This window comes from Durio zibethinus, chromosome 27 (genome assembly GCF_047325235.1).
Source record: "Durio zibethinus cultivar Kanyao isolate XHJ-2024 chromosome 27, ASM4732523v1, whole genome shotgun sequence".
Classification (NCBI taxonomy): domain Eukaryota; kingdom Viridiplantae; phylum Streptophyta; class Magnoliopsida; order Malvales; family Malvaceae; genus Durio; species Durio zibethinus.
The window spans coordinates 12,785,810-12,857,898 of record NC_143188.1 but is presented as its reverse complement, the minus strand read 5'-3'; the positions used below and the strand labels follow the sequence as shown (position 1 = coordinate 12,857,898).

Sequence of the window (72,089 nt, the reverse complement as noted above, 5' to 3'; positions counted from 1 at the left end):
TGCAAATTCATCACAAATTTTTGCATAAATATGAGTAGAACTAATATTATAGTTATTGTTTATACTATTTTATGAAAATGATTCTTTGAATTCATGTTTGATGACTTGCATTGATATAGTGATCTAGATATGGACAAATTGGTCACAAAATCATTGTGAAAGTATTTAAAATTGGAGTTAAATATACTATAGACTTCAATTGTACATATGCATATTGGTCCTATGAGTAAAGTTTGAATTTATCATATATTTGAAAGTGTTATGACCAATTCAATGTGGTAAATAACAAAGATATATAGGCTACACAATTGTGGAGAAATAAAAGTTCTCATAAATTTGTGAAATCAAGTTTAGAGGTTTCAATAGTCATGAATTTGGAATTGACCTTTCAGTAGTTAATATATGCATTGAAAACTCATGATAACATTTGAGATAGTTGATTTTCATTAAAAGCCATCATTATAAATGAGATAACTTCAATAGCCAAATCTATATGATTTGTAAGTATGATGTGAATTATTATGGTTGGTTTTAAACAACTATAAGTCAAAATTGATGCCATAATCTTGATCACATTGTGGTAATTTTTTGTTATGTATATAGTCTAATTCATGGATTGTATAAATGATTTATTATCTATGGTTTTAAATAAAGAAAATTTCAAAGTATATTTACTTTCAAAGCCATGAGTGATTCAAAGATCTTATGAATATAAAAACTTTTATAATAGCAAAAGGAATGCTATTTGATCCATTTGAGCGATGGAAATGATTTTATTCATGGTAATAAAAAATTATTAATAGTGTCCATGATGAACTAGATTCATATATGTATTTATGAATTGACATAAAAAAGTCTTAAAAGGAGATTATAGAAGCATAATTCTATTTGAAATCTGTTTATTGATGTAAACTCTTATATTGAGTTAAAATATAAAAGTTTTGGAATTTGTATAGAAATATTAAGAGATTTGCTATTTATCTTTTACCAAGAGTGGATTTCGAGGCCTCCAACTTTTAAAAAAAAAATCCTACCAAATAGTGAAAAGATAACTGAAAATAGCAACTTAATTAAGTATATATGATATCTTGAACAATTGAATGAGACATTCTTTAATAAAAGAATGCATACTTGCACATGGTAAGGGTGATAAGAATTAAAAGAAATAAAAATTATCACCATAATGTTGTAAGATTTTAGTATAATTTTATGAGTAAATTACAGAAGCTAATAAGTTTAGACACTTATTAAAGTAAAATCATAAAAAGGTCCTTAAAAATCTTAAAAGGACTAAAATTGTTTGATTTATTCATTGAGTTTATCTAATTGTACTAAAAGTATAATTGTATTAAAAATATATAAAAGTATGGAAATAGAATGGTTAAAATTAATGAATATAGAGTTGTGACCACAACCAAAACCAACTATTTCCTAAAATGATAAAAATGAGGCAACAATGTCTTGAGCATATAAATAGTATACAAAATAAAAAATTTGGACATATTAGTCTGAAGTGATTATATTAGAGATTCACTTTCAAGATAGGATAATTACCATAAAAGAAAATTAAATTTGAAGATATTTGGTTAGTAGTACTACAAGTAGAATAGATTTAAACCTTTACTATTAGACACTTATAATAGGAACCCAACTTTGAATTAGTAACATTTAATTTTAAAGTTTAATAGGTAAAAATAAGTTATTATGTATCTATTAAAAACTAGTAAAATCCATTCAAAGTTTAGAAACTAGTGTGATCCATTGCATGGGGAGAATGAGTTTTTATACTCTTAATGGAGTTTTAAATGACTAAAGTAATGGTGACATAATGGAACTCTACCTATATAAACATAGAAATAGTGCTGCTTCAAGAAGAAGAATTGAGGTATCTCTCGTAAATGTTTATGAATAGAATAAGCGCATGGTCATAATGGTACTAAAAACATTATAAACCTCTAATAGAAGAATAAATAAGAATTATATATGTTATATTTTCAATGCTAACACTAGAAATTGAGGTTTAATCTACAAACATCATCAATTTTGTTAAAATTCTAAGATATATACACTAATTGAAGGTTTAAATCGAGATATATTTTTCTATATTCATAATATTTATTTGTGTAAAAGGTAAAAATTAAGCACCAACATTCCAAAGTAGTAGGGAATTGTTAGTAGTTTAGAATGTGACGCATCCCACATTGGATAAAAGGATTTAATTATTAATGAAAATAATTATGTTTAAATAGAAATAATTATCATATGACAAATGATCATAACTATTTGAATATAAATAAATTTTTATTCATAAAGGTCATGATTATACAAAAAGTCATAACCATGTGAATAAAAGTTTATATCTGTTCATTCATTATATTTTTTTATTTGGATTTAAGATGATTTAAATATTACTTTTTAAATAAAGAGAAGTATACACCAATTATTGAATAAAATTTGCTTAAGTACAAAAGCGAATAATTGAGTATACAATAAATAGTAATAGATCATAAAACATGACTAAACCTAGTTGATCCTTGATCTTAAGTCTAAATCTAACTTGAAATTATGAAAAGTCAAATTTCAAAATAACTGAAATACTAAATACACAATTAAATAAAGATTTATCAAATAAGTATTGCTAATAAACAGCCTTAAATCACTCAAGTTTAATTAAATTATAATTTATAATAATATTTTTTATATTAAATATAATAGTGATTATTGATTTGATGAATTCCAATATTTTTGAATAAATATTACATAGTACAGTAATCTTTAAAATTTTGATATAGCAATGAACATTTTTCAATTGGTACAAGGGAAAAATTAAATAGTAAATAATGTTTCTCCTAATAAAATAGTTTCATATTAATTTTAAAAAAATTTAAAATCAATACATTTATATATTATTCATTAAAATATCATATAACACTAACCTTTTTTCCATATAAAAAAAAATAGAGTTCTACATAACAAGTCAAATTTTTGTCTTATTTTTTTTTAAAGGATAGTCTTCCATTAGTGTTTTCATCAATTAAATGTAATTTTACGTTCTAACAATTGAAAGCATAAATTTTCTTTTATTTGAAATTTTTTATTGACATAAATTCTTATTATATAAAAATATTTTTTTAAGAATTAAAAAGAAATAAAATAAATTCCCAAAATAACAAACTTGTTATGTAGCACATATATAATTTATAATAATTTCATTTTAAGCATTAATAGCATAAATTTTTATAAATGAATATAACTTTTATATAAACTCATTTAAAATATGGTTTTAAAACCAAAAACATTTAATTTTACTTCATTTGATAATTCTTTACTTATAGAAATTCACATTAGATCGTTCAACTACCTAATGACAAACAAAAGTGAGCAATTTAATACAATTGAGAAAGATTAAATCATCTTGAAATAGCAATTAATCATATATATGCACATTAAGATAAAAATTGAGAGAATATTAAATTGTTCATTGTTTTAATCAATGTGAACAATTCCTATGACAATTTAACAAGATTCAATTTTAAGCTATTGATAATCCCATCACCTCCTAAATCATTTAATTCTACAAGTGATAAGTTAAATTAAAGTGTTTAAAGTGTTTAATAAATCACATAGTGTTAATTGTTTGTGAAAGATGTGCAATTGATTTGTTTTTGATTTAATATTAGTTTTATTCATTAAAATAACAATTATAAAATTTTAGAGGAAAAATACAAAAGAGAAATTAATTATAGAGGTTAGACTAAAATGTAAAAATGATATATATTAATGAATTATTTCAAGGGAATAAAAGGATTTAATTATGTTATTAATAATCAAATGGTCAACTTACAAAACAAACAAACAATAAAATCATTAGCATACATATAAAGTTAGCAAATCAATTAAAACAAAAAATTGAAAGGAAAAAAATAGAAAAATAAATATACTTTAATAACTTAATTACGATTATCTTTAATAAATTTATTTATCAACATAAACTATATGTGCAATTATTTTTACAATAATTAAAAAAAACTATTTTCCTATTTTTATGTACACTAATAAGTTTTGATCTCATTCTATTTTTATTTTTATTTGATGTAAAAAATAATATTTTGTATCTTAATATGAGTCTAATTATAAAAAAGAGTCTAATAATAAAACAAATTCATTTAAATTAAAATTTATAAAAAAAATTACTAATGGTATTTTAATCAATCACTTTTAACATTTTTGGAATTAAAATTTTATTAAAGGTATTTAGTCAATCACTTTTAATATTTTTAAGTCTAATTATAAAAAGGAGTCTAATAATAAAAAAAATTCATTTAAATTAGACTTTATAAAAAAATTATTAAGATATTTTAGTCAATCACTTTTAATACTTTTGAAATTAAAATTTTAAAATTTCAAATAGTTTAATTTCACATAAACTCTACTTTTAATTTTAGTTAATTTACATTAAACTTAAAAATAATTAAGAAAAGCTACATATTTAAAGATAATTTTCTTAATATGAAATGTTATAAGAGTATTTAAGTTAATCACTTTTAAAGTTTTTAGAATTTAGATTTTTATATAGACTGATAGATAAACAAATGATATATATATATATATATCTACAAAGCTCACTTCATGTAATATAAACCAGTCCAAATTTAGCTTCCATGGCAACAACTAATATGTCAATATAGAGATAAACAAGAATATCAAACCAAATATATAGGGGTAACATAGCAAGAATTAAAAGAAACAAGCATGACTTTAATTTACCTTGTCTCAAAGTTCAAAATTTAAATTTGGTTTAAATGTTCCAAAGTCCTTCCAAAATAATCCAATAACTCATAAATTTGGATTTAAAGTTATGAGTTATTGAATTATTGCACAAAAGATAGAGGTGGCAAAATTTTATCAAGCCCGGGAAATCGTCCAAATGGTTTCAGATCAAATTTTAATTTGATTTGAATTGACTTAGTAACTTAGATTTTTTAATGTGAAAAATTTTGAATCAAAACAATATGAAGTGAAAGCAAGTTGAATGTAAATTAATCTGAAAACAAACTCGAGATGTATTTGATTTAAAACTTGTAAAACCTAAGAATATTTGAATTGTAATAATGCAAAATCGATCAAACTTGGGGGAAAAAAAAACTAAAAGGGACTAAACCTAAAGTAGCTCGAATTTGACAGGATCCAAATCTAAGACAGCTCGAGCCCAAAATTATCTTGAGGTGACCCAAATGTCAATGCTGATTTAAAGATATAACCTGTCCTTTTGTCTTATAGGTGTGTTTGATTCAAATTATGCCGAAGCACATGCTATTAAAGTGGCTTTAGAAGCTTTTTGCAATTATGTTTGGCTTGTACTAAATCTTTAATTATCGAAGCTGATTCAACGGTTGCAGTGCTTAATACAAGTAAATGACCTTGGAAGTTATGGAGATGCTAAAAGAATATCTTGACTTAAAAAAAAAAAAAAAAGTTCACATTCAAACTTGAGTTGAAGCATTAGGGACTTTTGTCCGTGAAATAAATTTTTTTTTGAATTATTACCATTATAATTTAAGTATTTTATTTATATAATTAATTATTACATCATAATTAAGTTATAATCATTTAATAATCAATTCACAATCTAAAAAATAACTAAATAATTAAACTCACATATAATAAAACTTAAAATCTAGAACCTCATAATTGCAGGCCTCATGCAAACGTATAATGTAATAATCAAAAGGAAATTCATGGAATAAGGATTAAATTAAAATAATTATAAGGAAAGATTTTCCTTACTATCCAAAAGAAATAAAGGGCACATTAATGATTGAAAACAGAAGCAATAAATATCGAGTTTATATTTAATAATGTTAGTATATGATTTCAGACATTAATGACTGTTGGTTATACGTGTATATGTGTTATAAGATGTCAGGCGTTAGAGTTGGGAGGATGAGTACCTGTCAGAGTGCATTAATTTAATAAGAACAATAAAAGTCAATATTAAGAACAATTTACTTTAAGGTAAATAAGAAATAGATGATAAAAATTTGTAAAATTTAACTAATAAAACATATCAGTTGAAGGAAGTTTATTTTAATAATTAAGAACTGCAATGTCAGTAAGAAAATAAATAAAATAATTAATATGATAAATTAACAAAAAGGTAAAATAAAGGGTATGAGCAGACCGGGAAAGAATACGAGGCCAAGGAAACAAGTGGCGATAGCAAAACCCAAGGAAGATTGCAACACTGCGTAAGTACCTGTGCTGAAAGCAACCACCATCGCTGCCATTGCCATAAAAGTTAACCAATCCGCCAGACTTTTCCAACGAACTGGGACATAGAATTTGGTCGGAGAGAAAAGCACAAAGAGAAAGTGAAGGAAGATGGGTAAAAGAGAGGAAACAAATGCCAGGGTATCTGTTATAATGAAGGCTTGAAAAGCTGAGTCACGACTCAAGGTCGCAATGCCTTGCTTAGTCTTGTATCCACCAGGTACTGTGAATGCTGCGGCAAATGTTACGGTTGCTACAAGCGTTGCCACCAGTAAAGGTTGCTACAAGTGTTGGAGTGGGTCAAGTTATTTGGGCTTGTTGAGAGTTTTCTTAGTAGGTCAGATAATTTTAAAAAGTCAAAGATGGGCACTTGTTTGGCAAATAGATTTAATTTTTAAATCTTTTTATTTTTATTATTTTTATTTATTTCGAAATATTACTAATTCTGGATAAATATATTTAAACAGTAAAAAACATGATTATTTAAATAAAGTTTATTTAAACAATAAAATATAACTATACAAAATGTCATAACTTTTTGAATTGGCTTGATTGATGACTATTCATTTATTATAAATAGATCTTTTTGCCTAACCAATTTTACTACTTCTAATTTAGAGAGTTTTAAGGCTTTGTTGTATCCTATAGGCATAATTGCCTTTAATATAGTGTTATTCATGCCTCAAAGCCATATTTTCTTCTTTCTTACTATTTCAGTTTTTCTTAAATTTACTAACAATAGTTTCATGTCACCATTTTCTGCATCTTTGAACAAATCACTGTCCATGTAGGTGATAGCCTCTGCTTGCTGAGTTTGTTCAGAGGGAAAGGGAATGATGAGCTAACTGAGGGATCCAACTACGTCATTACAATTAATTTGGCTGTTAATTTTTTTTTGGATAAATAATTTGGCTGGCTAATTAAGGCTCTCCTATTTTACTAAGCCAAGGCAAGTGCTAGCACACAATTAATTTTTCTAAAGCAAATCATGGAATCCTCTTTCCCTTTTATATCCTCATTCATTGCTCTCATTCCAATCACCTTGTTTAAATTGCACTATTGTGTGCCCCGATCCCATATTTATTAAGTGTAGAGATACACATTACAGGGTTTAGATTTTTAGTGAAATTTTTTTTAATATTTAGCAGTGCTTATAAACGCCACTAAAAGACTTACGGCGTTTGTGAAACATGCCAGTCAGAGTGCCGGCTATACACGCATTGTGAAATATGATGACTTTACATTTTTTGGAAAACACTGCTAATTTGTATCTTTGAGATGCCACTAATTTATTGGAGTTTTTATAAAAAATGTCATTACTTTGGTGGCGGTTATATTAAAAAAATGCCGTTAATTTAGCGAGTTTATGTTTAAAAACACCGTAAAATGCTGAAAATAATGGCGTTTGTAGTAAAAACACCACTAAATTTAACAATGTTTTCTAATACAAATGTCACTAAATTCAGCATTTAGTAGCACTTTTAAATACAAATGCCACTAAATAAAAAATTTTACTTTTTTTTAATTTTCTTTTAATATTTATTATAACTAAATAAAAATTGTTAAAAGAAATAAAAATGAATTTAAATTCATAAATTGAATATTTTAAATATTTAATATCTAAATACATAATTTGTTCCAATATGCATGTAACACAAAGTTTAGTACATACAATAACATTCCACTTTGCATTTGTTTTCCTCTTGCCCATTAACGGACTCTATGGAAAGAGTCGCACTTGCTTTGAATGGAACCTATAATGCCCATTCCTCCTCTTGGCTTCCATTGCTAAAGAGAACATTTGTCCAAGAACCTTTAAATGTGTTGTTAGATATGCATCACAGTGCATTTCATTTATCTTTTCCACAACTTCATGTTTTATCCTGATTGAAAAATGTCACTAGGTAAGCTATAAAAAGTACCATAAAATTTGTAATGCAAGATAAAATCAAGGAAGATATACAAGATCTCATTGTTACATACATGCAGAAATAACAGAGAAACAGATTTAACCAAAGCAACAAACTAAGATATATTTTTTGGCCAATGATCTAGATAAATGCACAAGGCAAAGGGATGTACACTCTCTTTCTTAGTGCATTTCACAAAAATGACTTTCATAATCATAGTTCTTCCATTTTGCATATTTCATTATGAAATTGCTAGACTTGAAATGCAATGCCATATAATTTGAGGGAAAGAAAATATACGAAAGGCTGAGAGATAGATCTTCAATCAAGTTCATGTTTGATTGCATTGGAAAATGATAAACATTATTTGACTCTATGAAGTTTATAAGATAAACCATTTCAAATCATATTTTCAGCTCATAAATAAATTCATAGAAATAAATAGATTTAAATTCTTCAAGAGGGAAATAATCCTATCTTTCAAAATAAAATTACCACACAATAGAGTTTCAAGAGGAAAATGCAAATTGTGTAATGGATAAATCAACTATGCTACACTTTGAACTTATGGTATAGCTGTGTCTATAAAGATCAATGCTTTTTTAGGCTTAGCAGCAGCAAAAATTGTATCACGGAATCATTATAAAGTAATTGGAAAAAGTATAGAGGACCAATCCAAGTTTATAGGTCTATAGTATGCACCTTTCAACTGCAAAAGCTTCATAATAAAATCCATAATAGCAAATGGAAGCATCACAATGGTTTCCACCAAAAATGCAAAATGCCAATTTAAATGATTGCCAAATTGTTAGCTAGTTATCTCATATTAACATATGGGCAGAGCATAGAGCATCATAAAATATGGACAGTAGTAAAACTTGGCATATTTGAAATAAGGATGGTTTTTTTATTCTTAAACTTGGAAGGAATTAAGGAGATTAGTTTAATAAATACCTATAAAAAAGCTAGAAAAGAAAACTTATTATTCCATCGTAAACACATCTGAATGCATATCCAATTGGCATACACATGTAAAATATTGCTAGCCATGCTATTTTATGATACAAAAGTAGAAAAAGAATAAGATTTAAAGGGATGACATCAACAAAAAAGTTTTTGATTGAAAGAGATATAAATACAAAGGGCATGTTGCATATAACTCCCAAACTCAATAGTTAATAGCAAGATGACTGTGATTTATAGGTGTGACAAAATAATTAGATTGAACCTTAAAACTAAATTTTTTATAATGGGTCATACTAAAATAATTAACTTATTTTCTTGTTTCGATATTAAAAGCTTGAAGCCAAAACATCATTTTTTAACCTTTTTCAATCATACCAATTTATGAAAAAAGCCCAAATTCCTTGACTTTTGGGATAAAATAACCTTTTGGCCACATTTAGATCTTCATTCAAATAAACAAGTAAGAGTATCTTAACACATATCAACTTTAGGATACATTAAATAAAGGAAATTCTTCTATAGATAAGTTATCAACATTACAAGTGTAGTAGCCCAAACTTTAAAGCAATTGGTTCAAAACAAATCCAACTCCAACCCTAAACACACACATATAATTGAAATAGAATACATCTCAAAACTAGTATATTAAATCTGAATTTTCATTTTTGTTCTTTTAAATTTTCTTCAAAACAAGCTGAAATTTCAAATATCTATAAAAAAAATCATGAGAAATCAATTTGAAAAGCAAAAGTTGTAGAAAAATGGCACAATGTAATAAAAGAATACAAAACTGCAACTAACAACTAACTTGTAACCAAACGTGAATTAATTTATCTACATTTAATTGATGCTAAAGCAAGTGATCATAAACTAGAATTGAAAAGATCAACTAAGGAACCAAAAGGAAAACTGATTTGAAGAACAAAAAGTGCAAGAAAATACAATAATTAACTAGAAACAACTAAAATATATGGTGAAATTCAACCGAAACTCACTGAGTTGATAAAAGAAAAAATTAGGTCTAAAAGCTTATAATGAAAATGAACTTGAAATGAGCTAAGAAACAATTCATCTATCAAGTTTGCTACAAAATTCAACAAGAAAATGGCAGCAAAATAGAGAAAAACTAGCTTAATGAACTAGGAATTCAAGTGATACTCAAAACAAAGAAAAACAGAGCATTAACAACTAAATCTATCCAAACACCAAATGAATTCATGAAAATAAATGCAATCAATTAAAAAATAACGAGTAAATATGTAAAACTAAGAATGTAAAGTATGAAAGAATCAAATCGAACACCTAGAAGGAGAGAGGATCATCATTCATCAAGTTCTCATGCATGGATCATTCTGCCTTCTAGATTCAGCCTTAAATTTGAAGAATTAACTGTACTTGTACAAATGGAATTTGAGGGTGAATTTTTACTAGATTATAACCTTATGAACTAGGAATCTAGGAAAAAACTTTTGAAGTAAATCAAGCTAGAATTCACTAAGTTTTGATCAAAAGACTAAAGATAGGTTAGGTGTGCAATTTTGAAACTATATTTGAGTCCAACCTGAATTTTATAGAATTTGAAAAGAAAATCATGAGAATTTGTAAATTTCATTATGAAAACCTTAAAGAACATTCAAAAAGAGTGTAGGAAACCTAAAATTGTAACAAGATTCAAATAAAAAAACTGAAATTAAAAGCTATTTGGTTGGAGAGAAAATGAAAATGACAGCAGATCAGGTTCTGACAAGAAAAATGAAAGGTAAAATATCAGTTTGTGGTTTAAGTTGCACCAGCAAAGATATATGGAAAGCATAAACTTCTTATAAGATAGATGATTAATCATAAAATATGGCTTAAAAAAGGTTCAGGAAAGTACGAACAAGTATCAACAAATATCATATAGGCAAGAAAACGCTTTCAATAATCCCTTTAAATTTTGATAAGGAGCAAAAACACATTCAATAATCCCCTCAAATATTTTAGAAGGGATTATTAAAGGCATTTCAGGCAAAAAATGCCTTCAATAATCTTCTTGAATTTTGATAAGGAGATTATTGAAGGCATTTTAGACCAAAAATACCTTTAATAATCCCTTCCAATTTTTTAGAGGAGATTATTGATGGCGTTTTTGGCCAAAAATGCCTTCAATAATTTCCCTCCAATTTTTTAGAAGAGATTATTGAAGGCATTTTCTGTAAAAAAAATACCTTCAATAATCCTCTTCATTTTTTATGAGGAGATTATTAAAGGTGTTTTGTGCAAAAAAACGCATTCAATAATCCCTTCCAATTTTTTATGAGGGATTATTGAAGGCGTTTCAGGCAAAAAATACCTTGAATAATCTGCTCATAAAAAATAAAAGCAATTATTGTTGGCGTTTTCTGCTAAAAATGCCTTGAGAATTTCTCTAAAAAATTGTAGAGGATTATTGAAAGCATTTTTTTATTAAAAACACCTTCAATAAATCTTCTTGTCAATGAATCTCCCCAAAATAGAGTAGCATTATCAGTTTGAGCACATGGTCATTAATCATAAAATTATAGGTTCGATTCCTCTCTTCAGCATTTTTTTAGGTTTTTTGAAGGATTATTGAAGGCGTTTCTGGCCAGAAACGCCTTCAATAATTCCCTTAAAAAAAATTGGGGGTGGTTATTGAAGGTGTAAAAAATCCAAAAAATGCTGAAATGAGGGATCAACCTTACAACCTTATGGTTAATGACCATATACTCCAACCAATAATGCTACTCCATTTTTGGTAGATTTATTGACAAGGAGATTTATTGAAGACGTTTTTTACCAAAAATGCTTTCAATAATCCTCTACAATTTTTTAGGAAAATTATTGAAGGTGTTTTTTTGTAGAAACACCTTCAATAATCCCATATCAATTTTTTATAAGGGGATTATTCCATGCATTTTTTGCAAAAAAAATACCTTCAATAATAACTCCAATTTTTTAGAAAGGATTATTCAAGGTGTTTTAGTCGATAAACACCACTACTTTTTTGTCTTTAATGGCGTTTATAAGTAACAACGCCACTATTTAAATATTTAGTGGTGTTTTGATAATAAACGCCTTAAGTTTTATAAAAACACGAAAATTAGCGGCATTTGTAAATAAAACGCCGCTACAAAACTGCCACTAATATTTCATTTTCTTGTAGTAACAATATGATATATATATTTATTTATTTGTAAAATATTTTTTTATGAAATAAAACCATAAAACTAAGTCAAAGTAAACAATATTCATAAATTAAGTCAGATTTCTACAACTTTACATTAGTATAAAACCAAAATTTTATGTTTGCAACCTTTAAAAATATCCTTTTAAAAATATTTCAATTTCATCGATTTCAATTAGACTTAAAAATTTTAAATACGACATAAAAATTATATGAACAAAAGAAATATATGAAAGCAATAGATTTAAAATTTAGTGAAAGCTGTACGTGGATGGATAAAAATTAAAAAAAATGTTTTGTATTTATTATGTCAATATAAATTTAATATGATAATTTTTATATTTTATACATAAATATACAAATAAACGGATTTAATTTCAATTATTAAACGAGACGATAATAGTAGTTCTTAAGTCAATATATATCTATCAGACTACCATATTTATATGATAGATATATATTAAAGACAACATATACCGACCCTATTTTAATAACACCATATGCATTAAAATATGGTAGATATATAGACTTCAACACGATAGATATATATTGAAGACAACGACATATACAATACGATAATAACATTGCATTAAAATATGATAGATGTATAGACTTCAATATGATAGACTAGACTTCAATATGTCGTTGTCTTCAATATCGGAGATAATGACATGTACCTACCATAATATAATAATACCATTGCATTAAAATATGGTAGATATATAGACTTTATGGTAAATATATTTTAATGATTATGGTTCATTACACCAACAGATCCGACAAAGAAGTTGTTAAATTCCCCGATTTCAACGCTGAAAGGATTAATTTTTTTTCTTAAATTTATGCTATATTTTGAAATTATGAATATACAAAAAATTATAATGATAATCAAGTATTATATTATTAAATAATTAAATTAATTAATTAAAATTTAATTAGATAAATTCAATAAAAAATTAAATCAAACATACATCTTCTATCTTATATAAATATATAAGAGTCAAAACCTTTGACCAAAAAGGAAATTATCTAACCTATATAATTGACATGTGAACAATTTTAAAAAGTTGTCATATATCTTTTAATAAATAAATCACACTTATATTTTATTATTTACCTTAAATCACTTTTAATTAAATTCATATTAAAGGCAATAAAACTTTAATTGCAATCATCATAGAATAATTTTGTCACTTTCTTTTCCAATTATAAATATTCAACTCTTAAATTATATGTATAAAAAAAAAATTCAATTGCCAATTTTTTAACCTATAACCTATTTATTTACTCTATCATTTAAGTTATGCTATAAATATATATATATATATATATATATACACACACACGCACACACACACACGCACGCACGCACGCACACGTTTCATATGTATATATATTATCTTATATAATCTTATATAAATATATAAAAGCCAAAACTTTTGATAAAAATAAAAATTATTCAATGTGGATGGCTAATATAATTGACATGTAAACAATTTTAAAAAATTATCATGTATCTTCTAATAAATTAATTACATTTATACTTTATTATTTACCTTAAATCACTTCCAATTAAATTCATATTAAAGATAATAAAATTTTAAGTTCCATCATCATAGAATAATTTTGTCACCACTTTTGCAATTGTAAATATTCAACTCTTAAACTACATTGTGTAAAAAAAAAAAAAATTGGTTGTCAATTTTTTAACCTATGACCTATTAATTTACTCAACCATTTAAATTATGTTATATATATATGTTTAATATATATGTATATTATTTTAAAATAATTAATAGATGATTAAAAAATTAAAATTAATTTTGGTATATATAATATCAAATGGATTTCATTACCATTATTACACTAATTTCAAAATCTTTTCTTTTTCATTTCTCCCAAACAAGTTAATACACATTATGTTTGATTATTATAATCATCAAGTATAAATTATTCTCAATTTAAAATAGTATTATTGATCTTGATTTGGTTTTTAAATTCATTTTAATTAATTAGTCATTCAAAAATTATAAATCATTCCATAATTATTTCTAAGACGGCAAGACACATCCTATAAGTAAAGGTATGTTAGGATGCTTAAGAAATAGATTATATCATTTTAATATTTTTTTTTCTCATTGTCTTGATATTCCTAGAGCATGTACATAAATTAAATTTTTTTAGATACACTAAACTAAAAAATGATAATAAAAATAACTACAGTAATAAAAATCGACTCGATAGACTCCGAACACAGATAAATGTCTACAATACCTTAGTTTATGAAATTAATATTTTAAGCTTAATGGAGAAGTCCATATGACACCCCGTGGACACCTCTACTTGTTTTTTTCAACTAATATATTCTTCCAGAATTGAGAAGGACAATTATTGTTGCAGCTATAAATAATAAAATTCTCCACAGCTACTAATCCTTAGCAAATAACATGATTAGGATGTTTTTCTAAAATTTATTTTCCCTATTAAGAAATTATTAAGCTGTTAAATATGAAGACGTTGAATTAATCAATTGTATTGTTCCTTCGGATCTTATTTTTGTTGGCACTCCCACTAACTTCTCCATACTGCAAGTGGCCTGAGAAAAAGGCCTCATTTAATTTCATTTTCTCTTTGGAAAATAAGGTCTTCTGCTTGGTTTTACACGTTCAGGCAAATACTTGTCTCTTATCACATTAAATAAAGTCTTCTGCTTGATTTTACACGTTAAGACAAATACTTGTCTCGTTGCAATTTTTTTCTTTTATACTGTTTTGTTCACTTTTGGGAGAGTTTGAAATTTATTACGAACAAGAGAAGACGACCTTGACTGTAATTGCCAAAACATAATATGATATCCCTCATGGTGGAACAGCCTATGGAACTTATAATGATGCAGCTGAATCCCTCAGTTAGCTCATCCATTCCCTCTGAACAGCCTATGGAAGAAAAGGCTATCACCTACATGGACCTTGTTTTGTTCAAAGCTGCGGCGGATGGTGACGTGGAAGCATTTAGTGACTGCCAAGTTGCTCTTGATTGCCTGGTTGACGGAAGCCAAAACACGGTGCTTCATATTTACTCCAGAACCGGAGGACGCCTGGTAGTCAAAAATGTTAGAGCGTTTCCGTGTTTTCAGAAAAGGGTATTCGAAAGAGAATTCTCCATTAACTTTGTGGAGCAACTTGTCAACAAGTGCCCATCACTGCTACTGCAACGCAATGCCAACTGGGAAATCCCATTGCACATTGCAGCAAGACATGGGCATTCTGGCATAGTCAAAGTCCTTATTGAACGCGCCAATGTAGTGCTACATGAAGACCCGGAGAGAGGGTTGGATGCAACCGGGGCGAGGCAGATGCTGAGAATGAGGGATGAGGAAGAAAATACTGCTTTCCATTTGGCCGCTCGATATGGCCATCTTGATGTGTTGCGACTATTGGTCAAAGAAGATCCTGATTTTGCTTTCTCCGCTAATACAAGCGGTGAGACTCCACTCTACTTAGCTGCCGAGGGAGGATATCACGGTATGGTTACTGAGATGTTAGATAATTGCAAATCAACGGTTTATGGCGGCCCCAATGGTAGAACAGCTTTGCATGCAGCAGTCCTGGCGGGAGATGAAAGTAAGTGATCAGTTCATTATTTTGTGTTATTGTTGTTGTTTTGGGATAATTTACTCAATGGCTATTCTCGTTGCTTTTTCTGCCAATGGGAACGCATGTTCTGTTTCTCCCCTGGCCAAACAAGGAAAATAAAACAAAACAAATGCATAGTCTTGGTCATTCATTTTTCAAAATTAAATAAATTCACATGTACTGCTGTTGTTGAACTTTTTGATCTTTTTGTTGTGTTTTGGTAATGACAGAGACAGTAAGGAAACTAATAGAGGCAAAAATGCAACTAACCAAACAAACAGATGACAATGGGCGGACTCCACTCCACTATGCTGCGCATTTCGGTAAACGTTCAATTGCCAAAGTTTTGTTGGAAGAAGATGCGTCTGCTGCTTATATAAGTGATAAAGAGAGAGGGATGTCGGCTCTTCATATGGCAGCTTGGCAAGGCGAGCAAGGGATAATGGAAGAAATTATCTCCAATTGTCCAGGTTGCTGCGAAATGGTGGACAAAAGAGGCTGGAATTTTCTTCACTTTGCTGTCGTTGCAGTATCTCCCAAAAAACTTAAGAGATTCTTAGTTGATAACAAGATTAATGATTTCACAAATAGAAATCTTTTTCATGAAAAGAATGTTAATGGGTACACGCCTCTCCATATCTACTTAACGGGGCCTGCTCGTCAGCGCCTTGGTTGGTTTTCTCTTAATTATTTTCTTCTAGATCGTGAACTTCAAGTAAGAGGATGGAAGTCCCGTCGATTTTACGACCAAATGACACGAAAGAAGGTATAAAGCTTTACCCTGCTTGATTTTTACTATTCTCTCCTTTTCAAAATTGTCAAGTTTTTTTTTTTTTTTTTTCAATTTCAGAAGAAATTATTGATTTTGATGTACTTAATATTTAACTTTTCTTTTCTAAAAAATTTCAAGTCATCAATTTCGTACATACTAACTGATGTCAAGTGTAAGACACATGATAGCAGTAGATATTTAATGTCTGAAATGATTTAAGACTGATAAAAAGATCAAGGTGTCATCGCTTTACAAATATGAGTTGAAAAGTGACTTTTGAAAATAAAGGAGTCGAATTTTAATGATAACGATTACTATTTACTCTAAAAAATGATTTTGGCTTTTTTGGGTATTAAAAAAGAAAAGATGGATAAAAAATTGAGATTAGATGAGTATTTTATTAAGTACATAATTTTACATTTTATTAGTCTTTAAAAGTGGACTACTATAAGCAAAGTTTTTAATTACTGATAAGAAAATATTAAACTCTAACTACTATATGCAGAGTTTAGATAATTAACAATAACATGCATGTGTCTCCTTTAATAAGTTCCTAATTTATTGTTTCATTTACAAATCTATACAATATATTGAAAGGATCCCATGAGATTTTTTCCAATTTCATTTTCATTTTTTTATTTCTTTTCATTTATCTATTTTTTGTAAATATTTTTATTTTATGTTTTCTCTTTTTTATTTTATTTTTTTAGGGATAAACTGCTTCATAAAAATTACAAAAAAAATTAAAGAAAATTAAATTAGGCTAATCTAACTTTTAAAGATTTTCTTTTCATTTAGTTTAATTTTCTTGTATAGAAGAAAGATTATAAAATTATTATTTCAATAATTTTTTTAGAATCAATTCCACCATAATAATAAATTCCATAGTAAAAAAACAATAATAATAAATAAGTAAGTTAAATAATAAATACTCAGAATTAGGAAATGAAATATAAAGAAGAAATTAATGCAAAACAAGATGATAGAAAAATATATTAATTTAAAATATAGTAATAATTTTTCTTGATTTTTTTTCATTTATTTTATTTTCATAGACAGAAGAATTAAAGAAAATATTTATCAATTCAATCATTGTAATAAATAAATAATTTAAATAATAATAAATAATCAAAATTAGGATATGAAATACAAAAAAGAAATCATTGCAAAAAAATGGAATACAAAATGAAAGGTAAGGATGAGAGAAAACCAAAAAAATTAAAAATTAATTTGAAATCATAACGTTTGGTTCAGATGGAATCGATTTTTTCTTATTGGTTGTAATTGTATCGATTTAAAGAAAAGTTGGTTAGAATTTAAATCAAACTTTAAAAATTCATAATATTATATATTATTTAAAAAAATTAAATTAAATTCGATATAAACTTTATTATCCTAATAAAAAGTGACTATCTCATATCATAAATCTCACTCTGCCCATCTCAAAATCCTAATTCAAAACATTTAAACTAAAGTCTTAAATTTTAATTATTGGGATGTCACATTAGAGACAACTATTATACTAGCAGATAATGAAATGTATAATTTAATAAAAAGATTGCGTAGAAATAAAGTTAAAAAATGAGAAAATGTTATAACAAAGGCTTTTAATTTTGTTTATCTAGTTTAAAAACTCCATCACCAATATATGGATAAGTAAAATTCACTAGTAGTTCATGAACTTCCATGATATATATATATATATATATATATCTCACTTTTATACATGATAAAAAAAAAAAAAAGATTTTCCATGAAAAATTTTTTAGAAAAGTTTGTGGTTTATCTTCTATTAGTCATCAATCAATCAGGATATGTATACAAGTATCACTTGTCTACCCATAGGATGAAAAAAACTAATATGAAATTTTTTAGGTGAAGTTTGTAAAGTTTTTTTTTAAATAATTTAATAGAAAATTCAAACTAATAAATTGATAAAGTTTAATGTGAATATCAATAATATGTAAAAAAATTATTAAAAAAATTATTTATAATTCAAATATGATCCATATATATTCAACAATATCAATATTTTTACTAAAAATGTTTATTTAAAAGTATATATCAAAATTTATTAAAATTTTTTTAAATTTTACATGTTTGATTTATGTAATAAAACATTTTAATTTTTAATTTTTAATCTTATTTAATTGATTTTAATTGAAATTTTCATGAATTTTACGTACAAAATTTCATCTAAATCTTTACCCGGTGCATAGATATGACATGTTTCAATGACTTGTGAAGTTGGCGTGAGTGAGATAAATCTCGCTTAATAAATTTAAAACATGCATGTGGCCCACGTGTGGATCCCGTCACGTGTTTGTATTTATATCACAATGTTTGCATGAACGTTTTTTTAATTTTCTAAATGTTGATTGACGAAACGATGGATAGTCAATTTTTTTTTAAAAAAAAAGGATATATATCTTTTGTGTCATGAATGAAAATGATATATTTATAAAAATTGTGAAGTACCCGTGAATTTTTCTCATAGACTAATAAATGCTAATCATTCCTTAAATCGACGATTATCGTTGCAGAAACACATTCGCCAATTGTTGAATGACATTGGTGATAATGTAGAAGTGGAAGGGTTACGGGTTCACCCAAACTTCAGAAAAAGGGTAAAGGACGAGGATGATGTCTCCTCCATCGAAGTTGTGGAAAAAACACGAGAGACCCATTTACTGGTGGCAGCGCTAGTAGCAACCGTAACATTCGCCGCAGCATTCACCGTACCTGGTGGATACAAGAGTGATGAGCAAGGGGATGCAACCTTGAGTCGTGACCCAGCTTTTAAAGCCTTCATTATTACAGATACCTTTGCATTTGTTTCCTCTCTTTTAGCGGTCCTGCTTCATTTTCGCTTGGTATTCCTGAAGTGGAGTCTAGTTAGTCTCCAATTTAAGGTGATTCGTCTGGCAGATGTCTTAACTTTTTCTGCGACGATAGCAATGGTGATTGCTTTCAGCACAGGCAGTTACGCAGTGTTACAATCTTCCATGGGGTTTGCTATCGCCACATGTTCCCTTGGCCTCACCTTCGTTCCCGGTTTGTTCATTGCTTATGCCATTTTTCGCTTCTTTCTCGTATGAAGGATACCATAGTTACCCCTAACTACAAGCCTGCTACTGCCACAAAATTAATTAAAATGTAAAATGCCGACTGCTTCATTTCTATTGCTATATATGAATCAATGAAATAAAGGGGCATTAATTCAAGGATTCGATGCGGTTATTGCTCAAGCTAAAACAAGTTACAAGTTCCTTTCTGCCCCTTAGTTTCTAAGCTATTAATGTTTCATGACGCTTTCATTTTTGCCAATAAATATACTGTTTATTTTTTTTCTCATCCACTCTATATCCGTCCTTTATATAACAGTCCGTCCATCTTGTTTTCTTTGAACTCTTTTCATATTCTCTTTCAAATTTTGAACACCCACTGTTGCTAAAGCTTTTAGTATGTAATTCCACAGGCCATTTATATCGAGGTCTTAATTTGGAGTTTACAGACACCGAATTTTTTTTGAAAAACTTTTAATATGATTGACTTAGGCTCATTTACAACTCATAAAGAGCCCAGCTAACGACTTAGCTCATTTAGAAATCCAAACAAAGTCTATTTAAAGCCCGTAAAAAAGTCTTTTTAAGAGTTTATAAAATACATCGATATTTAAATATGTAATAAACAAGAGAAAAAGAGACTCGTATGAATATTGTCAAACTTTTTTGCATAAAATTTATATGGATGATATTTTTCATGTGGATACATAAGAAATAAAGAATAAATTAAGCAAGTAAACTCCAAAATCAATTCTAGTCAAATTTGGTCAAATTTAGTTAATAGTGTTAAAATTAGTCAAATAAAGTTAAAATTGTACGATTTGGTCAAAATGAATAGAAACGAATTCAATCTTCAAAATTCATAACCTAATTAAAATCAACGTGATTTAAAGTTAAAATTAATTATTTTTTTAAAGCAATAAAAATTTTTTATTGCATTTGAGAAAGTACAAAATTACCAAAATGACTTTTAGGAGTATTTTGATAATTTAATGTTCTCACTGTCAATTTTCATAAAATTTTTCATATCTTAATTTCATAATATTTGATAATTTTTTGTACATTCAAAATCACAAGTAATACATTGAGAGGTGTGAAAATACGAAAATACATTTTAGAGATATTTTTATAATTTGACTTTTTCAAGCTCAGATTTTCATAAAAATTTTTAGATCTCAATTTTATAATATTTCATAATTTGTAGTACTTTAAAATCTCAAAATGAGTATGGGAATATTTATTTATAAAAAAATGGCTCAAATACTGAAACTTTGTACTAAAGGTAAAATAATATTTTTATGTAGTTTAAAGGCTATAAAAATTTAATATTTGCAGTAAATAATGTGGACTAGTAAATTTTATATTGAATCTTGATCTAATGGCTAAAGATTAATTTTTGAAAAAAAAAATTGACTCTTGATTGAGATTTGATCCAAGGGCTTATATTCAATCTTTCAAAGATATTTTGAGGGGCTTTCTTCTTTGCAAAAAGAGGGGAAGGAAGAGAAAAAGAACGTGGAAGGGTGGCTGGTTTTAAAATGAGAAGGAGGAGAAAAAGGAAACGGAGGCTGGAAAGGAAAGAAAAAAAAGGGTAAAAAAAAATGAGGAAAGAAAAAGTTTACGGAAACACAAAAGTGAAGGAAAATTATAAAAGGAGAACCCTAAAAAGAGAGAACGAGGAAAGGCTGTACAGCGAAAAAGAAGCAAAATAAACTTCAGAACCAAAAAGGTGATTTCTTTGATCCCATCTCAAGCATTTCACATGCATAATGTCATTCCATATTTTCTATGTGTTTCTTCACGTGAAGTTCAAGACATAAATGGTTATTATATCCTATACATATAGGAACGTTCTCCTTTCTAAGTTTTTTTTTTTTTTTTAATAAAACATAAAAAAAAAAAGTTCACAAACATGATTGAGGATTCGGTTCCATCAAAAAAAAAAAAAAAGGGAGGCTGTAACTAAAATAAATGGTTCTTGGGTGAGTTTAAAAGCTGGTTTTCTTTTCTTTACGTGAAACTTTGGAAGTCGTTTAACTTTCTTGAGTGGGTCATTAAAAAGGATAAGCTGGGAATCAGATGGAGTTTCATTTTGGTTTTGATTGAAAAGAAACCACATGGTTCTCTCCTTCCACATCTGTCCTCACGTGAAAGGCAAAAGCTCTGTTTGTTGTCAACAGCTCCAATGGTGATTTCCTTTTTTACAGCACAGGGGCTTGGGTTCATGTTGTTGCGGGCGCTCCTTGACTGGTATAATAAAAAAGGTTTCTTCTTTTTCAGAAAGCTAGTGCCTTTCAAAACCCGAGGAGAAACTTAAAAACTTTGTCCTTGTTATGTTCCGCTCGTCCTCTTCTTTTCTTTCTATTTGTGGCATTTTCCTGGTAAAAACTTGGGACTTCATCTTGGTCGGGGTCATGTATTTAGTTCATGCTCTTCTTGCATAAAATTTATTGGGAGAGTTTAAGGCACTATCAATCTTGGCACCCACTGTTTACATTTAAAGCTTATGTTTGATACATGTGTTCAGTTCATGGGCGGGAAAAGCATGAAACTTTGGCTGTAGAATGATTTAAAAAAAGGAGGAATCTCGCAGTTCAGAATTTTTTTTAACAGATTTTGAAGCGTAAGTTACACACGCCGTTAAATTAACTAACAGTGCAAAGATGGCTATTAATATTGCCAATTACGATGCCAAGAAGGATACATCATTATCTGATTCGGCATTGCAGTTTTGTTACAGTTAGAACCTTAATTGTTACAGTTTATCAAAAGTTAAGTCATTTGAGCAACCTTTTAAAAGTTGGTTCCCAAATTGAGGACATAGCTAGCTAGACTAAAATGCAACGGTATAACCTAAATGCAAAGGTATCTATTTTGTAATGATGAAGTTAATTGATCGAATAAAGATTAAAGTGGTAAAGCACAATGATTGGAAAGGGATACCGTCACATGATTGCCACACTTTTGTTAGGCCCCCTTTGAAAATGCTGTTAACTATTAGGAATTGATAATCTTTGATTGAGGATTTTTATTGGCCTTAATTTGATGCAGTAAACATTAAATTTGGTTTTCATGGGACAAGAATTTACTACTGGGATCATATAGGTTTCTTTGTTCTTATTTTCAGAGAAAATTGTGATGTAACTTGGAAACATTGTAGCCTTTGTATTAAGGCAATTTAGAGGATCAGATCACATCAGATGGCCGACCATTTTTATTGGTCTTTGGCAACTTCAGTTGTGGTGGTTCTGTAATCTTTGCTTGATGAGGAAAATTGTGTGGCAATTTATTTCGAGTGAAAATTTGCAAAAGCCATATTCTTACAAGCGGTATTGATACTATAGTTACTCTCACGCATTTAATGGTTCTTATACTCATACAAGAGAGTACAACCTCTTTTTAAACTCATATATATAATCTTTCGAAATTTTTTTTTTTCAATTCTCAAGTGTTGCTATTGAAATCTTTGTATCCCCTGTAGGCAATATAATCTTAATCTTGTCTCATAAATCATAAGATTTTCCTTGTTATATTTCAGAGCTTATTAGTTGCATTTCTGGATGTGTTTTTATTGCACATTCTGTGTTTTTTCATTTATTTGTTTAATGGATAGCTCATGTTTACTTAAAAAAAGAAAAGAGAAATTGAATGTGACAAGGCTAGTAGCTTGCATAGTTGATTCTCTGCAAGATTTTGCTCATAATGGTATTTGTTACAGGGAGTTGTGCTCTCAGCATTAGTCTACTACCTACAAACATGGTGTATCAGTAATAAAGGACCAGTTTTCGCAGTGATGTTCTCTCCACTGGTCGTTGATTTTTAGCCATATTCTCTGCAATTCTTTTTCCTTTTCTCATTATTTCACTAACAAGTTCCTATTTTCTTTATAATTTAACTTTTTTTTATTTATTTTGTAGGTATTTTTATTATTGTATATTGAAAGTATTTATTTATATGACTTACGTATATTACCAACTATTTGTATAGAATTTGTAATATATATGTATTTTTTGTATTTTTATTTAATAGAATTCATAAACAATTTTATAAAATATTGTAAATTCTTTTATAAATAAAATGGAGTATTTTGTTTATTTATTTTTTTCTATTTATATATATTTAGTATTCATGTAATTACTTTAAAAATAAATTAAAAAACTAAAATAAAATGAAAAAAATTATAAATAAAATATATTAAATATAGTTGAAAAATAAATATTACCAATAGATTTTATCGACGGATTATTACCTAATTATCAACAAAATTATTACCAACGAAATTTACCAACGGATAATTCCATTGATAATTATTTATGGATTTTACACATTATCGATGGAATAGTATTACCAACTTATTTATTATTGATGAAAAATTTCATCACTAATACTATTACTAACAGAAAACATGCTATTATTGAAGGAAAATTTTGTAGGTAAAAATCAATTTTTTGGTAGTGAAACTTACTAGATGTTATTTTTTTAAAAGTGTCTGTACAAATTATCTAAATTAAACTTTAAATTTTTTAGTAAATATTATTGTTACATGTTAAAAACAAATACTATTCTTTCAACATGATTCACATGATCTAAGGAAAACTATACAAATAGAGAGTGTCATAATATATAGATCCGTAGACCTATAGTTAGATATGGATTTTAGGGAGTCATCACCAATATTTTTGTTAAGTATGATTGGCAACCTAATGAATCTACCCCTTTAAGGATGTCCTAAGCTTGACTAAGAATCTTTAAAAGAATAAATTTTGGTTTGCACTTCAAAACAAGGTTCGAAAGTTTGATTACGTATAAGGAAGGTTATTGCCCCACACGCTCATCCAAAAGATGGTACCATTTAATCTTAAAGTATCCTAAAGATCTTTGTTTTAAATATTATATGAATTAAACTAAATTATTTTAGTAAATGTTATTGTTACACGTTAAAAACAAATATTATTCTTTCAACATGATTCATATGATCCAAGAAAAACTATACAAGTAGAGAGTATATGATATAACCTAATCGTCAAGGTAATTCATAGAATAAAGATTATTAGAATGAAGTATTTAACGAAAGAGAAAATGATTGCGTACGTACTATCCAATAAAGGCAAAGGTATTGTATTTTGTAATATTGAAGTTTATTGATCGAATAAAGATTAAAGTGATAATCAAGGCACAATGAGTGGAATGAGAGCAAAGAATAATGAAGATCTATAAAAAAGAAAAAGGAGTAAGGGTGTAAATGATTCAAAAAAATATATTTGTTCATAACTTATTCAAGTTCAATTAAAAAAAAAATGAATTTGGCTTAATCATTATCGAATTGAACTTGAGCTCGAGCAACTAGACTTATCGAACGAACCGAATTCAAGTATCTTAATACTCAGCTTGAATGGCTCATGAGCCTAATCAAACTTTTTTTATTTTAATATATTTTTATTATTTTACTTATGAAACTATGATTTCACCTTTTTATACACATACACCTAAAGCTAACCTAAACACTCCTAAATCAATCTCATATGTTTCTCTTTCCCTCTCTCACTCTCCCAAGATAGCAAGACACAGACCTAGCATCAGTTATTCCTTGGTTCCTTGCTTCACCACTGGCGACGGTGATTGTTTGTCCGAAGCCATCACTTGTGCTCACTCCTCGCTCAGGGGCAGTTGATAATAACGACCTAAAGGGCCTTGCCCCTTCAAAAATTTTTAAACCCTTATTAGCATGTATATTTATTTATATTAAATACATTTAATTAATCTTATAAACTAAAAGTGTTAATTTTATTAGTTTTGTGTTCTATAAATTAATTTTGTGCATTGTAATTTAAAAGATGTTCAAACACATTGATATATGTTTATTTATTATATCCAACAATTATTATTTGTAAATTCTTAAAATTAAGAGTTTTATCACAATTTTTAAATTACAATCAAAATGAATTTAACAAAAGTTAAATTAATTTTTCAACTTTCTCAACAAGATTTAAATTTTCAACCAAGTACCAAATGTGTTTTTCCTTTTTTTTAGTACATGGTCAAAGTTAAAGAGATTTAAGGAAAGGAAAAGGAGATTTAGGTTACTACAACTACTTCTCTTCATATATATATATATATATATATATATTCTTTTATTTTTACTTTAATCTCTATCATGTTGTTGAAATTTTTTTCCAACAATATATAAAAAGTAAAAATAAAAGAATATATATATATATATATATATATATATATACTGAAACTAATTTACAAAAATGATAGAAAAACACAAAACTCCTAGTCTCAAAATTTCATCTTCATTTAAAAAAAATATTTAGTTTTTTTTTTTTGTTTTGATAAAATGTTTAAATATGGTTGATTTATTCATACTCTTTTTTATTTCAATTTCAAATTATTAAAAAAATAAAAAATTCCCATAATTCATTGATATATTGTGTAATTAGTAATTCAAAAGGTTAATTGTAAATCATGTTATTGTTAAAAGTATAATGTTTTCATAGTAATATTTTTGTTTTATAATTTTATGAGCTTGTCATGTTTTATCACCATTGTAACCTAATCCATCTTGATCAAAGAAAGCTTTTTGTGTTTCAAATATGTCATTGAGTTTTTGGTGTGTCATATAAAATCTAGAAAATAAATTAGGTAAATTTACATTATTCTTAATCAAATCATCAACATTCAATGTTAAAGCGTCAATTTTCTTTTCTAATTGATTTTTAGCCTTAGTTAGCAGTTCATTCTCTACTTTTAACTTAGAAATTATTTTTCTATGCCTCATGTTCATGCTTTCATATTCTACAACTAATTCATCAAAGTTATCTTGTAACTCATCAAATACATAAAAAGTTAAATCATTTGAGTTAAAATTTACCTTAGGCTCATCAAATTCATGAGATATAGGTTGGCTACTTTTTCTCATTTGATTCATCATTGAAAAAGTTATTATCACTTTATATTGCAATCATTGCTTTCTTTTTTGGCTTCATTGCGTTTTGGATTTTTCATAAAGGACAATCAAATTTGATATGACCTAGTTATTGCATTTATAGCAAACAACTTGGTCCTTTTCTTTTATACTTGATTCTTCTTTAATCACTTTCTTTTATGTTCATTTTCATGGACTTCTTGAATCTCTTTACAAGCATAACCTTTTCAAACTCTTCATTTTCATCTTCTTCATTTCTTTCCTTTTTTTCTTCTTGAATGGTTGGTTTAAGAGCAATTCCAATTTTTTTTTATTGGTTCTTGTCCCTGTTTAAGCTTCATCTTAAAAGTAAGGAGAGAACTCATGAATTCATCCAAAAAAAGTGTATGAAGATCTTTGGATTCTTCAATTACCGTAACCTTTGCCACCTAACTCTTTGGTAGACTATTCAAGATCTTCTTTACCATTTTTACATTGAAATATGTCTTTCCAAAGGCCTTCAAACTATTGATAATGTCATTAAAGCAATTGAATATCTTACTAATAAATTCCTCTGATTTCATTTTAAAGAGCTCATAATCATAAGCGAGCATTCTAATTTTGGTCTCCTTAACTTGATTTATGCCTTCATGGGTAATGGCTAACTTATCCAAAATTTTTTTCGTATTTTCACACAAGAAAACTCTATTATACTCACTAGACCCTAATACATACAAAAGTGTGTGCATTACCTTGGCATTGGGATCTTCCTATTATTAGCATCCCATTCACTTTTTTAATAGATCACATTTCTGTCATCCACATTCTTTATTGAAATTTGAGGACCATTGACAATAACTCTTTATACTTTATAGTCATTAACTTAAATGAACAATCTCATCTTAGTCTTCTAATATGAGTAGTTACCACCAACAAAAAGAGAAGGCCTTATAATAGAATTACTTTCATCACTAAGAGAAGTTGTAATCATTTCATTTGCCATAAGACACAATTCTTATTGTTTTCCATAATTCTTGTAGCATGTGGATGGTTGCTTTTCATTCATCACAATACCTTTTTTTTAGCCATTTAGGATCACTTTTAGGTTGTTTAGACCTACAAAAATAGTGTACTAGCTCTGATACCAATTGTTAGCTTAAAGACTTAAATTAAACCAAGAGGGGTGAATTGGTTAATTATAAATTTTAACAATTTGAACCCCAATTAACACAATAATCACAAATATCAATTTCTAAACTAATCAACAAATTATAAACAACTTGAAATGTAAAGAGGTAGAGTTAGAGAATCAAACACCGATATTTATAAAGGTTTGATCCTTTCTCAAGGCACCTAGATCTTCTCCCTTAGTCTCACTTGCTGAAAAATCCAATCTATTGTATGTTGAACATTACAACCTAGCTCTTCAAAGCTTTATACAATCAACAACACAATCTTTTAAGGGTTATCCTCCCTGTTAAGCTCACAACCTCATAACACAAGTTTTGAAGTGATTTTGCAAACTCAAAAACCTCTATAAGGTTGGGTGTTTGCAAATTTGAAATACAAATCAAAGTTATAAAGGATATCAAAAGAGAAATAAATACAAGATTGAATATTTTGCCTTTTCTCACAACAAAATTCCATTTAATGCTTGGAGAAGATGGTGGATGAAAGCAATAAGTTTTATTGGCTCTTGATAGCTTGTAATATGGTGGAAGACCTCTTTTTATATGCATAAAATGGACGAGAGCCATTGGTTTTATTTAATGCATGGAGCTTCTGCAAAGCAACAAGAAAATATGATTGTTTAAACTTGTCAAGGCCAAATCAATCTATCCCTTCTATGGATGGGATCGATTGATTTTGGCTTTGAAAGCTAAAACTTTAGGCATGAAAATACAGCCTGATTGATTAGGTAACAATACCCAATTAATCCTATATGCAAGTGATTGATTCCCTAGTTTGAGTAATTAATCATTTTTTGTGTTTTTCAAACCAATTTTCATTCTGCTTAAAATATTAATCAATCCCTAAGAGAAAGGATCAATCTTGTTTTTTGAAACCCTTGTGCCAATCGATCTGTATAGGGAAAAGATCGATTAGTTTTCATGAAATTCCCACCAAAAAGCTTATTAGCCAAAAAAGTGATCGATCTTTTTAAGGAGGGGATCTATTAGGTCCTTAAGGGGATCGATCTTTTCCATGCAATTTTGGTTAATTTTGTTTTTTAAACCATAGGAGATGAATTTTTTTTGTTCAAAAACGTTTTTGACTAGATAAAAAGCTAGAAAAGTATTCAAATTAAGTTCAAATCAATTTAATTTGATTTTAGCAAATTTTTGTTTTGTTATTCAAAACACTTTTGTCAATTCAAGGCTAACAAATTTATCCTTAATTATCCCAAAAACTTGGTTTTAATCTTAGTTTCCTTGTCGAATCCACTCTTCTAATTTTAAAAGGATAATAGCAAAACCAAATAAAAAGATGATCAATAGAATATATGAAAAAAATTGTAAAAATAATCTAAAAAAGAAAAAAAAAACAAAGTAAAAATAAGGGAGAAATCCTTTTTTTTATTTTCATTTTATTTCACTCTAAAAATAATCAAAATCAAAATAAATAAAATAGATAAAAATATAAAAATAAATAAATAACTAATAAATAAGGATAAAATAAAGATAAATATAATATCAAAATAAAAATAAAGATAAATATAAAATAAATAAAAAGAATATATAAAAAAAAGTAGATAAGTGTGAAATAAAATAGAATAGATAAAAAGAAAAAGGAAAATTGAACTTTTAGGCTTAAAACAGAACCTAGTCCAAACTATTTTAAAACCTTAGACTAAATGGAGTGTCTACATACATACATACATACATACATATCCAGAAGCTCACTTCATGCAATATGAACAGCTCCAAACCAAATATATAAAGGTAAAAAAAAAAAAAAAACTAAAAGAAACAAGCATGACTTTAATTTACCTTGTGTCAAATTTAGAATTTAAATTTCAGTTTAAATCTTCCGAAGTCCTTCCAAAATAATTCAATAACCAATAATTTGGATTCAAAATTATGAGTTATGGGATTATTGCACAAAAGATAGAGTGGAAATTTTTTATCAAGCACAAAAACTCATCTGAATAGTTTGAAATCAAATTTTAATTCGATTTAAATTGACTAAAAAATTTATAAATTCGAATCCAAAAAGATTTGAATCAAAACAATACGAAGTGAAAGCAACTTGCATATAAATTAATCTGAATACAAGCTCAACATGTATTTGATTTAAATCTTGTAAAACTTGAATTTGAAACTTGAGAATATTCAAATTGTAATAATCCAAGATTGATCAAACCTGAAACAGAAAAACCCAAAGTAGCTTGAATTTGATAGAATCCAAATCTAAGTGGATTCAAAGCCGGAATTGTCTCGAGATGACCAAACTATAATTAATGCTAATTTAAAGATATATACCTTCCCGTTATCCTCTAGTTGTGTTTGATTCAAATTATGCTGAAGTGCATGCTATTTAAGTGGCTTTAGAAGCTTTTTTCAATTCTATTTGGTTGGTAATATTTCTTTAATTATAAGACAGATTCAACGATTGCCATGCTTAATACGAGTAAAAGACCTTGCAAGTTGTGGAGATTCTAATACAACGACTTGACTTAAAAAAAAAAAATTCAAAGTTCAAACTAGAGTTGAAGAACTAAGAATTGTTGCTGATGGAATAGTATTTGTTTTAAAGTATTACAATTATAATTAAGAATTATTTTATATAATTAATTGAATAATAAATTATTATATTATAATTAAGTTATAATCATTAAATAATTAATTACGAATTAAAAAATAACAAGATAACTAAATTAATACCTAATAAATTTTGAATCTAAAACTTTATTATTATAACCCTATGCAAAAGTATAACGTAGTAGTCAAAAAATGTAATTCATCAAATAAAGATTAAATTAAAATAATTAAAGGGAAAGATTTTCCGTACCATGAATAAAGGGCACATTAATGATTGAAAAGAGAAGCAATAAATATAGAGATTATATATAATGCTGTTATTATATGATTTCTGACATTAATAACTGTTGGTTATATGGATACAGTATATATGTGTTACAATAATTCAGACATCAATTGGGAGGATGAATACATGTCAGAGGGCATTAATTTAATAAGAACAATAAAAATCAATATTAAGAATTGTTTGTAAGCAAGAAAATAGATGATAAAAATTTTATAAAATTTAACTAATAAAACAGATCTTTTAAAGGAAGCTTATTTTAATAATTAAGGACTTCAATGTCAATAAGAAAATAAATAAAATAATTAATATGATAATTTAACCAAAAACATCATAAATTTTTTTTAAAGATGAAAAAAAATGATAAATTAAACGCACAACCGAAAATCTAATAAAATCTAAGATAGGGGTGAAGATCGTGAGCAGAGCGGGAAAGAACATGAGGCCAAGGGAACAAGTGACGATAGCAAACCCCAAGGAAGATTGCAACACTGCGTAAGTACCAGTGCTGAAAGCAACCACCATCGCTGCCATTGCCAAAACAGTTAACCAATCTGCCGGACATTTCAAACGAACTAGGAAATAGTGTTTTTTCCCAGGAAAAAGCACTAAGAAAAAGTGAAGGAAGATGGCTAAAAGAGAAGAAACAAATGCCAGGGTATCTGTTATAATGAAGGCTTGAAAAGCCGAGTCACGACTCAAGGTAGCAGTGCCTTGCTCACTCTTGTTTCCACCAGGTACTGTGAATGCTGCAGCAAATGTTACGGTTGCTACAAGCGTTGCCACCAGCAAATGGGTCTCCCTGGTTTTTGGGTCAATTTCGTGTTCGGGAATATCCTTCTTCTCCACCTCCTTCGCAATCTCACGGAAGCGGTAGTGAACCGGCATCCCCGCCACTTGTGCATTATTAGCTATATCTTTCATAAATTCCATAATCTGTTTCATCTGCAGCACATAATTACGCGTTGATTTCAACAATGATTAATTTTGATCATTCTATAGAATTTTGGGATGGAAAAAGTGAGATACATGAAATGATAGAAACTTCCTTCTCATTGCATAATCCAATGTTCCAAATAAAAAAATCTACTAATTCGATATTTAAATAAAAATAATTTGTTTGCTTTTAAAATTATTCTTATTTATTATATTTTTTTATTTTATTGAAGATATATGTGATTTTACAAATGAAATAAACTATTATTTATATCATAACATATAAAGATATAAATATATATTGAAGTATATATATATATTTGTATATATATATTTTTGTATATAAAAAGTCACTGTCTAAGAATAGAAAAAAAAGTTGTAGATTTTGGGATTCAAGTTTCAGACCTCTAAATACTTTTAAAAATGATTATATAAATTAATTAAATTAAATTTCGAATTCACATAAAAACATATTTAATGTAAAAACTGTACAACCAAGTAAAAAAAAACGAAAATTATAATCCTGACTGTCCCAATTAAAAAATATATATAAATAAAAAAATAAATGTCTATTTAACTTGCTTATAGGTGGAATTTAAAAAAAAAATTCCAATAAAAAATGTAATGACAATGATAAAATGTAAAATTATGTATATATAATGGGAAATGTAAAACTTAATTAAAGTAGGGTGGAGCCAGCTGTCGTACCTTCGATTTTATAAATGAATATGAGTATAAACGTCCTTCGGATGGATGAAGTTTAAAAATACGAAAAACTTCCCTATAATCTTCACTACCATCATAATTACTAAAATGCAGGACATGTAAAGGCGTGATCCCATCGATATCCATTTCTTCTATAAGATTTCTAACTGGTAAATCCTTAATCTTATTGTTAACATCAAATAAGAATCTCTTTAATTTTCTCGGTCCTAAAGTAACGACGGCAAAGTGAAGAAAATTCCATCCTCTTTTGTCCACAATTTCACAACAACCTGGACAATAGGAGATAATGTCTTCCATTATGTTCGTCCGGCCACTCCAAGCTGCCGTATGAAGAGCCGTCGTCCCTCTCTCTTTATCAGTTATATAAGCAGCAGATGGATCGGCTTTTAACAACAGTTGCGCAATTGAACGGGAACGGAATTGCACGGCATAATGAAGTGGAGTCCGCCCTTTGTCATCAGTTTCTTTTGTTAAATGCTTTTTTGCCTCTATTATTATCCTCACTGATTCTACCAAAACAAAACGAAGAGAAAAAGTTCAACCATATGGTGTGTGTGTGTGTCTATATATATATATATATATATATGTATGAAATATTTTGTGAGATTTTTCTGTTTTCATCATTTATTGTTAAAAACATATTTTAATTATAAATAAATTCATCATTCATAATGAATTTACTCGGTAAATATAGTTTCATCTATAATTTTTTAATAAAAATATTGATTAGTGAAAATTTATTAATTAATTTATGCACAATGTGTATTTCATTCTCACAAATTATATAAAAAATGAAATCAAAATTCACATTTTCAAATTAATATATTAAAAATAAATTTATTAATATAATATATAAATATAAAATTAAATAAATAATTTATATATTTTTATATATCCCAAGACAAAAAAAAAACCTAAACTTGCCGTCAATCCAATCACGACTTTTGCAAAAAAAAAAACAAAAAAAAATCCCTCTCCCGACGAAATATCAATTTAAAAAAAGAACACCCCTACTAGATCTCATGGGGTCAAAATCCGTAAAAATGAATTATTTTGTCGCTTTTGTCTATATTGATTCTTTTTAATAAATTTTATCTAATTAAAAATTAAAAAAATAGCAAAAAAGAAAAAAATCCAAATAATGTTGCCACTTGGACACCTACGTAACACTACCATTTGGCCTCATTTTCTTGTAAAATTTAATAATAAATTAACAAAAAGAAAAAAAATTTGAATGTCTTATCCACATCTCTATTGTTATTTAAAAAAAAAAACTAATTTAAAATAACAAAAAAAATCAAATAGATTCCATACAAAATTTTAAAAAAGCTAAAAATAAAATTAATTATTAAACATAAAAAAAAAAGCTCATGAGATGCCACATTGCACCCAAAAATATATAACATTTATATTATAGATAAGTATTATTGTTTGCTCCTTTAGTCGTTAAAAGATCACGGACCGAGCTTCTAACACATGGTAAGAACTTTGCCACATTATCATATCCACATCAGGATAAGAACTTTTTTTTTATGTGTGTGTATATATATATAAATATAAAGAATTTATTTTTTTTCTTACCTTGCCATGTGGAAAAGTGGTTTACTTGGTTAATAACGTGAAATGACGAGTGAGGGACTAAAAAATTTTTGTTCAAAAGATATTTTTGTTTTGTTTTGCTTTTTTTTTATATATATATATTTATCTTTGGTTTTCTATCATGTTTAAATTTTTAATTTTTTATTCAATTTTGTTTTAAAAAAATAAAAAATAAAAGAGTCAATCATAGTCTTAATTATATTAACCCAAAACAACAATGAATCACACAAAACATTGAGCTCACTTACCTTTATTTCTGGCCATGGTTGCTGCATGCAAAGCAGTTCTACCATCAGGGCCGCCACAGTCCATTGACTTGCAATTATCCAATATCCCAGCCACCAAAAGATTGCTTCTTCTCCCGGCAGCTATGTAGATTGGAGTCTCACCGCTTTTATAAGCGGAGGATGAAAAGTCAGGATCTAATTCCTTTACCAGTAGTCGCACCACATCACGGTCAGCACTTTCAGCTGCCTTATGCAAAGCAGTGTTTCCCTCCTTATCCGCCATTTCCAGCATCTGCTTCATCCTGGTTGCTTCCAGGTCTTTGGCGCGTTCAATAAGGAATTTGATTATATCAGAATGACCGTGTCTAACTGCTACGTGCAATGGGATTTCTCCTTTGGCATTGGGTTGCAGTAGCAGTGATGGGCACTCGTCGATAAGTTGCTTAACAAAGTTAATGGAGAACTCTTTCAAATCTCCTTTTCCGGAAAAACAGAAACCGTTTATCAATTTTGACTACCAGTCGTCCTCCGGTTCTGCAGTAAATATGGAGCGCTGTGTTTTGCCTTCCGTCAACCAGGCAATGAAGACCACCTTGATACTTATTAAATAGTTCCATGTCACCATTTTCTGCGGCTTTTAACAAATCACTGTCCATGTAGGTAATAACCTCTGCTTGCAGAGTTAGTTCAGAGGGAATGGATGAGCTAATTGAGGGATCCAGCTGCATCATTGCAATTAATTTGGCTGGCTAATTAAGGCTTTCCTATTCGACCAAGCCAAGGCAGGCAGGCACACAATTTTTCTGAACCAAATTGTTAGGAAAATGGGGTCCAGCCTCATGTAAGTGGTTTTGGACCAAGTAAAGGCCATGGGCCTTGATCTTTCATTTTACATAGAGCCCTAGCTACTTAATAAAAAAGAGGTGGGGTTGTTTTAAGTGTGTGTCAAAAACCAAGTAGAGAAAGAAGAAAAGCCAAAAAAAGCAGAGAGAAAAAAGAGAAGGGAGAGTTGGTTGAACGGAAGTCGATCCGTAGTCCGATTGAGTTGGACCCTTGTTAGGAGGTTTATGATTCAGAGTTCTACATTCTAAACGGTGAAGATCGGGTTTGAAACTCTCTAGGAACAAATCTAGGGTGTATTTGTTGAGTCACTTATTTGGTGAGATTTCTCCAATTGTTTCTCTAGTTGTTGATTAGCTCTAATTTTAGCTAGAGAAGAACTTCGTATACCTATTATTTGATAGTGAAGATTTTTCTGGTGGTCCATGATTTTTTCCCTCTACATTGGAGGATTTTTCACATAAATCTTGGTGTGCTTTATTTTTCCTGTATTTTTTATTATTGATTGTTGTCAATTGCATCTGTATTGTTGTGATTATTGCTTCAGGTGCAACAAGTGGTATCAGAGCGAGGGTTATTTTGAGACATCGATACAGATGTAACCCAGGATAGAAGTAAATTTTGTTTAAGATCATGGAGGGTGATACAGGTTCCATGATAAAATTGACAACATCGAATTATTCAATTTGAAAGCCTATGATGGATGATCATCTATACTGCAAAGATTTGTATGAGCCGGTATTGGGTGATTCGACTAAACCAGCAGATATGAAAGATGAAAGTTAGAAGAAGCTAGGTAGAAAAATACTGGCTACAATCAAAAAATGGGTTGATATCAGCATGTTCCATCATGTAGCGCAGGAGTCAAATGCTCACATTGTTTGGGAAAAATTGGCAACATTATATGAGAGAAAAATAGGTATGAATAAAGTTATACTTGTTAAAAAGCTTGCAACTTTATAGTACAGAGATGGACGATCTGTTATAGAGCACTTGAGTGATTTTCAAGATATATTTAATCGGATGACTATTATGGAACTTAAGATGGATGATGAAATGAAAGTGTTATTTCTTTTGGGTTCATTGTTAGACAGCTGGAATACTCTAGTTGTGACTGTTCTTAATTCAGCTCCTGATTATAAGGTGACATTGGAGATGGTAAAAGATAGTATGTTTAATGAAGAAGCGAGGCGAAAAGATATAGACCTTGGGAATCAAGCTCTGGTCACAGAGAACAGGGGTAGAAACATCGACAAAGATCAGGACTCAAAAGGTCGTGGTAAGTCTAAACATAGATCCAAGTCTAAATGTAAAGGGAAGTGTTTCTATTATGGTAAGACAGGTCATATAAAATGAAACTGTAAAATCTTGAAGCAAGAGCGAAAAGATGAGAAAGATAAGAGTTTAGATGATGGCAATGTTGCAGCAGTGAATTCAGATAGTGATTCAGTTACTTTGATTTGTACACATGGTGATTGTAATCATGTTAGTGATCCCGACATTGAATGGATAGTTGACACAAGAATGGCATATCATTGTGTTCCTAAGAGAGAGTTATTTACAACTTATAAAGCAGGAGACTTTGATTGCACCAAGATGAGAAACAAGAGTGTGTCACAGATTATTGGGATTTGTGATATTATTGTACAAACTAGTACAGGCTGCATGTTAACTTTAAGGGATGTCAGACACATTTCAGATATGAAAATGAACTTGCTTGCTATTAATGTCCTTGATAAGCAGGAATATGAAAATTGACAAAAAAATGGACAGTGGAAGCTTCTCAAAAGATCTATGGTAGTTGCAAGGGGAAAACTATGCTGCACAATATATAAGACATGGATGCAATTGAATGGTAACCAAGTAAATGCCGTTAAAAATGATGCTTTAGCAAACTTATGGCATATAAGGTTGGCACACATAAGTGAAAAGGGGTTACAGGTTTTGGCAAAGTAGTCTCTTATTCCCTTGATCAAAGGTATATCTTTCGATTCATGTGATTATTGTTTGTTTGGTAAGCATCATAAGTTTCTTTTCGTAAAAGTTCTCAAAGAAAAGAAAATAGTTTGGAATTAATTTGTTCTGATGTATGTGGTCCCATTGAGGTTGAGTCATTAGGTGGTAGCAGATATTTTGTTATTTTTATTGATGATGCTTCACCTCAGACTTGGGTGTATATGTTGAAATACAAAAGTCAGGTACTGCAGTATTTTTAAAAATTTCATGCCATGGTTGAAAGGTTGATAGGGTTACTCTTAAAGTGTATTCGAACTGATAATAGTGGAGAATACACATCTAAAGGCTTTGAAGAGTATTATTCAAAGCATGAGATCAGGCATGAGATGACAGAACCTGAAACATCGCAGCATAATGGTATAGTTGAAAGAATGAATCGTACAATTGTAAAAAAAGTCAGATGTATGTTGAGGATGGCAAAATTACCAAAGCCATTCTAGGGTGAAGCAATTAACATGGCTTGTTATTTACTTAACAGATCACCATCAGTTCATTTGAGCTTTGACATTTCAGAAAGAGTGTGGACAGAAAAAGATACTTCATACTCTCACTTGAAAGTTTTTAGGTGTAAAGCATTCATGCATGTGTCGAAAGAGCGGAGATCAAAGCTTGACAGTAAAATCACACAGTGTGTGTTTGTAGGATATGGTGATGAGGAATTTGGTTATAAGGTATAGGATCCAATAAAGAAAAAAATAGTCAGAAGTAGAGATATGGTCTTTCATGAATAAGAAACCATAGCAGACCTTGAGAAAAATGAGAAAATTACACAGGTTACTGTTGAGTGTGATGTTTCAACATGGATAGGGATTCCACAGGAAAGAGCCACAAATGGTGGAAATGAGCAAGAAACAGAACTTGGAAATATGAATGAGCAAGCTAGGGGTGTAATCGAGCCGAGTCGAGCCGATACAGTGAGAAGCTCGAGCTTGGCTCTCAACTCGAGACTCGATACTCGGCTCAAACTCGATCGAGTTTCATTTTCTAGTTCGAGCTCGATTCGTGATCGAAATTGAGCTACTCGAACTTGCTTAATTAAGCTCGATTAATATGTTAAAATAAGCTCAATTCTTATATTTGACAAGAGTTCGATTATTTGTGCTCAAACTCGAATTCAAAATATTTTATTAATTAAAAAAATAAAAAAATTTTAAATATAAAAGTTCGATTAGGCTTGTGAGCTACTCGAGCAGGTATAAGAATACTCGAACTCGGCTCGATCGATACGTCGAGCTACTCAAACTTGAGCTCGACTCGATAATAATCAAATCAAATTCAAGTTTTATTCAAATCGAACCCGAATAGTTTGTGAGTACTAATGTATCATTTACACCCCTAGAGCCAGCCACAGTTGGTGATGAGCCAGATGCAATTAGTTTTGAGCAGAGGGAGCAATCCTCTCTACTTGAGAGTGTTGAGCAGGGGGAGCTACCTTTGGCATCAAGTGATGTAGAGTCTCAGCCTAAGAGATCTACTAAAGAGCGAAAGCCATCTACCAGGTATCTAAGTTCAGATTTTATTTTAGTTATCAGTAAAAGGGAGCCAGAAAGCTTCCAAGATGTGCAGGCTACTCCGGATAGAGAATACTGGTTAAAAGCAATGAAAAAAGAGATGGAGTCATTGTGAAAGAATGGTACTTATGATCTTGTTAAACTTTCAACGGGGAAGAGGCCATTAAAGAATAAATAGGTGTTCAAGTTGAAAAAGGATGGTGACAATCTAGTGAGATACAAAGCTCAATTGGTAGTAAAAGGTTTTTCTCAGAAATCAAGCATCGATTTTGATGAGATTTTTGCTCCAGTTGTAAAGATGAGTTCTATTCGAGTGGTACTGGGATTAGCAGTTAGTTTAAACTTGAGCTTGAGCAACTTGATGTTAAAATTGTATTTTTGCATGGTGATTTACAAGAGGACATTTATATGAATTAGCCTAAGGGTTTTGAAGTGAAAGAGAAAGAGCACTTAGTTTGCAAATTGAAAAAAAGCTTGCATGGCTTGAAACAAGCTTCGGACAGTGGTACAAAAAGTTTGATTCTTTTATTGTGAGTCATAGCTATAAAAGAATAGCATCGGATTCTTGTGTGTATGTTAAACAATTCCTTAATGGTAACTTCATTATCCTATTATTATATATTGATGATATGTTGATTGTAAGACAAGATGCTAGTATGGTTTGCAAGTTGAAAGAACAATTGTCTAAGTCTTTTGATATGAAGGATTTAGGTCCAGCAAAGCAGATTCTTGGTATGGACATTATTCGGGATAGAAGAGCTGAAAAGCTGTGGTTGTCACAGGAAAAGTATATTGAACGAGTGCTTGGTAGATTCAACATGTAACATGCTAAATCAGTTAGTAGTCCACTTGCCAACCATTTTCAAGTAAGTAAGAAATCTTGTCCAGTGTTTAAGGAAGAGCAACTAGCTATGTATAGTATTTCTTATTCTTCTGCAATCGGTTCTTTAATGTATCTTATGATTTGTACAAAGCTTGACATTACTCATGCAGTTGGTGTAGTGAGCAGATTTCTTTCTAATCCGAGAAATGTTCATTGGGAAGCAGTGAAATGGATTTTTAGATATTTGAGGGGTACTTCAAAAATGTGCTTGACCTATGGAGTTTCACAACTAGTTCTAGAATGGTTTAAGGATGCTGACATGGCAGGCAATCTTGATGGTAGAAAATCTACTTCAGGGTATTTGTTCACTTTTGCAGAAAGAGTTGTATCTTGGCAATCTAAGTTACAGAAGTGTGTTGCTTTGTCAACTACAGAGGCTGAATATATATTAATCCCTTATATATACCGTATACTCTCTACTGTGTATAGTTCTTCTTAAATCGTGTGAATCATATAGAATATAATTATAGTTTTTGGTTTTTATTATAATTTTAATGTCTGAAAATAGTTACTTAATATGCCAATTATACATGATTTTCCTTGACTATTGTGGTGATGTCTTGGAATCCGGGGCTAGGTGATTTGAAAGCTGGACAAATGAGGAATTGGAAAACAGGAGCTAAAAAGCATTTTCGATAAAAATCAAAATGAGAGAGTAGCTACTAAGCTTTTTTAGGAGTGTGATCAGCCACTCAAAAATTTTATTTTTTTATAAAATATTTAAAAATAAGTTTAAAAGTTTTACAAAAGAACACTTTGAGGTTTACGAAAATTAAAGTTGGGTTTAGGAGTCGGTTACGCACAAGAAATAATTAGCACACCCATAGTATCTATCGAAGATGGTATTGATTGATTGCATGTTATACTTGAATTTTGATTTAAATGGTTCTATTTTCCTTAATGTTTAAAACAAATCAAATTTTAAAAAAGAAAACTTTTTTATTTTTGGATCAAGATGAAAACACCTTAAACATTGAAACACTTCTTTCACTCTCTTATAATTAGATAGAGTTTCAAAAATATCTCTAATTTAAGAGTTTTCAAATTACCCAACAAAAAATGAGATAACACTTCATGTAAATAATCTAATTTAGTGATTTTGATTCTTTTGGTTTTTGGTTTTTTGTTTTTGTTGTCATTTCTAATGATTTCCTATGTCCTTTATTAAGAGCAACAAATATAAATTATCAAATTAACTGCAAAACAAAAATGAGAAAGGTAAGTTGTGTTCCTAAATGTGAGTTAATTGAGAAAATTTCTATGAAAATGGTGCGATATGGCTTTACCTAAGGTTGATTCCCTAAAAGCTAACTATATGCTTGGTCGAGAATTGACACATCTAAGGTTCCCATGCTTCTCACATCATCGTTTATCACAGATTAGTGTGGCACCCCGATCTTCACCCATTACTGGCTACAAATGAAAAATAGTTCAATTTGAGTGTGAGTATTTCATTAGTCATTCCGGAGGTTTACACCTCTCGAGGATGTAGCTACTTTACTTCATCCTAATTAGGTTTAAAATCAGGGTATAGAGCTTATGCATGTAATGCAATGTACATGTATGCAAAAGAGCAAATAAAATTTTACACTTTTTCTAAAACTACCCCTATCCTAAATGCCCCCTAATATTAAGAACAAAATAAATAATAACAATTTAAAGTAAATGACATAATTAAAATATGCATGAAATGTAAAACATACCCATATTTTTTTTATGCCTTATGAAAACAAGAAAATTGAAGTTGAAAACATTTTTTTTTTTAGTTTTTTGAATTTTTTTTGTCTTTTATTTTGGAAAAACAAGAAAATTAAAATCAAAAAATTAAGATTAAACACTAATAAGACCATTAAACCAAGATTAAGATTTGAAAAATGGAGGAAGAATTTAACATAAATTGCTATATCTAAAAATTATTTTATTTTCTAAAATTAAAGATCTATTTATAATAAAATAGATGTCTTTTTGTACAGACATGACCATCCAAATAGATATTTATTTGTATAGACATAACAATTCAAATATGTGTTTATTTAGACATACACAATTTTTCGAAACACAACTCTTGACAAATAATCATGCCTTTTAAAGGAATATAACTTGTTACCGTTACATGTAATCATGTGATATATTGTTATTGAAAATGTTCCAACAGTATCCAATTTAAAAGAAAAAAAATTGCTTGGGCCTTTGGCGGCTAGGTATTACATGCATTGGGCCCTAATACTAGAATTGAAAAGTCTCCCCTCACCCTAAATTTTTTGTGACCCAAAACAATAGAATATTGTCATTTATCAATCCAATGTAGTTAAGACTAAAATGCAAAGATATAATCAAATAGTAAAGGAAATTCATGGAATAAAGAGTAGAATAAAGTATTTAAAGGAAAATATTTCCGTACTAACCAAAATGGAAATATAATGTGTTTTGTAATAATGAAGTTTGTTGATCGAATAAAGGTTGAAGTGATTAAACTTATATGTAAGGAACAATGATTGGAATGAGAGCAATGAGTGGTGAAGATATATGTCTAAAGGCAAGAGGATTCCCATGATTTGGTTCAAAAAATTTGTGTAGAACATTGATTGGAATGAGAGCAACGAGTGACGAAGATATATGTATAAAGGCAATAGGATTCCCATAATTTGGTTCAAAAAAATTGTATGCCAAATGCATTGGCTTAGATTGAATAGGAGAGCCTTAATTAGCTAACCAAATTAATTATAATGATGCAGTTGGATTCACTCAAATTCATCCGTTCTCTTTCCCTTTAAAGAGTTTATGCAAGTAGAGGCTAGCACCCAATAACATGGACCATATGACTTATGACTTATATAACCTAATGAAATATGTGAAAAATCCATATATAGTATAAGTTTATGACCCAAAGTTTAGTGTTTTTAAGGCATAAGTATAAAAAAAGTCCCAAAGTTAAAATTAAATAATCATCCAAGTATCTATCATTTTATTATAATCAATTAAACCGTCAAACATCTACTTTCATCAATTGAGCTCTTACTAAATAAAAATCGATTAACCGCCAATGTCTATTTCTGTTCAACCGAAGGCTCAATTGGGTAAAAATATATGTTTAAAGATTCAAATTTATGGAAATAAATATTTAAGAATGCAATTGAATAAAAATAAATGTTTGAGAGCTTAATTGATTGAAATAAAACGATTGGAGTTTAGATAATTATTTAATTTTTGTTAAAGGGCTTTTATATTTAAGCCTTTTTTAATTGTTTTTAGTAAGAAACTTTTATAATAAAAGAATTTTGCATAAGCCAACTGAGTTTAACTCAGATTGCATGAGGTTCTTCTGCATTAGAAGGTGGCTTGGTTCGAGAAGTAATGCCCTTCCCGCAGGTAAGTAGATAAGTGTGCTGTAATTAGTGTGATAAGGTAGGGTCAGAGGTAGATTAGAATTTAAAATAAAAAAGGAATTTGCTTAAATTTCACATTTTGACAAAATAGCATTCATTATTTTTTCTATACATAAGAGGTCACATTTGAGAATAGGAGAAACAGTTGCAGCTACTGCAATTCAAACTCCAGATTTATTAAATATCATATTTTAAGGGTGACTACATAAATCATTTGAGTTGAGTCTCCAGATTTGAGCATTCATTCATTCATCTACAAAAAAGTAAAAGACAAAAAAAAAAGTAAAAACAATATTGTTTTATTTCTTTTCCTTTTCCTTTTGAGGTCAATCTTGCTTTGTAGGATGCGATAGTGATTCAAGCTTTGTAAAATTCCTCGAGTCTCAACGTTCTAATTAACTTGATTCGTAAGTATGAATTGTCCCTAGTCAAAACATTGAAGATCAAAAGGGTGCTCAATTTAGGACCAGCATTTAAAAGGTTGCTCAAATGAGACTCAACCTTCATTTGTAACAATAAGGCTCAATCTTTTCTGAGTTGCAACAAATCAGAATTTTTTTAAACAGATTTTGAAGCGTAAGTTACACACGCCGTTAAATTACGATGCCAACCAGGATACATCATCTGATTCGGCGTTACAGTTTTGTTACAGTTAGATCCTTAATTGTTACAGTTTATCAAAAGTTGAGTCAACCTTTTAAAAGGTGGTTCCCAAATTGAGGACATAGCTAGCTAGACTAAAATGCAATGGTATAACCTAAATGCAAAGGTATCTATTTTGTAGTGATGAAGTTAATTGATCGAATAAAGATTAAAGTGGTAAAGCACAATGATTGGAAAGGGATATCGTCACATGATTGCCACACTTTTGTTAGGCCCCCTTTGAAAATGCTGTTAACTATTAGGAATTGATAATCTTTGATTGAGGATTTTTATTGGCCTTAATTTGATGCAGTAAACATTAAATTTAGTTTTCATGGGACAAGAATTTACTACTGGGATCATACAGGTTTCTTTGTTCTTATTTTCACAGAAAATTGTCATGTAACTTGGAAACATTGTAGCCTTTGTATTGAGGCAATTTAGAGGATCAGATCACATCAGATGGCAGACCATTTTTGTTGGTCTTTGGCAACTTCAGTTGTGGTGGTTCTGTAATCTTTGCTAGATGAGGAAAATTGTGTGGCAATTTATTTCGAGTGAAAATTTGCAAAAGCCATATTCTTACAAGCGGTATTGATACTATAGTGACTCTCACGCATTTAATGGTTCTTATACTCGTACAAGTGAGTACAAGTTCTCTTTAAACTCATATATATAATCTTTCAATTTTTTTTTTCAATTCTAAAGTGATGCTTATTGAAATCTTTATATCCCCTGTAGGCAATATAATCTTGTCTCATAAATCAAAAGATTTTCCTTGTTATATTTCAGAGCTTATTAGTTGCATTTCTGGATGTGTTTTTACTGCACAATCTGTGTTTTTTCATTTATTTGTTTAATGAATAGCTTATGTTTACTTAAAATAAGAAAAGAGAAATTGAATGTGACAAGGCTAGTAGCTTGCATAGTTGATTCTCTGCAAGATTTTGCTCATAATGGTATTTGTTATAGGGAGTTGTGCTCTCAGCATTAGTCTACTACCTACAAACATGGTGTATCAGTAATAAAGGACCAGTTTTCGCAGTGATGTTCGCTCCACTGGTCGTTGATTTTTAACCATATTCTCTGCAATTCTGTCTGCTTTTCTCATTATTTCACTAACAAGTTCCTATTTTCTTTATAATTTAACTTTTTTATTGATTTTGTAGGTATTTTTATTATTGTATACTGAAAGTATTTATTTATATGACTTACGTATATTACCAACTATTTGTATAGAATTTGTAATATATATGTATTTTTTGTATTTTTATTTAATAGAATTAATAAACAATTTTATAAAATATTGTACATTCTTTTATAAATAAAATGGAGCATTTTGTTTATTTATTTTTTCTATTTATATATATTTAGTATTCATGTAATTACTTTAAAAATAAATTAAAAAACTAAAATAAAATGAAAAAAAATTATAAATAAAATATATTAAATATAGTTGAAAAATAAATATTACCAATGGATTTTATCGACGGATTATTACCTAATTATCAACAAAATTATTACCAATGGAATTTACCAACGAATAATTCCATTGATAATTATTTATGGATTTTACACATTATCGATGGAATAGTATTACCAACTTATTTATTATCGATAAAAAATTTTATCAATAATACTATTACTAACAGAAAACATGCTATAATTGAAGGAAAATTTTGTAGGTAAAAATCAATTTTTTGGTAGTGAAACTTACTAGATGCTATTTTTTTAAAAGTGTTTGTACGAATTATCTAAATTAAACTTTAAATTTTTTAGTAAATATTATTGTTACATGTTAAAAACAAATACTATTCTTTCAACATGATTCACATGATCTAAGGAAAACTATACAAATAGAGAGTGTCATAATATATAGATCCATAGACCTATAGCTAGATATAGATTTTAAGGAGTCGTCACCAATATTTTTTGTTAAGTGTGATTGGCAGCCTAATGAATCTATCCCTTTAAGGATGTCCTAAGCTTGACTAAGAATTCCTAAAAGAATAAATTTTGGTTTGCATTTCAAAACAAAGTTCGAAAGTTTGATTACGTATAAGGAAGGTTATTGTACCCCCACACGCTTGTCTAAAAGATGGTACCATTTAATCTTCAATTATCCTAAAGATCTTTGTTTTAAATATTATATGAATTAAACTAAATTATTTTAGTAAATGTTATTGTTACACGTTAAAAACAAATATTATTCTTTCAACATGATTCATATGATCCAAGAAAAACTATACAAGTAGAGAGTATATGATATAACCTAATTGTCAAGGTAATTCATAGAATAAAGATTATTAGAATAAAGTACTTAACGAAAAAGAAAATGATTGTATTTTCCAATAAAGGCAAAGGTATTGTATTTTGTAAGATTGAAGTTTATTGATCGAATAAAGATTAAAGTGATAATCAAGGCACAATGAGTGGAATGACAGCAAAGAATAATGAAGATCTATAAAAAAGCAAAAGGAGTAAGGGTGTAAATGATTCAAAAAAAAATATTTGTTCATAACTTGTTCAAGTTCAATTCAAAAAAAAATTGAATTTGGCTTAATCATTATCGAATTGAACTTGAGCTCGAGCAACTAGATTTATCAAACGAATCGAATTTAAGTATCTTAATACTCAGCTTGAATGGCTCATGAGCTTAATCAAACTTTTTTTATTTTAATATTTTTATTATTTTTACTTATGAAATTATGATTTCACCTTTTTATACACATACACCTAAACCTATGTCGTAACGATTTTGGGACCGTCAGACGTAAATGAGTTTTAAAATAGAAGTAAATGGAAGGGGAGTCACCACCAATCTTTATTATGGTGTGATTGGCCACCCAAAAGTTTATCTTTTTAATAAAACTATAAAAGCGAGTTTAAAGTTTATCAAAAAGATAAATTTCGATTTACAAAAAACAAAGTTGGATCCGGGAGTCGGTTACGCATGGAGAAGGATTAACACCCCCATAACGCCCATAAATTGGTACCATTTAATTACGCGCTATTTTCAGTGTTGGATAAAAATGATTTCAATTTGAAATTTAACACTAATTCCCTTCATTTGGAAAAGTAAAGTTTTGCTAAAGCTCTTTATTTGGGAATATTGAGAAAATCTTAATGTTAAAGAATTATTTTAAAATTCTTCAATATCTAGGTAGAATTTTAAAATAACTCTTTTCGCTTAAGATTTAACACGATAATTCTTAAAATAAAATAACAATCTTTATAGAAGATAATTGTTAGTGACTCTCCAACATCTAGGCAGAGTACTAAGAATTATTTTCTTCGGAATGTTATTTTTATTTTATTTTATAATATCATAAAATTTTTTTTTTAAATGTATTATTCTTTTTTTATTATAATAATTTTTATCATTAAACAGTAAATTAAAGAAAGAATAATGCCGACAATTATTGATGATAACACGCTAATGTATATATGCTAATGGATGTCATGTAAAATGAAATGCAATTTAAAAATTGGGTTCTTAAGTATAATGAGACCACCCCGACTCTTCAACATCTAGGTAGAATTTAGGTGCGACTGTTTATATTTAAGATCCCAATTTATTATTATACTTTTTATTTATTAATCTTATTATTAATGTGAATTAAGAACTCGTGTGAAAAACTTAATGAAATGGAGTTTCCTAAATACCCCATCATTTAGGCAGCATTCGAGAACAAACCATTTCATGTGAGATTTTCACACGTATCCTCAAGGTTTTGAAATAGATTTAGGGTTTTGATTTTAGAGTTTGAAGATTTTAGGGTTTCAGTTTTAAAAATTAAAGTTTGGGGTTTTGATTTAAGGGTTTGAATTTTAGGGGGTTTGAATTTAAGAGTTTAAAGGTTTAGGATTTTGGATTTTGGGGGGTTTTGGATTTTAGGGGGGTTTCGGATTTTAGGGGGTTTCGGATTTTAGGGGTTTGGATTTAAGAGATTTTGGATTTTTATGGGTTTCAGATTTTAGGATTTTGAAAATTAAGACTTAGTGTTTAAAGTTTCGTTTTTAAGAAAATACGAACATCTCTAAAAATCTCCAATATCTAGACTGATTTTTGAAGCAAGTTTGATTTTTATGATTTTTGAAAACTAATTAAAAATTTATTATATATTTCTTTTTATGAAAATTTATTAATAATAATTCCCCAACACCTAGGCGAAATTATTTCTTTAGGAAAATGTTTTTATTCCCTCCAACATCTAGGCAGGGAAAATAATAATAATTATTTTATTATTATTATTTTTAGCATTTTTAATATATATTTTTAATTATTATGTTACTTACTTTCATTTTTATTATTATTAAGACAATTAAAAACTTATCCTAACAAATTTAAAACTTATCATCCATACATATATATATATATATATAATACTTAAAATAACAAAAATAATAATATATAAAAAAATTAGAAAATTCAAAAAAAAAATTTTTTTTTACTTGACCGGACCGGTCAACGATTCGATCAACGTTGGTCTGGACCAGTCTGATCGGTTCGGTAGTTAAATCAGCGGTTCGGGGATCCAGCGGTTCAGATTGGTTCGACCAGTTCACTGGCGGTTCGTCCAAACCGACTGGAGGGTGGCTGAGGTGGGTTGACGGGTCGATTTACGCGGATCTCGGATCGGGTTCGGTTCACACGCTGATCCTCTTATGCTTGAAACGGCATCGTTTTGGTCCTATGCTTAAAATGACATCGTTTTGCTTTTAATGTTTTCTATAAAAGTCAATTTTTTTTCAGCTCATTTCACCATTTCCACAAAAAAATTTTTTTCAGAGCTCTAGGTTCTCTCTGGCCCCCGACGGAATTCGATCCCGGACTGTCACGCCAGCCATCGCCTAGGCCATAGCCGGTGGTGGTCGCCGATGGTCGAAAATTCTGAAATCCTCTTGGAAGCTCCTTTTGACGCGATCTTTCTAGATCCAATCTCTTCTTCGTCGGAAACGACCCTGATCGATGTAGATCGGGGTTCAAAGTTTTCTATTCTTCTTTCTTTTTTTTCTAAACTCAAACTAATGATCTTTCTTTTTTCGTTGCAGGTATCTCCTTGGCGCTGGGTTCCTCGCTGATTCGACGAGGATTGTGGTTTTTGTTTTATGTGATTTTTTTTGTGTTAATTTTCATAAATTTGTTTGTTTTTCTATTTGGGTATTTGGGGGGTAGTTTTTTTTTTTATCTGAAAGGTTTTTGGTAAGGGTGCGTGTTTTTGGTGTTCTGGTGAAGGGATGTCCAACCGTTTTAGAGGAAGGAGATCAAGTATTTTATAAGGTTAAAAACGGTGATTACGTGTGCTGATGGAGTGAAGAGACTGGATGAGGGGGTGGTATGATGACTGGGGTAGTGGCAGGGCGTGGGTGGCCAGCGGTGCCGTGCATGGCACTTGCTAGCATCAGCCCTTTCCATTTTGTTTCTTCTGTTTGGATTTTTCATTTGTCTTTCTTTCTTCTTTTTTTTTTTATTTAAAATTTTAATTTTTTTAATTAATTAATTTTTTTAGATTATAAAACATGTAGATCCAGACAAAATCTAGTGTCTACAACCTAACCTAAACATTCATAAATCAATCTCATATGTTTCTCTTTCCCTCTCTCACTCTCCCAAGATAGCAAGACACAGACCTAGCAGCAGTTATTCCTTGGTTCCTTGCTCCACCTCTGGTGACGATGATTGTTTGTCCGAAGCCACCGCTTGTGCTCACTCCTTGCTCAGGGGCAGTTGATAATAACGACCTAAAGGGCCTTGCCTCTCCAAAAATTTTTAAACCCTTATTAGCATGTATATTTATTTATATTAAATACATTTAAATTGATCTTATAAACTAAAAGTGTTAATTTTATTAGTTTTGTGTTCTATAAATTAATTTTGTGCATTGTAATTTAAAAGATGTTCAAATCACATTGATATATGTTTATTTATTATATCCAACAATTATTATTTGTAAATTCTTAAAATTAAGAGTTTTGTCACAATTTTTAAATTACAATCAAAATGAATTTAACAAAAGTTAAATTAATTTTTCAACTCACTCAACAAGATTTAAATTTTCAACCAAGTACCAAATGTGTTTTTCCTTTTTCTTAGAACAAGTTCAAAGTTAAGGAGATTTAAGGAAAAGAAAGGGAGATTTAGCTTACTATAGCTACTTTTCTTCACATATATATATTATTTTATTTTTATTTTAATCTCTATCATGTTTTTGTAATTTTTTTCCAACAATATATATAAAGTAAAAATAAAAGAATATATATATATATACTGAAACTAATTTACAAAAATGATAGAAAAACACCAAACTCCTAGTCTCAAAATTTCATCTTCATTTAAAAAAAAATATTTAGTTTTTTTTTTTGTTTTGATAAAATGTTTAAATATGGTTGATTTATTCATACTCTTTTTTATTTCAATTTTAAATTATTAAAAAAATAAAAAATTCCCATAATTCATCGATATATTGTGTAATTAGTAATTCAAAAGGTTAATTGTAAATCATGTTATTGTTAAAAGTATAATGTTTTCATAGTAATATTTTTGTTTTATAATTTTATGAGCTTATCATGTTTTTATTAGTATATTGTTTGCATATATATATATTTATGAGTATTATAAACTATATTTTAGGTAAATAAAATAAAATAAAGTATATTATATACTATTAGTTGACCCCTTCAAAATTATATATCAAGATCTACCATTATCCTTGCTCTACCACTGACGAAAAATAATCAAAAGGACTAAAGCTGCTTGGTTGAAAATAACATCATGAGATTCATGCTCAAGCTAAAAAAGTTGAAAACTCCATAATCAAGATGGACCTCTAGCTCCAAACTTCAAACTTCATGATGAATGCTCTTCTATTGAATATTCTAGGTATAGAAAATTACTTTTTCTCCAATGCCCTCATTTTTCTTGGTTTTTTTTATTAAATATTGAAATTTGGGTTTTTTTCTCCATCGCCTCTCATTTGTCTTGGTTATTTTTTGAATAAATGTTGAGATTTGGCTTGTTTTTGGGTTAACAGGGCTTATATGATCGAGAATCAAGTTCATTAATTTTAATGTTGGTGACTATAAAGATCATATTACGCAGGTTGGGAATTTGGAGTTGATTTATTGAATTTAATTTATGCTTTTGAAAATAATAAAATAAATTAATAGATTTTTTAGTTTTATAGATGGGTAATTTTATAAAGGAGGAATATGCGAATAGCACAGACAGAACACTAGTTTTTCAAGAGGTAGTTCCAAATGATGAAGCAATTTTACAAAAAATAGGTGAATGAAAGTTCAAATAGGGCAATTTCTTGGTAAGATGTAAGCACTCTTATGCTTATATTAAACAAATTTGAAATTTTTTTATTATCATTCGAGTTTAATCGAGTGAGCTTGAGCTTAGTTTGAGTTTTATCTCTAGTCAAACTCAAGCTTGAGCCGATTTTTGAGTTTCAATTTTTGAATTGAGCTCAAGCTTGACACTATATTGGCTCAACTCAATTACACCCATAAAAAGGAGTCAATGATTTGGTTCAGGAAAATACTATAATTACTTACCTTGGCTTAATTAGATCGAACAAAAAAGCCTTAAAATTAGTTAAGATGAACAACTCTTATGGTAATTTGGGTCTTAGCCATTAATAACTCTATCATCTTATGAATTTCCTAATTCTACAAGTGGGAAGTTAAATTGAACTATTTAATGAATCGCATATTGCCAATTATTGATGGAAGAAGGGTGTGCAATTAATTTGCATTTGATATAATATTAGTTTTTATTTTTGGAAATAAGAATTGCAAAATCCTAAAGAAAAAATACAAAAGAGAAATTAATTATAGAGATCAGACTAAACTATAAAAATGATATATATCAAAGAATTATTTCAATGGATTAAAAATATTTAATTATGTTATCAATGACAAAATGTTCAAGTCATAATGTCATAACGTCTAGATCATGGGATCTATCACTAGACATTAACTTGAAGGAGTTACCATCAATCTTTTTTTATCTAGGTGCGATTGGCCACCTAAGAAATCTATCATTTTAAGGAACACCTAAGCCTAAAGGTCCCTAAAAGAATAGGTTCAAGTCTACTAACCAGAACAGGGTTCGAGAGTATGATTACGTATGAGGAAGGTTATAGCACCCTCATAACGCCCATCGAAAGATGGTACTAGCTTAATTTTGTGTTATCCAATAAGCCTTAAAAATTTTTCAAGTAATTAATTATTGAAAATTATTTTCAATTGACTCTAATACTTTTAGTAAAAAAATTGAGAAAATTCCCTCACCTCAAGAGTATGCAAAGAAACTACTATTTCACTTGCAGAGGCTCTATCGTCGGATTATTTAACATTAAAGAAAATTTAAAAAGGAAAAGAAATAAAATGAAAAAAAAAGAATAATGATTCAGCTTTAGATATAAATTTTTTTCTCTTAAAAACTCATTGCTTTTGTACAAAAAAAATTGATACTTTTAACTTTTCCTCAAAAAAACTTTTTTTAGGAAATTATTTTCAAGGAAAATTGATACTTTCAACTTTTCCTCAAAAATATTTTTTTTGGAATTTTATTTAAAGAAAATCATTTTAAAAAAATAAAAAATAAAAAATAAAATAAAATTAAAATAAAATAAAGAATACTAAATAATTCTAATCTAATCAATAAATAATAATAATAATAATAATAATAATAATAATAATAAAAATAAGAAAAAAAAACCTTTGAAATGGCTCGGCTCGGCTCAAGATAAAAAATGCGGCTCGAAAACGCGGCTCGGGGAAGTCGACTTTGCTCGACTCGGTTCCAGGGATCGTCTAGCACACGGGTTAATGAATCGGGTCGTGATCGGGTCAGGTCAGCCCAAACAAAAACACGCGGATCCTGGTAACGTACTAACACTAAAACGACATCATTTTACGCAGGTATAAAAGGCAAAGAACGAGTTTTTTCTTTAGATGCGCCTCTTTTATTCTCTCTCTTCTCTTCTGTTTCTCTTCCTTTTTTTTACCCGAAAAACATAACCCAGAATCATGTTGAATTTCTATCGGATTCTGGAAAATAACGTCGAAATCTAGAAAATCACTCCAAAAACTTCAAATTTCGACAAAAAATGTGGTCGAAATCTAAAAATTCCAGAAATTTTCCAGAAAAAAAATTCACCAAAAAATTTTAAAAAAATTTTAAAAAAATTTCTAAACATAATTTTGCTTCTGTTTCCTTTCTTTCTTGTGTTTTTTTCATCTCTCTGTGTATGTGGGAGTATCTATTTATAGGGTTTTAATCTAAAGAACCCGAACAAAATTCTACTCCTTTTTAATTTCAATTTTAGTCTTTAAATCCAAATTAAACACCTCACTCACAGTCCTGCACTAATTCAACCTGTCAGGTTTTTTTTTTCCATTTTTTCTATTTATTATTTATTTAATCAATAGACCAAATTAAGTAGAATCTCGGATAGATTGGGGTGTCTACAACTGCCCCTCTTTGCGCGTTTCTTATGCAACAATAATTACGTAAAAACTTAGACACCCAACACATAATCATCCCAAACATATTCATGCTCTTTTTTTTTTTTAGTAAAAAGCTCTTTTAAATAGAGGTGAAACGACTTTGAAAAAAGAAAAAATAAATTGCTACTCTGAATGGAGGCAACTGAATTTTGAAAAAATAAATGGCTCATCTGGCTCCTCTGAATAGAGGCAACTAAGCTTTGGGGAAATAAATGGCTTCTCTGAATAAAGGCAACAAACTTTGGCCTCTGAATAGAGGTAACAAACTTTGGAAAAATAAATAAAGCTCCTCTAAACAGAGGCTCAATAACTTTGGATAATAAACAAAGCTCCTCTAAACACAAGCTCAATAACTTTAGAAAAATAAACAAAGCTCCTCTAAACAGAGGCTCAGCGACTTTTGAACAATAAATTACTCCTCTAAACAGAGGCACCATAATTTTTGAAAAATAAATTGCTCCTCTAAATAGATGCAACCTCAACTTTGAAAAAAAAAATTGCTCCTTGACAATCATGTCCAAAGGAGTTATAGGTTAGATCTTATAAAATTTGTAATGGGAACTCAAAGATTCTCAATTTGACTTCATAATTCAAAGGTTTAGATTCACAAGAACCTTTCAGTTTCATAAGAATTCACTGAAATTTGACTCTCAAATTTTTAGTTTCATAAGAATTCAATTTTGTAAGATCTTAAGATTTGCTTTCGTAAATTATAAGACTCACATCCACATTCAAAGAGTCTCATTTGAATTTTAAAGATTCACATCTAGAAGTTCAAAGCTTTTCATTTGAGTTCAAAGGTTCACATTCAATAAGTTTGGGGTTCACATCCAAAAGTTTAAGCTTTTCATTCGAATTTTGGAGATTCATATCCAAAAGTTCAAAGCTTTTCATTCAAGTTCAAAAGTTCACATGCAATAAAACTTAAAGTTTCACTTCTAAGTTCAAAGGTTCTCATTAAAAAATTTAGAGATTCGCATCCAAAAGTTGAGTTCAAAGCTTTTCATTTGAATTTTGGAGATTCCCATCCAAAAGTTTAAAGATTCTCATTCTAGTTTTAAGATTCACATTCAATGAACTTTAGGGTTTCACACCTTAAATATTCTCATTTAAAATTCAAATATTTTCATTTAAGTTTGGAGATTCTCATTCGCATGCAATGATTGTCATGATCAAAGATGCAAGTGTTTTCTCCATGATGCAAATGCAATAATCTAGATTCTCACAATGCCATATTCTTAATCATGATTCACATGTTTGCTACATAATGCAAATGCATATTCAAACCAAAGTTTTAAACATCTTCCAAAAAAATAATGCTAAGGTAATGTATGTAATGCGGATATCGAAGTTATGAAATTCTAATCAAAATGTGGTAATATGATCCTCAAGACTCCACCACCTCTTATCTTTTTTTTTTCAACTCTAGCTTTTTAGCATTCTAGAATAAGTTTCATCAATTGATCCTTGTCATCTTGATCATCATTCATAGGCCTCTCAACACTAACAATTCCAAGACAAGTTCTATCCATTACCTCATATCATTTAATCATGACTCACAGGCTCTTCAGTACTAGCAATTTCAGCATAAATTTCATCCATTGACCTATACTATTCTCATCATTTAACCACAACTCATAAGTTATGTTAGCCAATTGTCATAACGTCTTGATCTGGGGATCTATCGCTAGACATTGACTTAAGGGAGTCGCCACCAATCTTTTTTATCTAGGTGCGATTGGCCACCTAAAGAATCTGTCCTTTCAAGGAACACCTAAGTTTAAGGGTCCCTAAAAGAATAGGTTTAGGTCTACTAACTAGAACAAGGTTCGGGAGTTCGGTTACGTGTGAGGAATGTTATAGCACCCTCACAACGCCCATCAAAAGATGGTACCAGCATAATTTTGTGTTATTCAATAAGTCTTAAAATTTTACCAAGTAATTAACTATTGAAAATCATTCTCAATTGACTCTAATACTTTTAGCAAAAAATTAAAAAAATTCCCTCACCTCAAGAGTATGCAAGAAAAACTATTGTTTCACTTGCAGAGGCTCCATCGTCGGATTATTTAAAGAAAAATCAAAATCAAAATCAAAATAAAAAGGAAGAAAAGAATGATTTTTCTTGTGCAGGGAAAATTGATACTTTCAACTTTTCCCTAAAAATATTCTTTTGAAACTTTAATTTCGAGAAAAATTGATACTTTCAACTTTTCCTCAAAAATTAATTTTTTGAAAATTAATTTTTTAAGGAAAATTGATACTTTCAACTTTTCCTCAAAAGTTGATTTTTTTGAAAATTTATTTTTAAGGAAAATTGATACTTTCAACTTTTCCTCAAAAATATATTTTTTTTGAAACTTTGATTTTCAAGGAAAATTGATACTTTCAACTTTTCCTCAAAAATCCTTTTTTGAAAATTTATTTTTAAGAAAAATTGATACTTTCAACTTTTCCCCAAAAATATTTTTTTTATTTTTATTTAAAGAAAATAGAATAATAAAACAAAATAAAAATGAAAGTAAATAAAAATAAAAAAATAAAGAAAAGTAAAACAAAAATAAAAATAAAATAAAGATAAAAAGAATATTAAATAAACCTAATCTAATAAATAAAAAAATAATAAAAAAAACAAATAAACAAATAAATAAATAAATTCAAAAAAAAATCTAGAGCAGCTTGGAGTACGACTCGGCTCGACTCGACTCAAGGAAGAGAAACGGCTCGGAGAAACGGCTTGGGACCTCAGCTCGACTCGGTTATCTGCTCGGAGGGGGGAGACACGCGTGAGTCAGGAAGCGGGTCGACGCTCGGGTCGGGTTGGATCTCGACAAAACGCGCAGATCCTCTTGGTCATTTAAGGCAAAAATGACATCGTTTTGGGAGGGTATATAAGGCTCTTCCCTCTGTTTTTCGGCAGAAAGCTTCTCTCCTCTCTCTCGCTTCTTCCTTTTTCCTCTCGCTTCTCTTTAAATGGCAGAAGAACTCCGGTTGAATATTCACCAGATTTTATGATTTTTCATCGGAATCTGGATTTTTCGTCGGAAGTTCACCGAAAAGTTGGTCGATTTCTGGGATCCTTCATCGAAAACTAGGTAGCTCGCCAGAAACTTCAAAGTTGACCGAAATCTTCGTCGAAAAATTTAACTTTCACCGAAAAAATCATCGGAATCTGAAATTTTCCAAAAATTCCCAGAAAAAAATCTTCAAAAATCTCCAAAAAATTTTTGCTAATTCCTAGAACACTTCTAAACCTTTTCTTAGCCTTCTATACTCTTCTATACGCCTCTTTTCTTTCAAATCAGTAGCTTTTGCTCACTGTTTTTTGTGTGTTCTGTTCTGTTCCAGAAGGTCCCTTTTATAGGGATTGATCAGGAGTTTTTGATCAATCCCAATTCCTCTTTGGATCGAGATTCAATCATTGAATCCAACATGGACTCTTCTAATTGAATCCCAATCCAATTTCTAGCCAGATAAATCAAAAAATAAAAGAAAAAAAAATCAAACGAAAATAAATAAGATAAATCAGAGAAATTAACAGATAAATTAAAATTAAATAACAGATAATACATAAATATTAACAGAAATAATAATAATAATAATAATAAAGATATATACATATTAATAAATACATAAATACCTAAGAAAAAAATAATAAAAGAAAAGAAAATATATATATACATATATAAAATAATAATAATAAAAATAAAATATAAATGTAAAATATAAAAAATAAAATAAAATAAAATGAAGAGAAAAAATAAATAAATAAATATAGACTTACCCATTTGGACCAGGCCCAATTGATCCAGGCCTGGACCAAATTGGGTGTCTACTGCTGCCCCTCTTTGCATATTTTCTGTGAAACAGAAATTGCGCAAAGACGTAGACACCCAATCAAGACTCGACTCGACATTTTTATTTTTTACTTTTTGTTTTTGATCAAAGCTCCTCTAAACAAAGGCTCAACGACTTTGAGAAACATAAATGGCTCCTCTAATCAGAGGCTCAACGACTTTGGAAAATAAATTGCTCCTCTAAACAGAGGCACCACGACTTTGAAAAGTAAATTGCTCCTTGACAATCATGTCCAAAGGAGTTGAAAGTTGTGTTTGAAGGAATTTCAGGAGGTTATGCATAAAGGCCTTATAAATCAACCCTAATACCAAAAGACATCCTATTTCAAGGATTAGGAACTTACCTGACAAGCTTTTTCTTTCTCAATTTTGAAAATGTCTTCACATCTATCTTCTCTTTGTGGGATCTTGGAATACCCCTGCTTCTTGAATTTATACACTATACTTTCCTGAAAATAGTGTATGCTATGCGATGCATATGAATTTCAATGCATGCTATGCAAATGTTGGCCAATTAATTCCTATTCAATGTATGGTACTCAAGCTTCTCAAGCTTTTTTCTTAAGCATCAAGCCTTTTGATTCTTCAAAGATCCAATTATACTGCTCTTCTAAGATCAAGCCGGTGTAGCTCTCAATTGTCTTTTCTACTCACATTCTTCTTGTAAGAAATCTCTTCTCAAATTCAATGTCTTAATCAGGAACTGAACATCTCGATTCTGCCTTTATCACTCTTGACTTATTCAATGTAATGTAAAAAAAATCTTTCATGTTGTTATTCATTTATCAATCATTATTTCAAACTCAAAAAGTAAGAATGCATTTACACATTTCTTCCATGGTGGGGTATTAGAAAGAAAGGAATGTGAATGGTTGAGTAAAAAGACACAAAGAATGAAATAGAATGTCTCTTATTAGCAAAATGTTGGCTAATTTCAGCCAAGGGAGAATTATAAGGATAGGTATGGGGACAAAGCCCAAAATGAACAATCAGATAATCATGATAACACATCTCAAAGTCTTTTTTGAAAACCCAACCCTCTGATGTATTTAACAACTTGGAACTCTTCCGAATTTGCTAGCCTCCATGTCAGTGGACTTTTAAATTCGATGCTGTATTCTCATTATCTAAGCTGCCTTTTCAAGTTTTCAACTTAGACAAACCCCCTGACTCAAACCGCCCTTTTAGGGTTTTCGCCTTAAGTCTTCCTTTTTCATTCACTTTTTTTCATTTTTTTTTCATTTTTTTTTTCATTTTTTCATTTTTCATTTTTCACTTATTCATTTTTTCATTTTTTTCAAGCATAGTATTTCTTCACAGCATCAGAATTTATAAGATGGGGTAAATCATTTCCATCTATCTCAGTCAGTATCAGTGCTCCTCCTGAAAAAGCCCGTCTCACCACATACGGTCATTCCCAATTCAGAGTTTATTTTCCTCTACTATCGTGCTGGATTGGGAGAATTCTTTTCAAGACCAAATTTCTTTCTCAAAAGCATCGGGGCCAAATTTTCTTATAATAAGCCCTCATCATTCTTCTTTGATATAGCTGACCATGGCACAGTGCAGTCAATATCTTTTCTTCTATTAAATTTAACTGCTCATAATGTTCTCGAATCCATTCAGCTTCTTCCAACTCAACTTCTTTTAAGACTCTCAAAGAGGGGATCTCTACTTCCACTGGTAGTACAGCTTCCATCCCATAAACCAAAGAAAATGGGGTTGCCCCAGTAGAGGTGCAAACCGACGTTCATTATGCATGCAATGCAAATGGTAACTTCTCATGCCAATCTTTGTAAGTCTCGATCATCTTCTCCAAAATCCTCTTTATGTTCTTATTGGTTGCCTCAACTGTCCCATTCATTTTCGGACGGTATGGTGTCGAGTTATGATGCTTAATCTTGTATTGAGCACATATTTCTCGTATCATCTTGCTATTTAGATTCTTGGCATTGTCTGAAATAATTCTTTTCGAAAGTCCATATCTACAAATGATCTCTTTCTTTATGAACTTGCAAACCACAGAACGTGTCACACTTGCATATGATGCTGCCTCTACCAATTTTGTGAAGTAATCTATCATCACAAAAATGAATCTGTGCCCGTTAGAAGCTTTTGGGGTGATTGGACCAATGACATCCATGCCCTACATTGAGAATGGCCATGGTGGTGCCATAACATGTAAAGCAGATGGCGGAGCATGGATCTTATCAGCATATATCTGGCATTTATGGCATTTACGAGCATAATCAATGCAATCATTCTCCATCGTCAACCAGTAATATCCTGCTCTCATGATCTACCTTGCCATCATATGTCCACTAGTATGTGCCCCATATATTCCACCATGCACCTCTTCAATGATTTTCTTCGCTTCAGTCTCATTTACACACCTCAATAATACTTGATCCTTGCTTCTTTTGTACAGGACATCCCCATCTAGGAAAAAGCTCATAGCCAATCTTCGGATGACTCTTTTATCATTTTTTGTTGCTTACACTGGGTACTGCTGATCTTTAACATACTGCAGGATGTCATAATACCAAGGCTTTCCATCTTCTTCTCTCTCTACATTAGAGCAATAAGCTGGTATGTCCTTAACATCTAGCTTGATGGGCTGAATGTCAGTATTGTCATTAATTCGAATCATTGCAGCCAAAGTAACCAATGCATCAGCAATCAAATTCTCTTCTCGAGGTAAGTGATCAAATTGGATATCTTTAAATTATTTCATCAACTCTAAAATACACTTATGATATGGAACGAGTTTTGAATCTCTCGTCTCACATTCTCCTTTCAACTGGTATATAACTAGAGCTGAGTCTCCAAACACTTTCAGTACTTTCACTCTTCTATCTATAGCAGCTTGTAAGCCCATGACACATGCCTCATATTCAACGATGTTATTTATGCAATTGAAATTTAACCTAGCTATTACAGGACAGTATTATTCTTCTAGAGAGATCAGAATTGCCTCAATTCCATGTCTCAAGGCATTAGCAGCTCCATCAAAATACATTCTTTAACATTTTTCTTCATGCTCCCCTTCATCTAGTTGGGAAATAGTTATTAAGTCTTCATCAGGGAATTCCAGCTTCATCGACTCATACTCTTTAGTAGCACGATCTGTAAGAAATTCTGCTATAGCGCCCCTTTTTATTGCTTTTTGGCTTACGTATATAATATCATATTTTGAGAGCATTACTTACCATCTAGCGATTCTCCCAAACAAAGAAAGCTTCTCAAAGATATACTTAATTGGATCCAGTTTCGCTATGAGCCATGTAGTATGATAGAGCATATACTGTCTGAGTCTTTTAGCAGTCCATGCTAATGCACAATACATTTTCTCCAATGAAGAATACTTGGATTCATATTCTGTGAACTTTTTACTCAGATAGTAAATAGCTCTCTCCTTTCGGCTAGCCTTATCTTGCTGCCCCAACACACATCCCATTGAATTTTTACATACAGTTAAGTATAAGATTAAAGGTTTCCCTGGAACAGGTGGCACCAATACTGGAGGATTCAATAAATATTACTTAATTTTATTAAATGCCTCTTGACATTCTTCATTTCATTTCCCAGGATTATCTTTACGGAGAAGCTTAAATATGGGATCACATTTGTAAGTAAGCTGAAAGATAAATCGAGAAATGTAGTTTAATCTCCTCAAAAAACCTCGAACTTCTTTTGGTGTGCTGGGAGGTGACAAATTCTGGATGGCCCATATCTTATCGAGATCAACTTCAATTCCTCTTTCATTGACCACAAAGCCTAGCAACTTCCCTGACTTTACCCCAAAGATGCACTTGGCTGGGTTTAATTTAAGCTGAAATTTTCTCAATCTCTCAAATAACTTTCTGAGGCTAGTGACATGATCTTCATCCTCACAAGACTTTGCAATCATATCATCTACATACACCTCAATCTCTTTGTGTATCATGTCATGGAAGAGTGTTACCATGGCCCTTTGATATGTTGCCCTAGCATTCTTTAACCTAAAAGGCATGACTTTGTAGCAAAAGGTTCCCCATATGGTCATAAAAGTAGTCTTTTCCATATCATCTACAGCCATTTTTATCTAATTATACCCTGAGAAACCATCTATAAAGGAGAAAATCGAATGCTTAGCCGTGTTATCTACCAGTGTGTCGATATGAGGCAAAGGAAAGTTATCCTTTGGGCTAGCCTTATTCAAGTCCCGATAGTCTACACACATTCATACTTTTCCATCTTTCTTAAGAAATGGGACTATATTGGCTACCCATTCTGGATACTTAGCCACTTGTAGAAAACCTGCATCAAATTGTTTCTTCACCTCCTCTTTAATCTTTAGTAGCATTTCGGGCTTCATTCGTCTCAGTTTCTACTAAACTGGCTTACATTCTGGCTTTAGGGGCAATCTATGCTCCACTATCTCTGTGCTCAGCCTTGGCATATCTTGGTAAGACCAAGCAAATATATCTACAAATTCTCAAAGTAGATCTGCTAATCATTGCCTATCTCCAGATAAAAGTGAAGTGCCCATTCTGACCTCTTTCTTATTTTCTTCATCTTCCAGATTCACTAAGTCCACTACCTCCTGATAAGGCTCAATTGGCTTATTTTCTTGTTCAATCATCCTCATTAGGTCCGGAGGCATAACATATTCTTCAAAATTTTCTTCATTGTCAAGTTCATCAGTGTTAATTGAATTCTCAAAGCTAACCTCTTGATTGTTATCATGATTATCTTCGTGTTCATTTAAAGACCTGCAATTGAATGAAATGGGATATGTTGGCAAGATGTGCTTGAAGAGATGAAAATAATGAAGACACAAGAAGAAATGAATGAAAATGCATTCTTTTTATTTTTTATTAAAAATAATAAAAGACAAATGGCCCAAACAAAAAAGATCACCCCATAGCCTTGGGCAAAAGCTATTGAGATGTTACAATTACATTGTATCAAAATCAAAAGTCAAAGGCATCTTGATGGTAATCCAATTATTCAGCTCATAATCTGGTGGACAAAGGCGAACCCACTCCTCTTGATTAAGCCTCACTTCATCTTCAACAGCATTAATGGCTAACTGGGCAAAAATGTCTTCCACACTTTTTCTTGTATCTGGGTACATGAATCTTTCAGGTCTGAAAGTTTCATACAAGTGTGGGATAAACATCAGTCTTGCTGTCTTCCTTAATGGCCTTCTTTTGACTTCCCACTCTGCCATCTCATAGCCTAGGCCTACCCTGTCGCTATTGTCTATTATTGTCGAAGGTTCTTTAATTCTCTGTAAATTTTTGCCTAGCCCAAGTTCTGGATACCAGCCTTTGTTGATGACTTGGCTCACCACTATCTTTGAAAAAGGTTAATTTTGAAATCTTTCTCCTACAGAATTAACCAATTCAAAAGATCGATATGAGCATTCCAATGCTTCTTCGACAGCCTCTACATATGGAGTGTTCAATGGTTGGGTCACCAACATATCTTCCTCTCCAACTACCACTACTAATTGACCTTCTACATTGAACTTGATCTTCTGGTGCAAAGTAGAAGGTATAGCTCTTGTCATGTGAATTCATGGTCTTCCTAACAAACAGCTGTAGGATGGAGAGATATCCATAACTTGAAACTTTACCTTGAAAGTGCATGGCCCAATTTGTAAGGGCATTTTAATATCCCTCAGGACTTCTCTTTTGGTCCCATCAAAGGCTCTCATAATCATCTGATTGTCCTTCATATGAGAGTAATTAATGGGTAGCCTTGCCAAAGTTGACATAGGCATGACATTGATGGCAGAGCCATTATCGATAAGGACCTTGGCTATGATATGGCTCTTGCACTTGACTGTGATATGCAGAGCCTTGGCATTTCCTTTTTCCTCCAAAGGAATCTCATTATCGTTGAATGAAATGTGATTTGGCATGACTAGATTTCCAGCTAAGTGGTTCACATATTCAACAGACACGTTATGTGCCACGTATGCTTGATTCAACACTTTCAACAGGGCATTTTGATGTGGCTCTGAGTTCAGCAGCAGTGATAATAATAAGATTCGAGCTGGCATTTTATTCAATTATTCCACAATAAAATACTCACTATGTGTTACCAGCTTCAGGAATTCACAAACCTTTCTTTCTGATACTGGCTTCGGTTGATCTTCTTCAGGTTCTATCTCACGATTATTTCATCTTTCTTTTTCTTTAACTTTTTCCTTTCTAGCCTTCTCTACCATTTCTGGAGTGTAACATCTCCCACTTCGAGTAATGCCTCCTACACCAATTATATTGGAAGTGTCGGCTTTGGAGACTTCTTCTTCCTGCCCTTGAATTACAGTGTCACAGCCATATCTCCAGGGTACAGCTTTATCATCCTTGTACAAAAAAAGAGTCGAGACTTTAAAAGTTACTGACCTGGAGAAGAGTTTGTCTATGATTGATCTCAATTTGTTCCCACACTGAATTATCACTGGTTTTGGAAACAACTTTACAGGCCTATCAGTCATGTGCACCTCAACATTCTTTAAGTCTTATTTTTCTTCATAGACCTCCATCTGATGTAAATTTAAGAGTTTTTACACCTCTTAGTGAAACTGCTCACAGGTTTCAATGGAATGGCCCATTGCCCCATTATGATACTTACAACTAGTACCAGCTATATATGCTCCATGATAGCTGTGTGGCCTTACCAGTTGTATCATGTCTACTTTTCGTAAAATATCAAACAATTGGCTGAGAGGTGTCTTAATATCTGCCACTTTCTTCTTCACATGGCTCTCCTGTTCTTCACCTATAGCATTCATATTATGATTCGACAAAGGATTGCCACTAACATTCGGTGCAGTCATCCCTTTAGTATCAAAGCAAATCATCCCATCTTTGATCAACCGTTGCACTTTATGTTTTAGGGTAGTATAATTTTTGGTAGAGTGACTAGCAATCCCATAATGGTAGTCACAGTAGGCGGTGGGATCATACCACTTGGGGTAAGGTGGCTTGAGGGGTTCCAATTTACTTGGAGCAATTAAATGACTGTTGTAGAGCTCCTTATATAATTTCGTATAAGTCATTGGAATTGGATCAAAAACAGGTTTCTCACGAGTGGTTCGTTGCTCTTGCAAGCCATCAATGGGGTTAGTTGGGCAATTTTGGGGTATTGGGGTAGGTTGAATGTTAGGACTGTACATCGTATTTTGGGGTCTATGAGGGGTTTGATATGTTTGGGGGTATGGTGATTGTGTAAATGATTGGTATGGGTGAAAGGAAGTGTTATTTACAGCGGGGTGATATGACAGATATTCTGGTGGTGGGTAGGGTGAATAACCTCTAAGTTGCTGTCTATCAAAGCTCACAGCCTGAGCTTCAGTTTCTTTTTTCTTCGGGACTCTTTTGCTAGATGCTTCATTTTCTTCTAGCTTGCTATTCTTGATGGCACTCTCAATGATTTCTTCCGAGATTACCATATCAGTAAAATTTTTTGTTGCATTCCCTATCATCTTTTCATAATAGGGAGGTTTTAAAGTGTTAACAAACAGCACTATAGTTTCTTTCTCGATCAGAGGAGGTTGTACCTGAGAAGCAACATCCCTTCACCTCTGGGCATACTCTTTAAAAGACTCGTTTGCCTTTTTCTCCAGATTCTGTAAAGACAAACGATCAGGGGCCAAATCGATGATATGTCGATATTGACCGATAAAGTCATGTGCCATATCGCTCCAAGAGTGAATGTGAGTTCTGTCCAGCTGAACATACCATCTAGTCGCAGAGCCAGTAAGACTATCCTGAAAAACATGCATCAAAAGTTTTTCATCATGAGCATGAGCTGCCATCTTCTTGTAATACATGGTGATGTGGGTTTTGAGGCACTTTGTACCGTCATATTTTTTAAATTTTGGTACTTTGAACTTATGGGGAATAACTACATCATGAACTAAGCAGAGCCCAGCAGCAGCTAAATCCTTTCACAGCCCGTAGCCTTTGCTCTAGCATGCCAATCTTGGAGCTTTCCTGAACTTCCACTCTTATCTTTTCTTTCTCTTTCTCTTTTAAATCATCTAGATCAGGAATTGGTTCTGCTACCTTTTCAGTGAAGATAGGATTTACATAGTTATTATACTACCCTGGGTTGGAAGCTGATGGCATTTCAGGATATGTTGGATATGCGAAGTGTTGTGGTGGGACCTCTTGAGCAGACTGGGCTTGAGGTGGGCCAAAACCTGAAGGGTACAAAGGGTCAGCCACTTCTTGTAATGGGGGAACTTGCTGGCTTGTATTTTCTTCAACTCTTTTTCCTTTATTTATGCTATTAAGAGCCTCCAGAATCTTACTTAGCTCACTTTCAATCTTTTCCTATGCTTTTTCTATCTTTTCAAATCTATGAGAATTTTTCTGCTCCATTTGTCTTGCTCTGGATCTTGTGTTGTATCGATGGGCAGGGTTCTCGCTAGATGGAGCTATCCTGGAACCTTGAGTACCATATCTTAGAATTAGTAAATTTGCATGATTATCACATGGTTACTTTGTTAAGTGTAATGAATGAAAATGCAATGAATGAAAAATGCATGTATGCAAAGAACATTTGCCTTAGAAATGGTATTCAACTAAAAGATTTCATTTATTCCAAAAAAAAAAATCTTTTATCTATATTGAGTTTATCATCCAAGAATTATAGCCATAAAATTGTTTGATCTGTTCATACTGAGCCTTGGCTTATTCTATGAAGTTTAACAGATGTTGTCCATGTTCTCCTACTGGGGTCACCATTTGTCTCAATGCCTCTGCCTCTTCCACCATCTCTCTTGCCTTACATACCCCTTTATGGATTTGGGTTGTTAAGTGCTCAATGTATTTCTGCCTTCCTAAGTTCTCTCTTTTACCACACCAGATTTGGTATGATAATTCTCTATGTTCTCTAACCAATGCAGCGATGTGGTCTCCTTGTTCATCCAACCTTTGACTTAGCCTGCTCAAATAACTGTTTAGCATGTTAATTTCTGCCTGTGCTTTCGTACTTTCTTCTTCCAATTCGGCATACTCTTGCTTCAGTCTTGTATTTTCCTCAGTCAGCTCAACAATGGTTATCTCTTTGGCTCTTTCTCTCACACATAACCTTTTATGCTCCTAGTGTAACTTTGCTAGATCTTCAATAGTTGTATCACGTTCTCTAGCAATCTTGTGAACTTTAACTTCATAACTTTCAGCTCTACCTTTCCACTGGGCTTTTTCTTCTTGAAGCTTCTGAATCTCTTGCTTTAACTTGCTCTTTTCAGACTCAAATTCTTTTGTTGCCAGCTCTAATTCTGATGGTGTCTCTTCAAGTTTTTCTTCTATTGGTGGTTGAGAGATTTCATAAGTGAATACCATTTCTTGTCTTATCTTTGCTCTTCAAACCAAATACCCTGGGGTGACTTTATTAGTGAACGGTCCAGGACTCACTCTTCAGGGATTTTTCCATGCTTTAATCATCTCATTCATCCTTTGAAATGCTTTAGGCTCACTGTAAGAGAAATCTAACTGATGAAGCCCATAAGTCATAGCAATGAACTGTTCTCTCCCAAATTGCCTTCTCACTAGGAGTGGTGCATAATTCGTCACTCTCCATAAATCCAAAAGTGGGACCACTGTACTATCCCCACATTGGTATAACATAGGCTCACGATTCATCCATAGGGCCAACCATCTCACCCTGGTGCTTTTTAACTTTTGTAAGAAAGTTATCCATTCTTGTTTAGACTTCCGCTTTGACCACCCACTTTCGCAGAATTCTTTGATTGAAAAATGATTACGAATATAAAGCTTCGAGAAAGCACCATTTCTTTGTTCAAAATGGCTTTTCATCTACAAGTACAATAACTGTATGCATCCTATGAAGCGCCCTCTATTCCGACGATAATAACTCAAAGATCTGATAGTCTCTGCTAATATTACCGTTGAAAGATTATAGCCATTGATCACACTTTCAAAGAAATCAACCACCGCTATCTCAATATGTCCCAAAACCTTTGGAAAGATTACCAGTCCGTATATAGCCAAGGCAAATATATCTAACCCTCGTTTTTCATTGGCATGTTACATTAGAAACTAATGAAAAAATTTCCAAGGTAGGCAGACCTGTTCTTGTTTCTTCTTCGTATGAGAATCCATAATTTCCTTGTCTATCCCCATGAGTTGAGCCAGACTTTTACGAAATCCTGACTTATGTTTTTTGATATATATCTTGTCAGGAGTCTTGAGATGCAAACCTAACAAGACCGAATATTCTTCGATAGTGGGAGTCATATCAGCTTCATTAAAGATGAAACACTTGTATGCAGGATCTCAGAATTGTGTTACAGCTCTGATTAGTTGATCATCAACAACCACTGCTAGAAGGTGTGCTATATGCCCATGTTTCTGACAAAACTGCTATTATCTTGATGGACTCATCTTCTTCCAGATATCCACCAAATCTTCTAAATTATTCTGTTTGAGGAGGATAGATGTTTCTTGAGACAGAGTAGAATCATACCCAATTGGCAAGCAATCTCCCATCTTCAATTGAGTCTTTTCTAACTGGGCCCTTACTTCATTGGGTGTCCCACAGGGTACTAATACTGATGAAGAACAAACTAAGCATTCATTGGCGTCCATGAAAAAAATTTGTTGAAGATCGTTTTTCAAGCAAATGTTCTTTATGCAACTTTATGATATGCGTGTGAACCAATGCAAAAGAATAAGAAAATGGTTAGTATACCCAGAAAAAAAATAACTAAGTAAATTTAAACATCACACAAAGTAAAAGGGATGCATCCTACGCTTTTGGTCAATTCTAAAAGGGAAGAGTGATGGCTCTATCTATAGGTTAGGTGCTCTTAAGGTTCACTATATGCGGTTTTAGGGTCAAAATCTAAAGGTCCTCAAATTTTTCCTTACATCCTTGTCCATCACAGACTAGTAAGGCACCCTAATCCTCATCCATTACAGGCTACAAACGAAAAAGGTTCAATTTGAGTGGGAGTATTTCGCTAGCCACTACGGAGGCATTAGACCTCACGAAAGCAATAAGTACTTTACTCCCTCCTAGAGGGACGGAGCTTGGGTGTAGAGCTCATGTTATGCACATGCATATGAATGACATAATTAACAAGGTAAATAAACATGAATAATAACACATATATACAAACAGGTTCAATTTTATTAGGCTTTTAGATAACACAAAATTATTTGCTGGCCTGACTCTCAGGGTCCCCAGTGGAGTCGCCAAGCTGTCATAACATCTAGATCCGGGGATCTATCGCTAGACATTGACTTAAGGGAGTCGCCACCAATCTTTTTTATCTAGGTAAGATTGGCCACCTAAAGAATCTGTCCTTTCAGGGAACACCTAAGTTTAAGGGTCCCTAAAAGAATAGGTTCAGGTCTACTAACCAGAACAAGGTTCGAGAGTTTGGTTACGTGTGAGGAATGTTATAGCACCCTCACAACGCCCATCAAAAGATGGTACCAGCATAATTTTATGTTATTCAATAAGCCTTAAAATTTTACCAAGTAATTAACTATTGGAAATCATTCTCAATTGACTCTAATACTTTTAGCAGAAAATTGAGAAAATTCCCTCACCTCAAGAGTATGCAAGAAAAACTATTGTTTCACCTGCAGAGGCTCCATCATCGGATTATTTAAAGAAAAATCAAAATCAAAATCAAAATAAAAAGGAAGAAAAGAATGATTTTTCTTGTGCAGGAAAAATTGATACTTTCAACTTTTCCCTAAAAATATTCTTTTGAAACTTTAATTTCGAGAAAAATTGATACTTTCAACTTTTCCTCAAAATTTGATTTTTTGAAATTTTATTTTTTAAGGAAAATTGATACTTTCAACTTTTCCTCAAAAATATTTTTTTTTTGGAAACTTTGATTTTCAAGGAAAATTGATACTTTCAACTTTTCCCCAAAAATATATTTTTTTTATTTTTATTTAAAGAAAATAGAATAATAAAACAAAATAAAAGTGAAAATAAATAAAAATAAAAAAAATAAAGAAAAGTAAAATAAAAATAAAATAAAGATAAAAAGAATATTAAATAAACCTAATCTAATAAATAAATAAAAATAATAAATAAACAAATAAACAAATAAATAAATAAATTCAAAAAAAAAAAACCTGAAGCGGCTCGAAGTACAACTTGGCTCGGCTCAAGGAAGAGAAACGGCTAGGAGAAGTGGCTTGGGACCTCAGCTTGGCTCAACTATCAGCTCGGAGGGGGGAGACATGCGCAGGTCAGGAAGTGGGTCGACGTTCGGGTCGGGTCGAATCTCGGCAAAACGCGCGGATCCTCTGGGTCACTTAAGGCAAAAATAGCGTCGTTTTGGGAGGGTATATAAGGCTCTTCCCTCTGTTTTTCGACAGAAAGCTTCTCTCATCTCTCTCTCTTCTTCTTTTTTCCTTCAGTTTTTCTCTAAACGACCGAAGAACTCCGGTTGAATATTCACCGGATTCTGGGATTTTTCGTCAGAATCTGGATTTTTCGCCGGAAGTTCACGAAAAAGTTGGTCGGTTTCTAGGATCTTTCGTCGAAAACTGGGTAGCTCGTCGGAAACTTCAAAGTTGACCGAAATCTTCATCGAAAAATTCAACTTTCGCCGAAAAAATCATCGGAATCTGAAATTTTTCAGAAATTCCCAGAAAAAAAATCTCCAAAAATTTCCAAAAAACTTTTGCTAATTCCTAGAACACTTCTAAACTTTTCCTTAGCCTTCTATACTCTTCTATACACCTCTTTTCTCTCAAATCAGTAGCTTATGCTCACTATTTTTTGTGTGTTTTGTTCTGTTCCAGAGGGTCCCTTTTATAAGGATTGATCAGGAGTTTCTGATCAATCCCAATTCCTCTTTGAATCGGGATTCAATCATTGAATCCAACATGGACTCTTTTGATTGAATCCCAATCCAATTTTCAGCCAGATAAATCAAAAATATAAAAGAAAAAAAATCAAACGAAAATAAATAAGATAAATAAAAAAAATTAACAGATAATACATAAATATTAACAGGAAAAAATAATAATAATAATAATAAAGATATATACATATTAATAAATACATAAATACCTAAGAAAAAAATAATAAAAGAAAAGAAAAAATATATATATACATATATAAAATAATAAAAATAAAATAAAATAAAAATGTAAAATACAAAAAAAATAAAAATAAAATGAAGAGAAAAAAAATAAATAAATATAGACTTACCCATTTGGACCAAGCCCAATTGATCCGGGCCTGGACCAAATTGGGTGTCTACACCAATCCATCACCATGTTCATTTTTGGATCACATCATTTTTCTAGAATTTGTTGAGCAATCGATCCCCATGTTCATCATTTGGCCAACCCCTATGTCATTTTTTAAGTTTTTGCCATCTCTTCGTCATTTTTACCTTATCATCTTGGATTTCTTTTAAAGGAATGTAAGAATATTTTATGCACATTATCAATCATTCATCATCATTTCAAATCATGATAGAGATAATGCAATCATATATTTTCTTGATTCATTTTGGAGATGCGAAAATAAAAGAACATTGGGTGAATTAAGAGAAAGGTAATCAGTGAAGCAAGTTTGGTGCAAAAAGAAACAAGTTGGATGCATGTCATTGGGATGAGTGGTATATTTAGACAATCTTGAACATTAATCTAAGAATCTTTTTTAAAAACTCATTCCATTAACTGCTAAAATTATTTTGAGCTCATCAAACTTTACCTCAGTTTCAAGAGATCTTTAGATACCTTAATCCTCCATATGCTAAAACTGTCCATCGAACTTTTGGCTCAGATATTTTTTTTACCCAAATTGCCCTCTTGGGTTTTCAATTTGAGTATTCCTTTTCTCCACTTTTCATTTTTCTCTTTTTTCATTTTTTCATTTTTCATTTTTTCTCTTTTTTTTCATTTTTTTTTCATTTTTTCATTTTTTCATTTTTTTTCATTTTTTTCTACTTTTTTCATTTTTTTCTATTTTTGTCCTTCATTCGCTCACCCATCTTCCACATCAATCATTAGAGCAACCAAGCATGATCTTGTTGTTCCATCACAAGCATGCCTTAGCCCAACATATGACCATTCAATTCAAGCATTCACATTTGATCCAAATGAACTTTTTAAAGGTTGTAATGTAAGTCATGGTGAAGGGTCATGAAAGAAATGGATATAATAGGCTTAAAACATAAATTAAAAGGGTTCAAAACCAAAAGAGTATCACTTGATGCAACTTGGCATTTTGTCTCATTATTTTACTAATTTTTCTTTTTTCACATTCACCTCACTCATTATAAAAGGATTCACAACTTTACCCCAAATCAGGTGTGGCATTTTTCTTTGCTCTGTTCTTTTTCTTCTTGCTTCTTCTTTTGATCTTTAGGCTCTTTTCTTTCTCAAAAATTACCCCTCAATGTGGAGGGTGATCTTTGGTCGAGGTTCTTTTAGAAAAAGAAATCATAGTAGGTTCAAAGGGGTAGCAATGAATGGTTTTTCAAGTGGTAAAAGAAAAATTGTTATTTTTCATCTTAAATGTGAATGTTTTCCTTGAACATCATCTATTGAACAAAAACATGCTTATCTTATATATGTTAGTAACCTATTTTTTTTTACTTAAATAATCTCTTCCAATCAATGTGAATGAGTTTTCAAAATTAAATCCCATAATTATTGTTAGTATCATTGTCTACACATTAATAATTGAGAATAGGAATGGGAATGAAAAGTTATGAAAGGTGACAAAGTATGGACCAATGGTTGAATGAAAGAGAAAATGTAATGAAATGCATTATCCTTGCCTTTTTATTAAAATGATAGCAAATGAAATCCTATTGCATAAAAGAAATCCTAACATTATTTTAAAAAAAATCCTAAAATAATAAGAAACTTTCAGCCAGCCTTATCATCACTCTCCTAAAATTGTGCCCTTGTGCGGGTAAATGATCTTTATGGACATTTTACCCCCTTAATTCACTGTAACTTTCCAGGCCTTTTCGGATCAACGTGTTCTTGATTCTCGCTTAGACCATTGACATTGCGATTAGGCAGTGGATTGCCACTATCATTAGGTGTTATTGCTATTTCTTGATCAAAACTTATTATTCCATCTTTGATTAATCATTGCACCTTATGCTTGAAAGTAGTGCAATTTTTAGTGGAATGGCCAGTAATTCCATAGTGGTAGTCACAGTGAGC

At 30.5% G+C, this 72,089-nt stretch overlaps 2 protein-coding genes across 2 annotated transcripts; one reads left to right on the top strand and one right to left on the bottom strand.

The window, feature by feature from the left end:
* Positions 1-15,190: 15,190 nt before the first annotated feature.
* Positions 15,191-19,835, top strand: LOC111279444 (protein ACCELERATED CELL DEATH 6-like). The gene is made up of 3 exons (XM_089756346.1): positions 15,191-15,953; positions 16,196-16,731; positions 19,281-19,835. The coding sequence occupies exons 1-3, from the start codon at positions 15,191-15,193 to the stop codon at positions 19,833-19,835; spliced, it is 1,854 nt and encodes a 617-aa protein (XP_089612472.1).
* A 5,485-nt stretch (positions 19,836-25,320) lies between these two features.
* Positions 25,321-34,969, bottom strand: LOC149510948 (protein ACCELERATED CELL DEATH 6-like). Its single transcript, XM_089756345.1, has 5 exons — positions 34,834-34,969; positions 34,263-34,718; positions 32,398-32,924; positions 31,257-31,698; positions 25,321-25,499 (listed from the first exon to the last, which is right to left on the bottom strand). Exons 1-5 carry the CDS (start codon positions 34,967-34,969, stop codon positions 25,321-25,323), a joined length of 1,740 nt encoding a protein of 579 aa, XP_089612471.1.
* Positions 34,970-72,089: the final 37,120 nt, after the last annotated feature.

Bases quoted from the DNA above. Each gene is read 5' to 3' on its own strand.
- LOC111279444 (XM_089756346.1), top strand. From the start codon at position 15,191: ATGGTGGAACAGCCTATGGAACTTATAATGATGCAGCTGAATCCCTCA. The intron at 15,954-16,195 runs GTAAGTGATCAG...TGGTAATGACAG, and splicing joins AGTCCTGGCGGGAGATGAAA to AGACAGTAAGGAAACTAATA. The intron at 16,732-19,280 runs GTATAAAGCTTT...TTATCGTTGCAG, and splicing joins ACCAAATGACACGAAAGAAG to AAACACATTCGCCAATTGTT.
- LOC149510948 (XM_089756345.1), bottom strand. From the start codon at position 34,969: ATGCAGCTGGATCCCTCAATTAGCTCATCCATTCCCTCTGAACTAACT. The intron at 32,925-34,262 runs GTAAGTGAGCTC...TTGTTTTGGTAG, and splicing joins AACCATGGCCAGAAATAAAG to AATCAGTGAGGATAATAATA. The intron at 31,699-32,397 runs GTACGACAGCTG...TATGTGCTGCAG, and splicing joins ATTCATTTATAAAATCGAAG to ATGAAACAGATTATGGAATT.